At 50.0% G+C, this 64,311-nt stretch overlaps 3 protein-coding genes and 1 pseudogene across 5 annotated transcripts; 1 reads left to right on the plus strand and 3 right to left on the minus strand.

Moving 5' to 3' along the window:
- Nucleotides 1–1,752: 1,752 nt before the first annotated feature.
- On the minus strand, nucleotides 1,753–2,617 carry LOC110290291 (large ribosomal subunit protein eL6 pseudogene; annotated as a pseudogene).
- Nucleotides 2,618–12,023: 9,406 nt separating this feature from the next.
- On the plus strand, nucleotides 12,024–18,758 carry Slc2a6 (solute carrier family 2 member 6). Its single transcript, XM_021156094.3, has 10 exons — nucleotides 12,024–12,163; nucleotides 12,677–12,839; nucleotides 13,875–14,081; nucleotides 14,654–14,753; nucleotides 15,194–15,402; nucleotides 15,648–15,800; nucleotides 16,338–16,446; nucleotides 16,728–16,889; nucleotides 17,114–17,259; nucleotides 17,897–18,758. Exons 1-10 carry the CDS (start codon nucleotides 12,075–12,077, stop codon nucleotides 18,050–18,052), a joined length of 1,494 nt encoding a protein of 497 aa, XP_021011753.1. The 5' UTR covers nucleotides 12,024–12,074; the 3' UTR covers nucleotides 18,053–18,758.
- Nucleotides 18,759–18,870: 112 nt separating this feature from the next.
- Nucleotides 18,871–30,029, minus strand: Cacfd1 (calcium channel flower domain containing 1). Of its 3 annotated transcripts, none has more exons than XM_085835087.1 (5): nucleotides 29,816–30,029; nucleotides 25,588–25,660; nucleotides 24,171–24,296; nucleotides 21,253–21,360; nucleotides 18,871–20,832 (listed from the first exon to the last, which is right to left on the minus strand). In XM_085835087.1, the coding sequence occupies exons 1-5, from the start codon at nucleotides 30,012–30,014 to the stop codon at nucleotides 20,742–20,744; spliced, it is 597 nt and encodes a 198-aa protein (XP_085691213.1). In that variant the 5' UTR covers nucleotides 30,015–30,029; the 3' UTR covers nucleotides 18,871–20,741. The 3 variants fall into 3 exon arrangements, with proteins under 3 accessions (XP_085691213.1, XP_021006759.1, XP_021006760.1); XM_021151100.3 differs by having other exon boundaries at nucleotides 29,812–29,976; XM_021151101.3 differs by lacking the exons at nucleotides 18,871–20,832; nucleotides 21,253–21,360 and adding an exon at nucleotides 21,379–23,831 and having other exon boundaries at nucleotides 29,812–29,976.
- A 261-nt stretch (nucleotides 30,030–30,290) lies between these two features.
- On the minus strand, nucleotides 30,291–59,944 carry Adamts13 (ADAM metallopeptidase with thrombospondin type 1 motif 13). Its single transcript, XM_021186146.3, has 29 exons — nucleotides 59,796–59,944; nucleotides 59,451–59,520; nucleotides 57,697–57,845; nucleotides 55,214–55,297; nucleotides 54,841–54,965; nucleotides 54,573–54,719; nucleotides 52,252–52,398; nucleotides 51,641–51,803; nucleotides 50,348–50,452; nucleotides 49,493–49,644; nucleotides 49,328–49,391; nucleotides 48,020–48,146; nucleotides 46,960–47,108; nucleotides 46,500–46,620; nucleotides 45,505–45,585; nucleotides 44,519–44,700; nucleotides 43,505–43,640; nucleotides 43,295–43,424; nucleotides 42,499–42,684; nucleotides 40,747–40,939; nucleotides 39,791–39,914; nucleotides 37,373–37,502; nucleotides 37,111–37,290; nucleotides 34,963–35,167; nucleotides 34,434–34,746; nucleotides 33,584–33,730; nucleotides 33,110–33,286; nucleotides 31,196–31,380; nucleotides 30,291–30,661 (listed from the first exon to the last, which is right to left on the minus strand). Exons 1-29 carry the CDS (start codon nucleotides 59,910–59,912, stop codon nucleotides 30,470–30,472), a joined length of 4,281 nt encoding a protein of 1,426 aa, XP_021041805.1. The 5' UTR covers nucleotides 59,913–59,944; the 3' UTR covers nucleotides 30,291–30,469.
- Nucleotides 59,945–64,311: the final 4,367 nt, after the last annotated feature.

The raw sequence follows: 64,311 nt of genomic DNA on the forward strand, positions 1-64,311 counted from the left end.
CCCCCCCCACCCCACCCCCCCAGCCCCCGGGGCCAGCCTTCACCCATGGCCGGTTGCACAGAATCTCCCACTGCGCAGTGGCAGGGTTAGGAAGAGAAGGAGATTGAGTTCAATTCAGCAAGGGGCTTCCAGACGCTGTAGTGCCCAGTACTGTACAGGGCACAGGGTAAGCAGAGGGAAAGCCTTCACACCTAATCAAAGGTTAAGTTCCCAGACAACTGACTGAGTCAGACACAAGCAAGAGAATGCAGCAAGCCCCCAGGAAGAGAACAACCTTAAAGTTCCTTACAGAGGCCAATAACCTTTGTGATCGATGTACATCAAATTGTTCACTTAAAAAAAAGAAGTGTTGGACTGGAGAGGTGGCTTAGTAGGTAAGACCACTGACTGCTCTTCCAGAGATACTGAGTTCAAATCCCGCAACCACATGGTAGCTCACAACCATCTGTAATGGGATCTGGTGCCCTCTTCTGGTGTGTCTGAAGAAAGTGACCGTGTGTACTCATATAAATTAAATAAATAAATATTTTAAAGAGGAGGAGGAGGCGGCAGTAGCAGCGGAGGGGGTACACACCAGAAATCCCAGCAGAGGCCAGCCTGGTCTACAGAGTGAGTTCCAGGACAGTCAAGGCTACACAGAGAAACTGTCTGGAAAAACAAAACAAAACAGATGAGCAAAACCTGTTGAAGCCACACAAATGCCCAGAACAGAAGACCATTAGCAACTCAGGGTTCATTGCTCACGAGGGCAGTCGAGATCTGGGGACCCTCACCATCTTACTGTTAGTTTCAATCCAGAAACACCTGACCACTTAAAGGCACCACTACTGGGGGCTGGTGAGATGGTTCAGCAGGTAAGAGCACCCGACTGCTCTTCCAAAGGTCCTTAGTTCAAATCCCAGCAACCACATGGTGGCTCACAACCATCTGTAACGAGATCTGGCGCCCTCTTCTGGTGTGTCTGAAGACAGCTATAGTGTACTTACATATAATAATAAATAAATAAATAAATAAATCTTTAAAAAAAAAAAAAGGCACCACTACCCCACAAGCAAACGGGACAAATGGCAAAACCACAGCAGAGAAGTGTGTGCTTTCCCCTCCCCCCACCCCACCCACATGAAGCCTGAGCCAACAGGCAGGGAGCAGGTGCAAGGCTGCGAAGCTTGCCTAATCTGAATCACAGCACACGACCTAGGGGAGGGGCAGTGGGAAAGAGGGTGCAACCACCCAAGACAACCTTCTGGGAAGTAGTAATTTATGTCTTGGGTGGAGGCCTCTCCAAGTTGCCAAAGCTCGTGAGTAGGCACAGACACTGAACGTGCACTCTTTTTTGTTGTCTATACAATTGAAGTTTGATTTGAGACAGGGTCTTACTATGTAGCCCTGGCTAACCCAGAATTCTCTATGTAGACCAGGCTAGCCTTAAAGTCAAAAGATCTGCCTGCCTATGCCTCCCAGGTGCTGAGATTAAAACTGTGAACACCACACTCTTATATTTTAGGCAGTTAAGAATGTTATTTCTTGGGGCTGGAGAGATGGCTCAGTGGTTAAGAGCACTGTCTGCTCTTCCAGAGGTCCTGAGTTCAATTCCCAGCAACCACATGGAGGCTCACAGCTATCCGTAATGGGATCTTCTGGCATGCAGACATATATGCAGATAGAGCACTTGTGTATAAAATGAATAAATAAAATCTTGTTTATTGTTGTTGTTTTTAACATATGAAGCTGTTTAGTGAGGTTGTAAGCAATTTAAAACACCAGTTTGTGAGGTCACATCCTGCTTGTCAGGGAGAACTGAGATCGCAGGGAGCCTTGAAGCTGAGGAACATCTTTAATCTTTGGCAAAATCTGTGAGTCCACCGTTTTCTGACCAGCCTTTCACTGCTCTGTATCTCATATTTCTCCTTCTCTGTGTGGAAGTTCTCGCCCTCCTGATGCCTGGGCTGGCGGCTGCTGCTTCTTGAAGTAAGCGTCCGTCAGGTGTTTGGGGATTTTCACCTCGCTGATAGCAGCTTTTGTAGAGGTGGCGATGACAAACTTCCGGTGTGTCTCTGTTGATGGCAAGAGGTCCAGTCACAAGCAGCAAGCCACTGCCCAGCTGCTTCAGAAGAAGCACTCTCGTGTCCCTGTGGTGCCAGTGAGGATGATCGACCAGGACCGTCCCGGGAGTGATGCTGGAGCGCAGCCTTCTCACTGCTGCTGAAGGGCTCCGTGCCATGTCAGCAGCTTCCCAGGCACGTCTTCGGTGGGATAATACCTAGGCATTTTTTAAAGCTTCACCACCGGGGTGCCACCATTCTTGTCCCCATCAACTGTTTTTGTGACAGTAGCAAGGACCCTTTCCTTTTCTTCTCCTTCTCAACCTTGGACTTGGCAGCGGAGTATTTCCTTTTGTACAAGGCCTTTCTGGAATACATAGCAGATTGGGAGTACCTGCCAATTCCTCTAACCAGGGCAGGGTTTTGACTGCAATGGGGCTTCCCCTTCCTGGGCTTTTACCCTTTTTGGCTGCACCAGTGGCCCAGGGACCAGAGGTACCATCATCACCTCCAGCCTTCTTGGCTGCAGGTTTCTTCTCCTTTGTATCAGGCTTCTCCGCCTTTTTACCTGCCATCTTGCAAGACGGAAAAGAGAACTAAGGCAGTGGCTTCCAGTCTATAAGCAATGACCATAAATAAAATCTTTTTTAAAAAAGAATGTAGCTGGGCGTGGTGGCACGCCTTTAATCTCAGCACTTGGGAGGCAGAGGCAGGTGGATTTCTGAGTTCGAGGTCAACCTGGTCTACAGAGTGAGTTCCAAGACAGCCAGGGCTACACAGAGAAACCCTGTCTCGAACCCCTCCCCCCTCCCAAAAAAAAAAAAAAAGAATGTTATTTCTCTACCCAGGGCCAGAGTCAAAATCATAAGCCATTCCTTTTTCTTTTTACTAGATCTAGTTCTTTTGATAAATAAATAATAAATAAATAAATCATGTAATCAGGTAGATTAAAAGGAAAGGAAAGGGAGGAAGGGACACGAGGACACGAGGAACCCACGGCTCCATCCGTGGGTTCAGGCACCTGTTGCCAAGCCTGATGACCTGACTTCAATCCCGAGGACCCACAGAGTAAAAAGAGAACTGATACCCACAAGTTTTCCTCTGACCTCTAATCTCTGCTACACACACAAACACTAAATAAATATAATAATAAATAAATAAACAAATGTATAGACCAGCTCTGCTTGACCAGAAGGGAATGGTTCTTCCACGGTGGGACACAGAGCCCTGCTTCCTTAGCCCAGCCCCCTTTCACACAGCATTGTCAGTCTTAAGGAGCACAGTCAAGGCCCTTCTCCATCCTTAAAATTCAGAGTGTTTTCAGGGAAACAGAAGGTGGAGTCCAAGCAGACCGAAGGGAACCAGCCTCAATGACCATGCCTGCTAATTAATGTCTGGCGTTTAATAGCTGCCTATGAGTCCCTCTCAAGAGGTAGGCATTAAAATCACTTAGGTGACCAGTACTGAGTTGATCTGGCTACTTTAGGCTGAAACAAGGTAGAAACATTTATGTCTTCAGCCTTGCTGGACTCCAGATCTTGGAAGAAGATCAGGGGCCCAGACAGATGGATTTAGGTTTTCATATGACCCCCTGAGGGTCGATCAACTCTGAATAGAAAGAGATAAATTAGCCAGGCAGTGGTGGCGCATGCCTTTAGTCCCAGCACTTGGGAGGCAGAGGCAGGCAGATTTCTGAGTTTGAGGCCAGCCTGGTCTACAAAATGAATTCCAGGACAGCCAGGGCTATACAGAGAAATCCTGTCTCAGAAAGAGAGAGAGAGAGAGAGAGAGAGAGAGAGAAGTTAAAGTAAGTGGCAGTTAATTAGACAGCTCCAGAGACTAATAGGCTCAGTACAATATTACAGTAGACAGAACCTGTTTTCAACTGTCCAGAGAACTAGGATCTTCAAGAGCAATGAAGATGGTATCTGTGATGGTTTGTATATCCTTGGACCAGGGAGTGGCACCATCTGAAGGTGTGGCCTTGTTGGAATAGGTGTGACCTGGTTGGAATGGGTGTGTCACTGTGGGTGTGGGTATAAAAACCTCACCCTAGTTGCCTGGAAGTCAGTCTTCCACTAGCAGCCTTTGGATGAAGACGTAGAACTCTCAGCTCTGCCTGCACCATGACAGCCTGGATACTGCCATGCTCCCACCTTGATGATAATGGACTGAACCTCTGAACCTGTAAGCCAGCTCCAATTAAATGTTGTTTTTATAAGACTTGCCTTGGTCATGGTGTCTGTTCACAGCAGTAAAACCCTGACTACGACAAAAGTTGGTACTGGGAGTGGAGTATTGCTGTGATAGGCCTGACCATGCTTTTATTTGAAAGAATGTGGAATTTTGGACTTTGGATTTGGAACTCAGTGGACTGCTTTAAATGGAGCTTAATGGGTCATCCTAGTAGGAATATGGAAGACTTTGTTGCTCGGAGTAATTTGAACTGTATTGACCTGGCCCAAGAGATTTCAAAGGAGAAAAATTTCAGAATGTGGCATAAAGACTGTTTTTGTGGTATTTTGGTGAAGAATGTGGCTACTTTTTGCCCTTGTCTGAAAAGTCTGCCTGAGGCTAAGGTGAAGAGACTTGGATTAATTGCATTAATTGCATTGACAAAGGAAGTTTCAAAAAAGCCCAGCAGAGACTTTGTTCTCTGGTTAAGTCTTATGAAGAGAAGTTTGAACAAGCATAGCCAGCTTAGAAGGAAAAATATAAAATATATGGTTCAAGTATTAAAGGAGTACCAGGAAGTGAAATGGAGCAAAATCTCGTGTTCTAGGAAATAACAGATTAAGGGAGTGGGACCTTGGGGTAAGACCCTACCCAGCTGAATTTAGAACCAGACATGGTGGTACACACCTTTAATCCCATGAGACAGGCATGCTGATCTCTGCATTCAAGGTCAATCTACAGAGCAAGAACCAGGATAGCCAAGCGTAGGCAGTGAAGGATTTAGAAAATATAAAGCTAGGGATAATGTAATGGTACAAGGGGATCATGTTCTAGTTCCTATAAGCAGCAGAACTCGGCAGCTTCAGCCATGTGGCTCTGGCTCTAGAGTTAAGAATGGAAGGAACTACTGGGAAAATTGATGCTGGTTAGCTGGAGCTAAGGAATTAGCAGTGATTAAGAAGAGACCAGCATCACTTAGGTGAAATCTTCTGGAAATTGTTTTCTGGGAGCACAAAGAAGCTGTGTTCCAGAGATACCCAAGGATGTACCTCATGCTGCGGCTGGACTTGGTAATGTGTAAGAGTCACTCAGGTGGTACTGCTTGTGAAGGAATGAAGGGATCATGGAGAGAAGCTGAGGCTTAGCACTGTGAGAGGCCAGGGAAGGCCATTGGAGAAGGTGAAGCCTCAGCTGTAGTTGATGGCCCAGGACTGAAGGGGTCATACAAAGGATTTGAGGCTTGGCACCCTGAAGAGAGCCTATTAGAGGCTATTGGTGAAGCCTAGTTAGAGTGGAACACCCTAGTGTATTGGAGATGTCAGTACCATGGGATGATCACCAAGAACAGCAGCCGTAGTGGAGTGGATCAACCTTAGCTTAGAGTGCTACAGAGAGCAGAGCTGGAAAAGTGATGCCAGCCCTTAGGAGGAGTCCAAAAGATCAAGTGGAATCCCAGACACTGAAACAAGAAGCTATAACATTGAAATTGCTTTGGAGACTCAAAGATGTTAAAGATGCCAGAGCCATGGGATACATGCTGAGGAAAGCTGCTAACAGGGAGTGGAAACAGCCCAGGAGAAAGCAGTTTGTTGCAGTCAACAAAGATGAAAAAGGAGTGGAGATCTGAAGACCGCTTTGACATCAGCCATGGAGATGCAGAGTTTGGAGTTTGCCCAGCTGGTTTCCTGCCTTGCTTTGGGGATTACAGTTAATAAGTTGAGTGAATCTCAGAAGAGACCTTGAACTTTGGAATTTTAACATTGTTGCAACTGCTATAGACTATGAGGACTTTGAAAGTTGGACTAAATGCATTTTGCATTATGCTATGTTTAAGTATGGCCCCCATAGACTCATGTTTTTGAGCAAGTCTATGGTGACCAGGGAGTGGAATGTGATTGTTTGTATATCCTTGGACCAGGGAGTGGCACCATCTGAAGGTGTGGCCTTGTTGGAATAGGTGTGACCTGGTTGGAATGGGTGTGTCACTGTAGGTGTGGGTATAAGATCCTTACCCTAGTTGCCTGGAAGTCAGTCTTCCACTAGCAGCCTTTGAATGAAGACATAGAACTCTTAGCTCTGCCTGCACCATGCCTGCCTGGATACTGCCATGCTCCCACCTTGATGATAATGGACTGAACCTCTGAACCTGTAAGCCAGCTCCAATTAAATGTTGTTTTTATAAGACTTGCCTTGGTCATGGTATCTGTTCACAGCAGTAAAACCCTGACTAAGACAGTATCCAATACCCACAGATTTACCTATAGGCTGAGAATCCTATGAAATAAAGAAGAACCATAAGTGTTGATGAGATCTTGGGATGATTTTAAAGGCCAGCCTTGGGATATTGCAGAGTGAGTACCAGTTAAAAAGCCCATAACAAATTTACTGATGCGAGGGTAAAGCAGAATCTGGGCCAGAGAACTGCATCTGAGACCTTCACATCTACTCACAGCCCGCGTGGCTGTGATCATCCCACCTACCCTACTAGTAGCCCATAACCAGGATATATTAGAAAGGCCTGTTTACAGAAATGTGGATGTCTGTCACTGGAGTGCTATGCTGGTAGCCGTCTCCAAAAGTCAAAGGCCAGTGTCCTGTATACAAGGTAAGAACTGACCAGAGGAGTGCTATCAAGGAGAGATCTTTAAAGTTTACCCAAGAGCTAAAAAGATTGTCCAGTGGTTAGGAGCACTGGCTACTCTTCTAGAGAACCCTGGTTAAATTCTCAGCACTCAAACGGCAACTTACAACCATCTGTAACTCCAGTCTTGGGGAATTTGAGGCCATTGTCTGGCCTCCTAGGGAACCAGGCATGCATATGATGCACAGACATGCATGCAAGAAAAGACAACACACACACACACAAACTAGATTTCAATAGATTTCAATAAATCAGTTGGGGGCTGGTCAGATGAACCAGAGGTTAAGAGCACTTCTATAGGCTGCTCTTCTATAGGTTCTAAATTCAATTCCCAGTAACCACATGGTGGCTCATGACCATTTATAATGATATCTGGCACCCTCTTCTGGCCTGCAGGCAGAACACTGTATACATAATAAATAATTCTTTAAATAAATAAACTTAGCCAAGACAACCATGGCGCCTGGCCTACAACCTCAGCACCTGGGAAGGGAACATCCTAGTTAGGGGTTCTGTCGCTGTGATAAAACACCATGACCAGGAGCAACTTGGAAGTGAGAGGGTTCATCACTGAAGGAAGTCAGGACAGGAACTCAAACAGGTCAGGAATCTGGAGGCAGAAGCTGATGCAGAGACCACAGAGAAGTGCTGTTTACTGGCGCGTCCCTCATGACTCACTCAGCTACTTTCTTACAGAACCTAGGACCACCTGTTCAGGAGTAGCACCACCCAAATGGGCTGGGGCCTCCCCCATCAGACACTAGCTAAGAAAATGCCTTCCAGCTGGATCACTTTAAGACATTTTCTCAGTTGAGGCTCCTTCCTCAATAATAACTCTAGGCAGGAGTGATTATCAGCCATGATTGACCTTGACAAACGTAGTCACTTTGAGCCCAGCATGGGCTACAGAAGATGCAAAAACACCAAAACAAAACAAAAACCAAAAAAAAAACCTCTATCAGAGGCCAACTGGAGGCCAGGGCAGGGGCAATGTTTGCGCTCTAAGAATCCTTTAATTTGGGAGAGTAGAAAGTGCCTTAGGAGGGTACCCTCTTTTGGGTACTGTCCCCTCCAGTGACCTGTGTGTCTCTTCACAGATCTAGCATCTGTCTGCCAGTTCATGCTGCCTGTTCTCACTCCTCCATCTTTCTCCAGTGACTTCAGCTTCCTCTGTCTTCTCTGTTCCTTTTCTAGACGTAGATGTCAGAAAACGTGTAACTGCGGGCTTTCCCACCCGCACCCCAATTCCTGAAATAATGATTCTGAGACTTAATTACATATGAGTAAGTGCTTAGGCCATAAGCTAGGGTTTGTCTCCAACTAGCTTGTAACTTAATTAACTTAATTAATTTATTCTATTCTACGAGTGCCACATGGCTGGTCACCTCCGCTCAGTCTACTTCTGTCTCCTAAGAGTTCTGGATAAATCTCCTAAGACTCTTTACCAGATTTTCTCTTTACCTGAATTCCCACCTCCTATTTCCTGCCTCTGTTCATTGGTCAACCACCAGCTTTTTATTGACAAGTGATAATTCCATACAGTAATAAGAGATTCTCTCTACAAAAACAGAATTTGTTTATTTATGTATATGGGCACCCTAGCATATATATATATGCTAGGGTGCCTATATATATATATATATATATATATATATATATATATATCATGTGGATAGCTACCCTGGAATACATATAAAAGGAAGAAAGGAAACTTGTTGACCTTTCTCCCATGGCAGTAGTAACTGCTAGAAAATATCATGATGCCAGGCATAGTGGCACACGCTTTTAATCCCAGCACTCAGGAGGCAGAGGCAGGCGGATTTCTGAGTTCGAGGCCACTCTGGTCTACAAAGTGAGTTCCAGGACAGCCAGGGCTATACAGAGAAACCCTGTCTCGAAAAAAAGAAAGAAAGAAAGAAAGAAAGAAAGAAAGAAAGAAAGAAAGAAAGAAAGAAAGAAAATATCATGAGAGTACAGTCACACCCCTTTTGGAAAGGTACTGAGGTTAGAATGGGTGTAGCAGGAGCCAAGAGGATGCTAGGAGTAAGAGGAAGTAGCTGGAGGTGAGTCTCCCTGAACCGGTAAGCAAGGGAGATCCCAGAGACAGCAGAGGCTTGTAAGGGAAGGGAAGTTGGAAGCAGAAAGCAGCAGGGAGATCCATGGTCTCATGGGAAAGGAGTCCACCTGTTGCTGTGGTAGAGAAGGTCTGATCTCAGCTAGGGAAAACAGAAGTGTCACTAGGACTGGCTTGGGCTTGGCTCCCAGTCCTTGTTTTCACAAACTACCAGTGGGGCAGGGGCCCATAGAAGAAAAGGCAAGAAGGGACAGTGTGCCCATGTGTAACTTTGCTCTCATTTGGGGCAAACGTGAAGAAGGGGGGGAGAGATGCCCTTCTTTATGTTGGCAAGGCAGTCAAGTCCTCAGGACATAAAGGTACTACTAAAAACACTTAACGATGGCCTAAATTCTTAACTGTCTTACATGTGAAATCGACTCAATTAGAAAAGCAACTGGGGCCAGAGAGATGGCTTGGTGGGTAGAGACACTCGCTGGAAAACCTGAGGGACTGAGTTTAATCCCTGGGACCTATGTGGTAGAAAAAGAGAAGCAACTATTGTAAGTTGTCCGCTGACTCACATATGCAGCATGCACTACCACACGCATGCGCACACGCACACTCGAGCAACATGTAATTTTTTTCATCTGAAAGGCCCTGAAGCCTGGGATCACACACAGCACACATGGTCAAAGCTGAACAGTGCCTCCATTTTCTGTCATGGGCTTCAGCGACCAACCCACAGTGCCAAATTGGGGCAAGCCCCAGCTGCTCTCTTTGCAACCCTCTCTTCCCCTAAATTTGAGCCAAGGTCATCCTTGGTTATGGGAAAGGTGGATGAGGGAAAGAAAGCATCCCAGTGAGCCAAGAAGAGAAGAGCCAGTTAAAGGCTTCACCCTCCTACATCACATCCCACAGCCAAGGACCACATGGGAGCATGGGAAAGAAACACGGTAAGACACAGGGAACTTGCCTTGCCAGCAGAATATAGTGACCTGCTTTGTCCTGGGCTGGTGAGATGGCTCAGTGGGTAAAGATGCTTGCTACCTAAACTAGACAATCTGAGTCCAGATTCTGGGACCACAGGGTGGAAGGAGAGAACTGATTATCCCCAATTGTTCACTTATGTCTTCTCTCTCTATGGTGCATACACACACATACACACACACACACACACACACACACACATAAACAAACAAAATGTAGTAAAATATTTTTTCAAAAAAGGTCCTTAAATAATCCCTGGCAAGCCACCAGAGAATATAGTAAATTCCAGGTCACCCATAGCTAGATAGAGAGACCTTCCCCCCGCCCCCATTTTTTTTTTTTAATTTTTAAGGAGCAACTATGATATTTCCTTAAAAGCTGCATTGCCAGGACACAGGAAGTGGGATACAGAACTGATTGTGTGAGAGATGTCGTCAAAGGTCACCAAGATTGCATGTCTGACTACCTACCTAACAGCCCCAAGTATTTGGTGGTCTAAGGCAGGAGTATTGAAAGGCCAGTCTGGACAACCTGGTGAAACGTATCTCAGAGTAAGATAGGGCTGTGGCTCAGTTAATGTAGTGCCTGCCTGGGTCCAGTCCCTAGCACAGAATGAAACCAGGGCTGCAGTCCCAATTGGAGGTGGAGGCCAGAGGATAAAATTAAAGTGGGTGGCTACCTAGCAAGTTTGATGCCAGCTTGGAATACATCAGACCCTGTCTCAAATGACAAAGGAGTGGAGGGGGCCTGAAGAGATGCTTCAGCGGTTATAAGACCAGGTCCTATATGCTCTGGCTCCCATTACTATTTGGTGACTGACCTGCCTGTAACTCCAGCTGCTACAAGTCCATCATTTCAGCTTCAGGAGCACAGACTCACAGACAGACATAAAATTTAAAAATTATATAGCTTAAGTTTCTCACATGTTTGGGTGTTTTGTCTGTACCACATAAGAGCTGATGCCAGAAGGCACCAATTGTCGTGGAAATGGAGGTAAGAGGAGGGTTGTATGCCAACTCCTGGGGCTGGGAAATCAAACCTGAGTTCTTGCAAGAGCAGCCAGTGCTCTCAGGCTCCCAAAATTATGTATCACACACACACACACACACACACAGAGCTTGGATGTGAAGTGGAACACCACTCACTGAAAGATCACCTCCCCACTAAGTAACAGACAGGCAAGGCAAACACAGGAAGGAAAGACGTCCAGCCAGGGTGGGTCGCAGCAGTTTTGTGGTCTCTACTGTCCTCTCTAGAAGTGTTTCTAAAGGGGAACTGAGACTTCTACAACACCCTTTACTGTTTTAATAGCCTGGTAACAAAGGGTCAGTTTATAAATGTGAACAGGAAGTAAGTCCACTCCTGTGACTGAAAAACTCCAAAGACACAGATAGGCATCTTGATTGTGGCTTTTTCCACTTCCTAGAGAAGTTTCTGTTTCGTTTTTTTTGATCATTTTATACCATTACTGGAATGATTCTGAACAGCACAAGCTATTTGGACAACCAGGAAATCCCAGAGATCAGGAATGTAGCTCAGAGATAGATTGCTTGCTAGCAGAGAGAAGCCTTGGGGTTTGTCCACCGCTATGGGGTGAGACACCGCAGGGCACCTGCTGGAGTTACCCCTAATTGTTTCTGCTCCACCCTCCCCCTCCTCCTGTACACACCCAAAGTAGTGATTCATTGGAGTCAATTAGGGTTAGGAGGCGAGAAGTGAAGTGACAGGTGTAGAAGTGACATCTATGTGACGGGCGAGGGCACAGAACAGGGCCAAGCAAGGCAATAATAAAAAAGTATATAATAATAATCCTCCGTGTGACCTTGGCAAGCTTACGACTCTCTAGGCTTCACCTCCGTAAAGCCAGACCCAGCCATGGAGCAGTCCACGCTCTTAGCCTGGCGAAAAGGGTGCTCAGGCGGCCCTGCCCTAGAAGCGGGTTTCCCCGGCAGAATCCAGTACCTCAGGGCGCACGCGATGGGACACGCCCGGGAGCCCGATCGCACCCTGCATCCGAGGCGTGCGGCTGTCTCATTGGACAGCACGGCTCTGCAGGGCCGCCCTGCAGCCAATCGCATCTGTAGGGCGGAGCTTCGCCTGCTGTGCTGAGGGCTCAGGCAGATGCTTTAGCTCTGCAGTGGAGTCCCGCTGTATCCGACCATCCGCGCTGGCCATGCAGGAGCCCCTGCTAAGAGCCGAGGGACTCGACTATGATACCTTCCCCGAGGTTCCCGCGTCTCCTGGAGAGAGAGAACGAGCTGGGTGAGAGTCTCAGGGCGTGGGGATGGGAGGTTGGGATGGCCTTATCTCCAGCAGGCGACACACATCTTGGGCCATTACTGACTTCTGGTGAGTGGCCACTAAGAGTCATCTGACTCTTTCTTACCGCATGCTCGCAAGTCCTATTTAAAGAACCGGACCACCATAAAGAAGAGAGCCTCCAAAGGAATACTGGGTGGGGTCCCCACCTGCCACAGGGGGAGGACATGGGTCTTGCCTAAGATCACAGAACAAGCTTTGAGCATCACAACAGGAGGCAAAACCCACAATTTCTTTTCTGGAGAAAATGGGTACCAGCCCCAGCCAACAGCCTGGGGATTTCCCAGAGCTGCTGCTAAGGTCTGAAGACAACTTGACTGGCCCTGGACCCAGGCCTCTCCTGGCTATCTGCTGAGCTGGATAGTCATGGGCTCAGGGAAGGCAGCAGTCTGGGAACTCAGGGTCCATTTAAAGGACTTGTCCTTGGCCCTTTGGTTCTACCCCATCTCCCACCAGGGCCTTGAAAAACAAAAGGGTGTTCCTGGCTACCTTCGCCGCTGTGCTGGGCAATTTCAGCTTTGGGTATGCTTTGGTCTACACATCTCCAGTCATCCCTGAACTGAAGCTCTCTTCTGACCCAGCACTACACCTGGACAAAATCCAGGCATCCTGGTTTGGGGTGAGGCCTGTTCTCTAAATCAGATGGGGTAGTGGAGGGAGCATGGGCCCACTCAGCCTGCTTACCACAGGGAACTAAAATCACCTAGCCTTGGAACCTCCCCTAGAGCACTGGTATCTCTCCCTAACACACATTCCTGTCTGCTAGCAGTGATGGCAAGTGACATGAGGAAGTGACATCCTGCAGAGATGTGGGCCAGGGCTGAGGGGAAGATTTCCCAACCCCATACCCAAAGCCAGGCTGCCACAGCAGAGCTGACATCCTCCTGGGTGCCTAGAGGCAGTCACACCAGATGCTAACGGGATGAGAGGTGCCATATGGACAAGGACAGAGCGTGGCTGAACAGAGCCCAGGAGCTCAAGACTTAGAATGTCAATAGACCCTGAGTTAGGACTGCAACTTGACAGCAAAGCTGGAAAGATTTGGGGTCTCCTAAGCATTTCAAATGGGGTGGGAATGTGCAGGGCACACACAGCATATGCTGAGCACATGCCAGACACTTCGTGAAATATCTTCACCCCTGAGGTTAAATATGTTCTTCCCATAACACAACTAAGAAACTGAGGCCACACTGTGTGCCCTGGTCCCACTGCTCATGAGTGGCAGACTCCAGCCAAATTCTTTATTCCTCAACAACTCCAATGACCCCCAAATCTTAAAGTCCCAGCTGGGCCTTCAAGTCATAGGGTTCTCTTTGGTAATGTGCGAGCCATAGAAAATGCCTTTAACTTCAGCACTTGGGAGGCTGAAGGAGGAAGATCATGTTCTTGAGGCCTGCTTGGGCTCAAAAAAAATATTGGACACTCCTGGACAGAGCCACTGTAGACAGGCGCTCCCCTCCCCTCAAAGCACCTCTGGAGTAGAACAGTCATGGTACCTTTACATATAGTTGTCCACAGGCTACTGTGCATCTCTGCCAACAGGGGGCTCTACCAATGAATGCCTGGGTTCTGGGTCAGCTCTGGAGGAACTCTCTCTAGACTCCGGTGGGGGTGAGAGCTCTTAAAGCCACTGTATCTTCTTGTACCCCTGCAGTCCGTGTTCACCTTGGGTGCCGCAGCAGGGGGCCTCAGTGCTATGCTACTCAATGACCTCCTGGGCCGGAAGCTCAGCATCATGTTCTCGGCTGTCCCCTCAGCCATTGGCTATGCACTCATGGCTGGTGCCCATGGCCTCTGGATGCTTCTGTTGGGGAGGATGTTGACGGGCTTTGCCGGGGGACTCACTGCTGCCTGCATCCCGGTAAGGCCAGATGTCTCCATTGCCTTGGGGCTGTTCTGGACCACCCCTGCCTCTGAGCCTTTGCTCAGTGAAAGTGTGTGGGGTTCACTACATTGCCCAGAAAACCTCAGCTTCCTCCACCAAAGCAGCTGACATCATTGTCACCCAAAACTTCCTACCTTGTGTTTTGACCTCAGTTCCATGCATTGCTCAACTGAAAAAAATTTGCATTGCACAAGGGATGTGAAGGGAAGTTCCAGCCCACCTCCACCCCCACCCAGCTGCTTACCTCATGTAATACTCCATACACAAACTTATCCTCTGACCAAGCCCAGAAAAGAGGTCACTGGGTAAATACAGATGCCTGCTCAGCCCCAAGTCTGAGGACCCTGAGCTTGGTTGGGTCCCCCCACCCATACCCACCAGAGCTGAGTGCTACTGCATACTTCTTTGCTAGGGAAGGGAAGGTCAGAGCTCTGGTCAGAACAAGACTTCTGCCAGCTTCTCCAGGCTCCCAAGTCCCTCGATCACCCCAATGGACCCAAGAACATGAATTCCCCACTAAAGTCCAAGTTGGGAAATATGCCTTACAGGTGTACGTGTCTGAGATTGCACCCCCTGGTGTTCGTGGGGCCCTGGGGGCCACACCGCAGCTCATGGCCGTGTTTGGATCCCTGTCTCTCTACGCCCTCGGCAAGTACCATCCTGCACTCCAGTATTCAGGTTCTGGAGGTGGGGGGAATGGAACTTTTCCTGAAGGAAAGCCAGCACTGATAGACAGGACACCTGGCTTCCTAGCCCCACTAGGCACCATCTCTGAGCACTGAGGCCTATCCTACCGCAGCAGCTTCGGACCACCTTCCCACAGCACAAGGGTCCTGTCAGTTCATGAGGGAAGCCCATACAGGATTTGGCCTGCCTGGGTGATGGGGGTGAGAGCCCCAGGCCCAGTCTTCCCAATACTCTCCCATTATACTGAGGCTGTTTAGGGATCCCACTTTAGTGCCAGGGTCCAGGCAATTCCTGAAGCCCCACACTGTCCTTACTACGGGGTCTTGGGCAATCAGGGAGCTAGGCTGGGGAGCAGTGAGGTCACTCAGGCCCCATCCCCTCACTGAAGCCTCTCTTACCAGGTCTGCTGCTACCTTGGCGATGGCTTGCTGTGGCTGGGGAGGGGCCGGTTCTCATCATGATCCTGCTGCTCAGCTTCATGCCCAACTCTCCTCGCTTCTTGCTCTCAAAGAGCCGGGATGAGGAGGCACTGCAGGCGCTGACCTGGCTGCGAGCTGACTCCGAGGTCCATTGGGAGTTTGAGCAGATTCAGGACAACGTGCGGAGACAGGTGCAGCGTGTGTGGTAGAGCTTGATCAGGCCCCAACACAGAAAGCTCTGTGTAGCCTCGGACAGTCACTAGACCTCTCTGTGCCTTGGTTGGTTGCCTTTCCTCAAACAAGAGCGGTCCCTGCTAGTGTGCAGAGCCCTTGCAGCCTCCTGTGGTTGGGCCTCTCCTAGACTCACAAGGGCCAAGACAGGGTGGCCAGGGCTGGAGAGCCTGGCATAGCCCTCAACAGCAGCTTTGTGTTCCAGAGTAGCCGAGTGTCGTGGGCGGAAGCCCGGGAACCCCGTGTGTACCGGCCTGTTCTCATTGCAGTACTGATGCGCTTTCTGCAGCAGCTGACAGGCATCACACCCATCCTGGTGTACCTACAGACCATCTTTGACAACACATCCGTGGTGCTGGTGAGAACCCACTTGGCCAGCACTGCCCAGAGCCCTGACAGGCAGGGCAGCCAGGAAGTTAGTGGCTGAGACCTGGATGCCTCTCATTCACATCCTGCCTCAATACATTCTTCTCAAGTGAAGCTTAAGTGCTTTAAAATATGCAGAATGACAGAAGAAAACAATGTGATAGGATATATATAACTCTTGGGACAGTGGCCCCCAGGCTCAGATCCCAGGAGGGACTGTGAGGTCCCTGGAGCCCATTTCCACCCCAGGTTCTTCCTGCAATGAGGTGTAAAGATAAGAGTGACTCAAGTCGACCACTGCTGTCCAACCAGGGGCTGTGCCCACTATGGCTAGTAGCAGGCACAGTAGACATGCCCCTGCTGGGGCACAGAAGTACCTAGGGCTCGATAGCTAGGATAGCTCATGGCCCCCAAAAAAGGGAGGGGGCAGTGACCCTGGACTTAGGGCTGAATGTCCTTAGTGCATTAGGGTCAGGGTAGGGCACGGGACACTAGGCCAGGTCCCTCAGCCCAGTGCCCTGCCCCACAGCCCTCCCAGCAGGATGCAGCGATAGTTGGTGCTGTGAGGCTCCTATCTGTGCTGATTGCTGCTGTCACCATGGACCTGGCAGGCCGAAAAGTTCTGCTCTATGTGTCAGGTGAGTGTCTCCACTGTAATGTATGCCTCTTACTCCTACAACCACTGCAAACTCTAGGCCACAGCCAAGCCTCCCTAGCACACGGTCCAGGACCTAGCAAATGGCAGCTGCTACACACAGGTCTGCTCATGCTCCAAGCACAGAGGAGCCCACCCACCCAACTCAATGGTGTGGCAGGAGACCGTGAGCTTGCCCTTCTGTGTTGGGGGCAGAGGTGTAGTGGGGCTCGGAATAGACCTCACACTCGGAGGAATCTGGTCCTGAGGTGCCATGATCCACAGCATCCGTCATGTTTGCTGCCAACCTGACGCTGGGGCTCTACGTCCAGTTTGTGCCAAGGCCTCTGACCCCCAACAGCACTGTGGAGATCGTGACCCTGGGGGGCACAGCCTTCAACTATCTTACCCTGATACCCCTGCTGGCCACCATGCTCTTCATTATGGGTAGGACACCACAGTGATGGGGAGACCTGGGATGGGCTGTTTGGGGGGGATGGGGGCCACAAGGGTTCCATTACTGTCTTGGGTTGCCTAAGGAGTTGGGGAGTTGGACAATAGGGCCCTCTAGCCACTCAGTAATATCATGTAATACCTCAGCTGAGATCCACAGGAGGAGCAGGCAGCCCTGCTCCAGGGCCTGGGCCTAACTGCTCCTCTCTTCCGGTCAGGCTATGCCATGGGCTGGGGTCCCATCACCTGGCTCCTCATGTCTGAGGTTCTGCCCCTGCGTGCCCGTGGTGTGGCCTCAGGGCTCTGCGTGCTGGTCAGCTGGCTCACAGCCTTCGTCCTCACTAAGTACTTCCTGCTGGCAGTGGTGAGTGTTTGGCCCCAGGACTCCCAGCTAGGTTTATTAACAGTCTTCCCCAGCAGCCCCTGGAGAAGAGCCTCTGAAGGGCTAAGGCTGGTCAAGTGATAACATGCTGGGGGACTCTTTGGAAGAGTCAGGTTACCTCCCAGCCCAAGAATACAGATCTGCCCATGGTACCCTGCTCAGCTGCACTGTCTCTTGACTTCCTAGATGCCAGGCTTCTCTAGTGTAACCCTGCTACCTGACTATAGCATGGTGTGAGGGCCTTCCTAAATATACCTTGCTCCCAGCCCTGCAATCCAGTGGGCCCTGAAAAGACCTGAATGCTGACTCTCCCAGGGAAATGCAGATGGATCAGCACAAGCTGGAACCTGCCCTGCCCATTCAATGCCCATGGTTAAGAGGAGGGCTGACACAACATGCTGCCCACAGGACCTGTAGGCAGCCTAGAGCTTGGGTGTGGAAGGGTAGAGTCTCCAGGCAAGATGGCTGAGGGGAAGCTTGGGAATAAATAGTAGGGAGGTTTCTAAGTGGGGCAGTGGCCAGATGAAGGCCCCACAGGCTGTCAGTACTAGCCAAGCCCATAAAACTCTGGCGAAAGCCGTGTATGGTCAGTAACTCCTTTCCCAACTCCCTACTGCAGAATGCCTTCGGCCTCCAGGTGCCTTTCTTCTTCTTCTCGGCCATCTGCCTGCTCAGCCTGCTCTTCACAGGCTGCTGTGTGCCTGAGACCAGGGGCCGCTCGCTGGAGCAGATCGAGGCCTTCTTCCACACTCGCAGGATGTCCTTCAGGCCCTAGTCAGGGTCTCACCTGTAAGGGGCCAAACCACCCAGGCCAGGCCTATGCACTGGCCACAGATTCACACCTGCCACTGGGAACAGCAGCACCCCTGCCATCAGCCAGAGCACACTTCCACCTTGGGACAGGCAGTTTACCAACAATGGGCTGGTGGGCTCCAGCAGAAGCCCGCAGTGCTGAGATCTGCAGGGGGAGCAGGCAGCCCTGCCCCAGACTGAGCAGAGGCTGTACCCAAGAACAAGGCTGCCGGGACCTCCGATCTGGTTCCTCATTCCTACGAGGAACACTTCCCATGTAGGTCTGTGTTGAGGACAGGAAACAGAGATGGAGGTGGCAAAGTGGCACTGTACAAGGACATTGTCACATCATTCTGATCAACTGGCCAGGAGGAGGACAGGGTCCTGTACCCAGTTGGGTCTGGGTACCTTGGGGACCACTGGACTTCCAAAGGCCAGAGCGCAGGACCCAGTCCAACCTTGGATACCTCTGGTCTGCCAACTGTTCGCTGTTTTTCAAAATAAAGAGCTGGGCCTACAGCCTCAGGGAGGAAAGGGGAGTGGGCTCTCTTCCAGGGAAAAGCTCCCTACCCCAGCAGCCAGGCCACCCCCAACTCAGCCCAGACTGCCAGGGCACGCTGGACATCATTACGGTAGAGACAGCAAGAGTCACTGTGGGGTTCAGGGCCAGCTTGCCCTCTATGCCTAGACTTTTTTCCAGACCCTGTGAGCAGGCTCAGGCCAGGCTAGGCCCAGCTAGCATAGGCAGGGCCTCCTTGCCAGTGACAGGCACTGGAGACAGAAGGTGACAGGCAGACTGTGTATACCAACTACAAACTTGCTTTACTCCAAAAGTAACCCAGTCAACAAACAAACCAGGGGTGGGTGGCAAAAGCAGCCACAGAAGACACCCAGACACAGACAAGAATGAGGCCTAGTCTGGGCTGGACAGTGCCCATGCTCAGAGTCAAAACAATGGGCTCCAGAGCCACTGTGCCACGAGACTGCCAAGAACCTCAGGACTTAAGTGACTGACCGCCCCACATTGGCCTATGTCTGAGGGCCTCCACCTTTATACCTCACCCCATGCCTGCCTAGCACAAAATGGATTCCCTAGTGAAGTACAATCTCACCATACATGTAGCCTTTAGTTCTACTGCAGAGGCAGGAGGCCTGGGCAGAACTGGCCCAAGTCCATGCCTATCCAAGTAACCAGAGGAGCAGGTGGGGACTTTTCTCCTCCTGGGAGGTAGACAGGTCTTACTGAGAACAAAGGCTCCAACATATACAAACACACATACACAGAGCCCTTGAAACGTATCTCTGGCTCAAGAAAAATAGCCTCTGATGAACGGTGAAGGCACATGACCCCCTAAGCTAGCTACACTATTACATTTCTGCCACTCCCCAGTTCAGCATGGCCAGGCTTTCTGGAGAACTTCTGCTCTCCCCAAAGTCCACAGATCAGAGCTTCTATACCAAGGAGAATGAATGTCTACTCCTCTGGGCCTCAAGCCCTGAGAAGCTAAGGATCCCCTGGAAACTCGGCGACTCCAGGGCTGCGTTCCATGGACAGGTCCGGCTGAAGGTCTAGTGTAGGAGGGAGGCAGGGCTCAGCACTTGACACATCATCTTCAGCCAGGCCACCAAACATGTGCCTAATGGCCAAGGACCCATCTAATAAGCCATTGATGCCAGTGTCACAGGACAGTGGGAAGAGAACAGTGCAGAGGAAGGTGAGGGGACAGCAAGGCATGTCCCTGGAGCCATGTGCCAGTGGAACAGCTCTCCTTGTCCCAACCATGCAGGCTTACTCTCTGTGCTCTGGTACCCGAGAAGGGGCCAAGTCTGTGTAGGCAGTGGGTCTGGTCTCTGCCCAGCTCTCCAAAGGCTCCAGGCTGCCAGGGGCAGGTTGGGAAGAATACCTGAGGTTAATCCCTACTAATAAGGAACCTGCCATCCTGACAAGGAGGTTCTCAGTGCAGACTAGCAGCGATACACACACACACACACACACAGCACATCATACCAAACACACAGCCACACACACACATAGAGCACATCATACCAGACAAACAGCCACACACAGACAGACACACACACACAACTTTCTAGCACTGAGCAGTAGGGACCTTCCAGCAGCCCTCTGGCCACTCCCAAGGTTGCTCTTCTGCCCAGGATGCTGCATCCTGGGAGTGCTGTAGATTCTCAAGTGAGCAGCCATCTCTCCTGCTCCTGGTGGCAGTAGCTGGCCTCAGGACACTGTTGTACTCTTCCTCTGCTCTGACGACAGGTCATGGAGCAGAACTGAAGCCCTAACTTCCACAAGCTTGAACCTGAAAAGGGTGAAACCTAAAGTGACTTAAGCCTGGGTGAAGCCTCTTAACCAAGTGAGGACCGGTGTGTTCGGGGGAGGCCGCTCTTAGGTCTGGGAAGGGTCACCGGCACAGACTCTGCACCACAGGCTGACAGGAGTGAGTTCATCCCATCCATAGCCCAGGCCTTCGGTGTTAGTGGGGCAGGAGCTCCAGGCTCAAGAGTCCAGAGAACAGAGTAGGCACAGGAAGACTCAAGGTGTGCTCCTTGCAGGTGCTCCTCTCCCAGGCCATTTAACAGAGCTGACACTCAGCCTTCTCCAGAATTCACAGACCCCAATGGCAGTAGGCAATGAGGACAGGCCACTCTGCCTCACCTCACAGTTCCCCCTCAAAAGTCTCCGCCAGCTTCTCCTCATCTGCCTGCTGCCTCTGCTGCTGGATCCGAGCATAAGAAATGGCATCGCCCCTGGAGAGAGAAAAGCAGGTGTTCTATGGGCCTAGCCCTCCCACCTCCCACTCCCAGGTTGCACCCCAGGCATGACCTGCAGGCAGATTCCCCCAGGACTGTGCTCCCCAGAGGCCCTGGTCAAGGGGGCAGAGCACTGTTACTCTGAGAGGGATACACGTTGCCTGGCACTGACTGAGCTGAAGGGAAGGGGTGGCAACTGGCTGCAATATCTGGTGCATACCTCACTGTGTATAAACCAGGCAAGAGGGACCACCTAGGCTGTCCCCTCATTTCTTGCCTCTGTTCCTGAGGGCACAGATAAAGTCACTTGTGGCCACTGCATAACAACTAGACAAAGGGTCCCACTCAGGCCTTTCCCACTTCAGATGGGTCAGCAGGGGCAGCAGAGGGCACCCCGGGACTAGGCTGTAGACGCACTTTTTGCCCAGGGCAGACAGTCCATACAGCACCCCGGTGGCAAAGGCGATGGCATTGCCCAGCAGTGTAGTCAGGGTCAGGCTCATGACGATGGGGACGATGGCCATCCTAGGAGAAAACAGACATCCCTAAAATCCCATCCTTTCTGGGGTCAGAGTCCAAAACTGTATCAAGTCTTTGTGGCAAGATCTATGACCCACTCGTGGTTAAACAGCAAAGAGCTGGGTAAACACCCCAGCTATTCACTAAAACAGAGAGGCTAGGCCTAGAGGGTCTGGGGTACAGTCCAGCTGTACAGCCCTGTGACCAAGTGAGCTTATCAAGGCTCCACTTCTCCGTATAGTGGGGTCCTGACATCTAGATAAGGGCAGATGGCCACTTATCCTACACCCACATCCCAAGCACTGTATGAACGCTTTCATCAGTTCAGTAACCCTGGGCCAGCTGTTCCTCAACAAGTCCTCCCAGCTCAAACCCCAGGAACACTGGACCCAGTGCAACTATGGGGCTTCAGTAGCACCCTGGCGCCACCTAGTGGTGGGTTCATACAGCCCTAAGAACCTCTGCAGCTCAATCTTGAGGAATGGTATTTTTCCAACATGAGGTGAATTGTGGATTCGCTGACCCAGGAAGATGATGGAGCTTGCAGCTCAGCCCTCAGTCCAGTCACTTCTGGAGAGGAGGCTCACTGGGCAGGAGGATGACACTCAGAGCCAACTGCACTCCTTGGACTTCAGGTACAGATGTCTGTGTAGCCAGAAGTGCTTCAAAGGGCAGCAGGTCCTTGACTTGGATGGTTGCGACTGCGGTACTCGACAGATACTGAGCTTTGTGGCCACCTTATAATTTGTCATGCCAGGTCCCTGTGGCCAGCATCAGGGCTTTAAGCATGGTGAAGCTTAGTGACAGCTGTGTTTGCTAGGTGAGGTGTGCTACCGTGTTTTCAACAGGATATTTGTTTTATCAAAATGGAAGCTAAGTTGAGGATCCTCTATAATAAAATAATAGAAATCACGAGGCAAAAGACCACAGGAGGAAAACCGATAGCATTAAAGGCAAATGACAGGCTGGAAAAATCTGAATGGGAAACGAAACAAAGGAATCTGAGGTCTTTAATACTGAAAACACGCAGCCTGCAAAGTCACACATGAACGCTCTCAAGAGAGTGGACCAGAAGCTAGAAACCCTTCGAAAAAGAAAATGAATTGAACCCACAGGAGGGTATTTTACTTCTTAGGCATATGAAAGTAGCACCGGGCACTGGGTGGGGAGGGGAGAGACACCCAGAATGCCTCTTGGGGAAGTAACTGAGTCTCGTATGTTAAGATCTTTTGAATGATCATAACCTAGTCTGGTCATTCCACACTGGAAACATCTAAGGATGTCATCATGGTAGCTTGGCCGACAGATGTTCACCAGACTTGATTGACACCAGCTAGCAAATGAAGACAAAGCCAGCAAGTATATACAGCTCAATAAATGTGCTTAGCAATAATAGGAATGTCACCATTTTTTATGACAATACTGAAGATGTTGAAACCACAGCAAGTGAAAAAGAGCAGGTATAAACTTATGTGTAATAGTTATGAGCATGTCAGAGAGGAGCTTCAGACATGTGTGCACTTAGACCGGAGGAACGCATGCCAGTAGATGAACAGGCAGTGAGGACCGGAATGACCATTTTCACTTTACAAATGACTTTTGGTAAACATACATTATTGTCAGCATCATGACAACACATCTTAAAAATCCAAAGAAAGCCAGGTATGGTGGTGCACATCTTTAATCCCAGCACTCAGGAGGCAGAGACAGATGAATCTCTGTGAGTTCAAGGCCAGCCAGGTCTACATAATAAGACCATCTCAAATACAGAGGGAAAGGAAAAGACAAGGAAGGGGTGAGGAGATGGCTTAGCTGGTGCCTGCTGCACATGCACAAGAGCCTGTTTGGAGCCCCATACAAACCCAGGTGCTTTGGGGCTGCTGAGGTGGAAACAGGTGGATTCCTATAGCTCACTGGCTTGGCAGTCTAGCCAAATATGTGAGCTCCAGGCTCAGTGAGAGACCCTGTCTCTAAAAGCAAGTAGAAAATGACTGAGGAAAATACCTGATGTCCACATTAGTATTTTCCACTCTCATGCACACCCACCTGTATGTACGCATGCATGTACACATGCATGTGTACACACACTTGCACACACACACACATACAACCATGCTACACTGATTAGAATTTTCTAACTCTATGATCCCCTGATTTTAGACACAGCAGAAGACTGTCAGCAGGTGCACACACCGTGTGTTCTCCCTGCAGAAGCCTCTGAGCCCCACCAATCCTGAGGGTGGGTAACCTGATCTTAATGACAATATTGGTAATTACAATGAGTGCTGCTGTCTAGCCAGGCTCTCCTGGGAAAGCCCTTCTTCAGAGGCCCCCAGGTATTACATTTATCTCAGAAGTGCTGCAGCCCGACACGCTGCACTGCCAGAACCAGAGGAGAAGCGTGGATTTAGAGGGAAACGGTGTTCCTGTTCAGCAGTCTCACATCTGGCCACGCTCCTCGCAAGGCTTCACCATGCCTACACATACATTAGCAAATGCAGATGCACACATACCCACTACAACCTGCCTGGAAACTCCCAAGTGAAAGTAATCCAGTCGCTTCCCCATCCTTCCACTAGTGGTCGTAAGACACGTGTGTGGCCATAGCTGCCATCTGAGCTCGGGGAGGCAGATACTGGGTCCCATTCTTTAGCACCTGTTATTGGATGAGCCAGTGTCTGTGCCCACAGCTATCAAATAAAAGCTCTACAGAAGAAAAGGCCTCTACCTGTTCCTGCCCCACCCACCCCACAACACTGTTTTAATCAGCAGGAGTTTGGGAACCATGCCATAGGCCCTGCCCAACAGCCCCTCACCCGCAGTAGAAGACAGCCTTCTGCCAGGAGCGCAGCCGGTCAACCTTCTCAGCTACTGTGTTTGCAAACTCCACAAACTGGCAGCAGAAGGGAGCCTCGCACAACAACAGGATGAAGGCGTTCATGCTGCAGGGACAAAGGCAGAAAGGACAATGACAGTTTACAACCTGGGGCTACAACAGCCCTCATGCCAGTGGCTCAAGGAATTCTACCACAGGCCCTGAACTTCCATAAATACCGGGATTCTGCAGGGTACCAGTTTCTGCCAAGCAGTTCAACCACCCACCCCACCCCACCGCTGCACCAGCATCCCTAACTACCCAAGCATCCTGGAGGAAGAGCCTGGTGTCTGATCTCTTTATTGTTCCAACAGTGAAACAAAGAACTAAGACCCTTGCCTCCATATAATCTTTAGCCAGCAGCACCTTCATCCACAGAACTTAGCCACACTGCCTGTTGTTAGTACCTTCTCCATAGTCACTAACACTGACATCAAGGGTAGGCTGCACCCAAAAGAAGTGCAAGGTACCGAGCTGGGAGCATGTGGATTAGGGAGACAGAGATGCAGATAGTGAGCTGCTCATGCTGGGAGCTTCCACTCAGGAACCTTTAATCCTTGCCTGGTTGCTAGAAGCAGCTATGCTGCTGGTGCTAAAGGCCTTTGCTCCCATAGGCGGGCAATGATCATGACCAGACAACAGGATCATTGCCGGGCCCCACATGTATCTGGGAGCAAAGTGCCACCAACCACCTGATTAATAGACACAGCTCTTGGAACTCTTGACCACTGCCCATCTCCCCACTACCCATCACCAGTCTTCCAGATGCCAGCTCACTGTTCCATCAATGTGTACATAACCTCTATAGTTCCCATCCTTGCTGCCTGGGCCAGCATAAGCCTCTGTACACATCACCCTAAGACCCAAATCATCCTGACCCTCATGATGCCCAAGGCAAGACCTACCTATACCTTGCCCAAGATGACTGTTTGAACAGTACTGATGTACAGTGCTTCCCATGCACCTCGAGCAGCCCTCACTCTGGCATCCCTTTCGGGATCTGGCTGCCCAGGAAGAGCGTGAAAAGGAACTCCCTGTGGATGCTGTAGCCACCAGGTCCACCTGCATCTGACCTCCCCCTCCCAACTCTAGCCCTGCTAATGGCCTCACAGCTGACCACCCTCCTCTCTTTGTCACAGACCCTGGATTCTGACCTTACACACCATGGCCCTGAAGCCCCCATTGTGGTAGACAAGGAGTCTACAGTGTCTGGCTGGGTAGATGCTGCAACTGTGTCTGTGACACTGTCCCCAATAAAGACTCAAGCGGCTATCAGGAAACCTAGGAGCGGAAAGGGGGATGAGACCTGCACCACATCCCTCAAACCCCGCGCAGGCAGGACGTTCACGGCTACTCACATCATCCACACGCCAGCTGCGATGTTCAGAGGGTGGATAGTGACGCAGTTGAAGAGTCCAGAGATGGCACAGGCTTCAAAACAAGAGACAATGGGCAGGGGTCAGCAGAGTATGGCAGAGCGTGCAGAAGGCACTGAGAACACATGGGGCTCCCTTTAGACGCTCAGCACTAGGGCTTCCCTCAGCAACCACCATCACCTGAGACAGCAGAGAGTAGTAAGTTTACGTCTGAGCTCAAGCCTAGCTACTTTCATACCTGGAGGATGTAAAGGCTTAAGGTGTGATGGGCTGGCCCTTGGTTCCAGGTTATGAGCAAACCCTCTCAAGAAGTCAGGCCTGACAGCAAACATCTTTAATGTTTGGGTCGTTCTTTGGTGCACCTGTCCAGGCTGGGACTGTGGGTTATACAGGTTCATTTTCCTGGTTTCTCCATAGTTTTCTTTAGAATGCGAACTGGCCTTTCTGGGGGCTTCTCTTTCCTTATCTTTACCAGCATCTGTCGCTGTAAATCCTGATTTGGGTAGTCAATGTGTACAAAGCACCACATATCTTAATTTCCCTTTATCTGAAGACCATTTCTTAGGCATGGCCACCTTCTGGTTTTTCGTTGTCAGCAGCGGCTGTTTTCTCGGGAGGCGGCTTCCTCTTGCGTGCGTCTCTTTTCCTTGAGGAGTTGCTTGTGTTCTGGCCACTGCAAGCCTCTCAGAACAGCACTTTGTGTATCCAGGGGATTTTCACCAAACAGACATTCTTACTTTTAATGTAGACAGTTGGCTCTTGTTAGGAAATTTTGTTTTGTTTTGTTTTTAAGGGAAAATACAAAAGAGCTTCCAATTTCTAAGCCAGTTTAAGAAACTTTGATTTTCTTCTGTTAGCTCCATAGTTTTTTGTTCTTTTGTTTTTTGTTGGTTTTTTTTTTTCCTCTCATATTGAGACCACCAGATGAGACTAGAGTTCTAACTGGTCTACCCTGGTGTAGACTGTTCTGAGCCCTCAAGCCTGGCTCTCACTGGTTGCTGACCATTGTGTGTTACTTATAAACCATCTGAAATGCACCTTTGTGTGGGAGAACAAGTTTTATTTTTATTTTTAATTATAACGAGCCAGTTTCCTAAGCTTTGTCTACTAAAACAAAACAAAAAAACAACACATTATATATAGTCTGATTTTCACAAAAGTATGTCAACTCCTTTTTTTTTTTTTCTGAGAATATATGCCAATCCTTTGACTTTTGTAACATTTTTTTTTTTTAAAATCCATGATATAGTATGGCTTCCATGTTTTTCAGCTCTTGTATGCCCATTAATGAGTCTGAATACACTAATATGTATCCAATCTCAACTGAATAAAGGGAGATATCTTTTCAAAGAAGAAGGAGAAAAGAAGAAGAAGGAGGAGGAGAAGGAGGAGGAGGAGGAGGAGGAGGAGGAGGAGGAGGAGGAGGAGGAGGAGGAGAAGGAGAAGGAGAAGGAGAAGGAGAAGGAGAAGGAGAAGGAGAAGGAGAAGGAGAAGAAGAAGAAGAAGAAGAAGAAGAAGAAGAAGAAGAAGAAGAAGAAGAAGAAGAAGAAGAAGAAGAAGAAGAAATAGTAATAGTAGTAGGGCCTGGGGGGGCTGGAGAGATGGCTCAGCGGTTAAGAGCACTGACTGCTCTTCCAGAGGTCCTAAGTTCAATTCCCAACAACCACATGGTGGCTCACAACCACTATGATGGGTTCTGATGCCCTCTTCTGGTGTGCCTGAAGACAGTGTACTCACATATATAAAATAAATAAATCTTTAAAAAAAATAAAATAAAATAAATTAAAAAGTCAGGCCTGTTCTGACTTCAATGAGAATCTTAGCTAGGGCTGCCTATCTGTCTGTAGCCACCAGGTAAACTACTCAAAAATGTCTTCTAACTTGAAAAATGCCACTCAGACTTATTTGGGGCTGTTCTTTATGCTTGCTTGGTAAGGGTGTTTGGTTTGGTTTTCCTTTGAGGCAGAGTCCTGCTCTATAGCTCAAGCTGACCTCAAACTATCTTGCTCTCTCTCTCAGCCTCCTGGGGACTTCCAAGCATGTTCTACTACGTCTAGCCACATCTTGAATTTGGGTCAGGACAGGGATGCCTCTTACCAGGGAAGATTCAAATGACAATCCCATCTAAAACATCAGCCACGTGACCCTGAACATGTTACTTTTCTAATTCATTTTTCTGTCCTACACATGAGCAGGTTGTGCCCCAATACCTGAATAACAGGACACCAAGAGGGGACAGTGTGTGTGCTCTTCTCCAGTGTGGAAGCCCAGCGAAGAAGCTCCTCCCCTCTGACTGCACCTTCGGGTTACAGTCTGCCCCAGCCACCCAGCCTTCACCAAGAAGTCCCTCACCAGGAACTCTGGGAGCCTCTGAGGACATTGCTGAGAACTGCCCATCCTGGCAGGACACAAGCTAAGGGAGGGCAGAGTGTTGGCCTTCTGAGGCTGCAATTAGCACCAACTTATTAAACTTGCAGCAGGCCTGGGTCACCTGATCCCTCCTCTGGGCCTGGAATTCCACCATTTTCCACTTTCCTGTGTTACACTATCCAAATGGGAGCTGCTGCAGGAGAATGGACCAAATGAGTGGCACAGCTTCTATGTCACAAAGTCTCCTCTAATAAAGAACTCAAAGCAGCACTCATCCACGCGTGACGGCAGCAAAGCTTCCAGGGCCACAGAAGTGAAAGACTGTCGGCCCCCTGCCTGTGTGGAGCTAGGCCTGGTCTCACCTGAGAGGCCTGCACTCCTGTCCTCAGCATTCCATCTACAGAGCTACTCCACCATGCTGTCCTACAGAGCCACCTTTGGGAGGACCAGGTCAGACGAACAGGAGTCCTTTGACAACCAAGGACTCAAATACATCCACCCACTTGGGATGCTAATAATGCTCATGTCTTCCATATAAAGGAGATGTCCCTACAATCCTTCCTTCCTCTGTCTACAGAGGTCTTTGGGACCAGAATAAATCCCTCCAATAAATAATAAACCCCTTAGAATATCCTCCATTCCAAGAGAGGATAGCCCTATGTCAAAGTGACCAGCTAAGCCACAGCTCCTGCCAAACCCCTATTGAGTTTTTAAAGCCAATACACATTTTCCTTCCCTCCTATGATATGCCAGTAGTCAAAACCTTGATGTCCACCCCCCTGATCCCAATGATCAGGTTCAGGGAACAATTTAAGCTATGGCCACAGGTCTCCAGTAAGGTTTCACTGATGGCTTGACTCGGCAGGAGGGTTAGGGAGGCCTTCAGGCATAGCACAGATACCCATAGGAAGTATGGGACTGGATGGGATTTCCAAAGTCAATCTAATCTAGAAATCACCTGGTCACTGACTGAATCACCATGACAGAGGGAGGATAGCTGCCTACAGGTCATGGTCAGGCCCTTCCTTGTCCCTCACCCCTTCATACCACCTTGAACTAGCTAACTGCACTGGAGAGGATTTGATCAACCCCAGCAGACTTCCTCCAGAGCTGCCTTACCAGGGCAGCACATACCTAACTCTACCCTATCCATCTGACTAGCAAGATCATCTGAACAGATGGGGCTCCAAGGTATTCCTCCAGACAGGACAACGGATGAGTCTGCCCCACCCACACAGTTCCTGCTCTGGTACCAGGTAGGCAATGGATCCTCGGACCTTCCCAGCACTCACCTGGACTTCTAGGAATTCACAATGAAAGGGACACCCAGGATTTAGCAAACACATTGTTTGGAAGGCCAGCAACATAGCTGCACTGAAGAGGCGGACCTGCCTTCCTCTTTACAAGAGCAGAGAAAGCTTGCTGGTGTGGAGGATACTAGGCCGATGAGAAGCATTAGGAGAATGTGGACAGTAGGAACCCGAGGAGAAGCTGCCTCTCCGCTCACTGCCCAGCCACCCTGAGGGGCCACCCTTCTCCTGGCATCATCTGACCCCCAAGCAAACTTCCCAGCCTGTGGAGAGCTGCCCCCCATTTATGAACAAGTTTTGTCCAAAGGCTGGGAACTTGGCAGTCCCACTCCAGCCCAGGTAAGCATCACCAGGGCGAGGCGGGGCCGGGAAGGGGCAGAAGCGCGTCCTCTGTGAGTCTCATTTCCTCTGATCAGGGCCGGAGCAACTGGGCTGTAAGCCATCGAGTTCCGGCGGTGGACTGCAGGCCTGAGGCCGGGAGCCATGGCAACCCCAGGGACGCCCGCTCCCTGGACCCGATACTCACACACCGCTCCTAGCACTCCCGCCAGGCGGCACAGCCAGCGGTACCACCAAGTCATGCCCTCTTCCTGGGCCGGCGGGGCTGGGCCGGCGGCCGCTCCGGCGGCGCCCGAGCCGCTCATGATGAACGCTGCGCGCAGCCCCAGGCGCGCACAAAGAGACGTGTCCACCCGCGCGCGGCCTTGTGGGAGAGGTGGTGATTAGCATAGGGGCGGGCCCGCAGGCCATAGCCGGGGGGCGGGGCGAGGGCGGGAGGAAATGGAGTATAGCATAAGGGGCGTGTTTACAGGCTGTCAGACGCCCTTTGCCACCCAGCAGGTGAGCTGGATCCCGGCTGGCCTTTTCTCTTTGCAAGATTGGAAGACGTCATCCAGAAGTGGCAAAGGCCTTGTTCAGACCTCCAGGGAACTCCGCCTTGCAGTAGAATGAGCTTTCAAGCTAGGCTTGTTATGGGCGGCAGGTTATGGGAGAAAAACTCCAGTCTGGTATCCTGTTATCCTTTATTAACCACTGGGGGCTGGGACTGCTTTTCTGATCTCCACCTCCCAGTCCCAGCCCTTCTGCACCTGGAAAAGGTCACTAAAAGAGGTTCCCTAAGGCTAGCAGGCATTAGAACTTCTAAAGAGGCTAGAGTTGCATACTCCCGGCAGTTGGAGAGAAACCTAGGACAGAGCCAGGCTGTCGTCCTGTTCCGATGTCCTCGATGAGATGGCCCAATACTGGCCCTGGAGACTGGCATGTGCCTCCAGGAAGCCAGGGCTAAACTCCAGTTCAGCCTCGCTGCCTTCGGACTCCCAGTAGAGCACCTGCTGCCCCCAAAATGTTGTGGTCCTCAGACTGTGGATGTCCCTGATCTGTGGAGAAGCAAGTGGCCAGAACAGGCCGTGAGTGATCATTATTTATAAACTCCTGGCTACTCACAGTCATTTTTGTTTCTTACAGGAGCCCACACGAGGGACACTCAGTTCTACCCAAGAAACTCCCCAGAACACACAACCAGGTACAAGAGCGAGGATCCTGCTCAAGACTAAGTCTGAGGTGCTCTGGTGCCTTGCAGAGCATACTGAATCACAACCCTACCTATGCTCTTCTGAAAACAAACAAAACACCAGACACGAACACGCTGCTTCCACGCTGGGTCAACAGGCAGTGGACTCCCAGGGAAGGCCTTCTCTCTTCCTTCTTGTGGATAGAGCCACAAGCATTTCCTGGTAAGTGAGTGGAGGAAACCCTCCTTCCCATTCTTTCCAATAATTTTGAAGTTTTGGATGAAAAATAAGCTAAAAGTGTACCCTAATGCCAGCACTCCCTCCCTCCTTCCTAGAGACAGCTCTCCAGAATCGTATCAAAAGATTATCCCCTTTTTGTCCCCATCCTGGTGGCCTCACCGAGACATAGTTGGCATTGGTCCCCTCAGAAGCAGTGCTCATGTCACTGGCCAGGGCGCGGATGGCAATTCGGGCCTGTGGGGCCACACTGATGAAGACCCTGCAGGTCCCTGCCTTCCTCCCGTCTGGGCTCAGTGGGGGACTCACAATTTCACCCCGAGGTCCAAAGAGCTGCCTGTCACATTCTGCAGGCAAGAACAATGATAGGCTGGGTGAGGGCCACCTCAGGGAGACTACTGACACCAGGGTGTTCCCTGACTGCCTCTCCCGTCCCTCTGGTGGGCCTTCACTCTGACCACTTCTAATAGACTAGCTTCAGGCGGTGATCTGAAAGGGGCAGGCAGTGGTGGCTCAGCAGAAGTGTTTTGTACAAGGCAGACAACTTAAGTGTGATTCCTAGGATCCCCATGGCAGGAAAGAACCTCGATCACTGACCCTCAGCCCCGCCCCCACAAACACACACACTAACTTCGATGAGGGTGGAAAAGCTTTTGGTTCTTGCCACACAAGCCTGATTGCCTGAGTTCAATCCCAAGAACCCGTGTAAAGATAAAAGGAGAAAATTGGCTTCGTGGGGTTGCCCTCTGTCCTCCACACCCACATCGTGCCATGTGCATGCCCACACATGTACATCGGAATAGCTAATATTTAAAGGGACTGAGAGGTGTTGGTGCCCTCTGTGGGGAGAAGGCAATAGTGGAATGCTTTGGGCAGGGCACCTTAAAAGAGAAGTCAATAAACTGGGCTACACAGTACTTAAAATGCTAAACTGGCTGAGGTGAGTTTGACTGTGCTGTCCAGTGACATCATCAGTGGGAGCCCCGCTGCACCTAAGCCTCCCTCTCGAGGCAGACCGTCTGCATGTGAGAAATGAGAAGCAAGGAGGAGGAAGCCAGTGGGCTTCCAGATGGGACCTTGCCGCCAACACAGCTCACCGCTGGAGGTGGCAGGGGAAAGGGTGTTAACATGAAACCTCTCCTTTGCTGAGGCAACACCTAGGTTGTGGTGTTTTTCACCTGAGGCCTGGACCATGCAAAAATGTCTGGAGTTGTTGAGGTAAGACCTCTTCAATCATCTTGTACTTTTACATCAAAACCCTGAGGTGATCAAGAGGGCTGATACTGTTTGGATTCTGGGTAAAGCAGTGTACTGGCTGGTTTTGTGCCAACTTGACACAGCTGGAGTTATCACAGAGAAAGGAGCTTCAGTTGAGGAAATGCCTCCATGAGATCCAGCTGCAAGGCATTTTCTTAATTAGTAATCAAGGGGGAAAGGCCCCTTGTGGGTGGAGCCATCCCTGGGCTGGCAGTCTTGGGTTCTATAAGAGAGCAAGCTGAGCGAGCCAAGGGAAGCAAGCCAGTAAAGAACATCCCTCCATGGCCTCTGCATCAGCTCCTGCTTTCTGACCTGCTTGAGTTCCAGTCCTGACTTCCTTGGTGATGAACAGCAGTATGGAAGTGTAAGCTGAATAAACCCTTTCCTCCCCAATTTGCTTCGTGGTCATGATGTTTGTGCAGGAATAGAGACCCTGACTAAGACAAGCAGGAACCCACGAGATGTTCTCTTTCTGGGGAATATATAGTGCAAGCATCTTCCCTGTGGGCGCTAGCATACACATACAAGTCACAGGAAGAAGGCTGAGGGAAAGCGGCTCACAAGCCTGAGAGGACCTGGAAAGAACTTAGGACCACGGTCAAGGGTATGAGGCAGTGAGTGGCCTGAGGAATGGGACAGGACAGGGACCGTATCTACAACCCATCTGGTTCATGGCCACAGAGGAACTCCACTCTGACCATGTGGAAGACATTGCCTGCTCCCAGTTTCCACTGGGACCAGCTCTCTCCTGCCCTGTCCATAGCAACACAGGCACACCCACGCAGTGAGAAGGGAGGGAGGCCCAGGCACTTGACATACCTTTGTAGAAGGTCCCCGGGGCAGGTTGGCTCCAGTACCGTAGCAGCACTCCACCCCCTGGCAGCACACGATGCTGCTTCACCACCACTGTGTTGGTTTTGGTGCTGAAAGTCATGCCAGGCATCTTCCTGCATGTCTTCCTCCATGTGAACCTACCCCAGAGCAGCAGTTGCTCCCCTAGGAAGGGCAGGCAGTAAGGAGCCAGCAACCCCCGCTCCACGCTTCACGTTGGCAGCAGCTGCTCAGGGCTGAGTTCCAATAACCACTCTCCCTCTTACTGGCTAATGTGACAAAGTAGGGGGGCACATCACCAGAGCTCTCGTCCCCCCAGATCTCTATCTTAGAAATGGATATCGCCACACTCCAGTCATGAAAAGTAGGAGCATAGCAGGGGCATCCTGCCAGAAATGGGGTACACTGGAGTTGTGTGCCAGAGACCCAGCTCAGCAGTTGCCCACATGCCTGCAGATGTACCTGCACTACACTTGAGGGAGCTCTCAAGGATTTGTAGGGTCACCACTTCACCTAGAGGTCTCCCAATGGCCACCACACAGTCTAGCCGTCCTTGATCTCGCATGTGAATGGTTCCTGTGGGCTCCAGGTACTGCCTTCCACAGGCACCTACAGAGGAGGAAAGGGGTGAGGTGGCCAGAACAGAGTAGGCCTGGAAACTGGAGCTGGCAGGGCCTGAGAAGGGGGCTGTATGTCACAGCAATAGTCACCAGCCAAGGTGCTAGGCCACTTCTGTGTGTTTCAGGGAAAGGGAAGCAGTATGACAGTAGGATTTGGATTGCATGGACCTGAGCCCCTGACCCTATAAGCTTCAGATTATTTGATGGGGACAGAAGTAAAAGTGTGGCTTCTGAGCTGGAGAGATGGCTCAGTCAGTAAAGTGCTTTCTTGTAAGCATGGGGACCTAAGTTCAACCCCCAGAACCTATATTTTAAAGGGCAGACTTGGATGTTCACACTTGTAGTCCCAGCACTGAGGAGGCAGAGATAGGTGGGTCCCTGGGCTCAACCAGCCAGCCTTGGGCAAGCTCCGGGCCAATGAAAGACACTGTCCAAAACAAGATAGATAATTCTTGAAAAATGATACCCAAGGTTGTCCTCTGGCCTACACATGCACATGCACACACACACACACACACACCTGCACCTGCATACACACAAACATGAACACGTACACACACACATGTAAAAAGTGTGGCTTCCCTTTGCCAGGTGGGAAGGAGGCCCTGAGCCCAGCAATACATGGTCTAGCGCCAGAGTGCTTATCCGGTGAGATGCCCACTTCCCCAACAGGAAACAGGAAGAAACCTAACCATGCTCTTCCAGGTTTTCCTGGAGCCCCAGAGACTGGGAGGCTGAGAAAAGGGTGCGGGTCTGGGCTTGGGGCTCAGACCACTGCAGAGAAGCAACAGTAACAGCAGCTTGGGTCTGACTGGGAAGAGTAGCTTCCTTGTGAGGCAGTGAGCTGGAGGTCTCCTGCCCTACACAGGGTCCAGCCCAGCAGCCTCTCACGGTCACTGGTTTGGGCAGGTGCTGGCAGAAATTGTCTGGCACAGGCACTTGGGCCTGGGGTCCAAGGCAGGTGTCATGCCGGCGCTGGATACCGTCCCCACAGGAGACAGAGCACTGTCAGGAAAGAAGTGGAAGATCACCATGAGCTTATCAAAGAGGGACAGGGTCTGGGTCACCATGCCTTGCTGTGTCCCTGGCTCTAAGAATACACAACTGCAGACTCTCCCCTCCTTCCAGGGTCATAGTGAATAAGGACCATAGGCCCCCTCATGCACAAAGATCCCTTGCTGATGCCTTGACTAGAAATCTCAGGACCACGACCAGCCTTACCTCTGTCCAGGCGCTGATGTGCCACCTGAATGCGCAGTCAGCAATGAGGCAGGGGACACTGGCCTGAGGCCGCACTAGAGCCTTACAGAAAGTTTCATTCATCTCTTTGTCATGGCCCTGGTCAAACTGCATGCAGGCCACCATTTGTGTGGCAATGCCAAGGCCACAGCTGGCTGAGCATGGGCCAAGGGACAGGACTTTCCATCTGCAGGAAGAGAAGATTCCAATGACAGCTATTTGAGCCTCTGTGTGTGGGACTATTGAAGACCCTTGACATCTGCAACAAAGGTCTGCACAGTCTCTGGCCACGGGTCTCCATTGACCTCATTGAGCTTCAATATTCATGCTTGTGTCATTGATTGGCCCAGTGCTACTCTGGGACCCTTGGGAACCAAGGTAATGGTATGAGCCAGACTAAGACCCCGAGTAAGGTGTGTATAGCCTGTACCCTGCACCACTGACTCTGCACAGCCTTTGTCCTGGAGAGGAGGGACTGTCATGTGCACTGCCAGATGGCCATGATTAACTCTGCCCACTAGGAGCCATAGCAGATACCCCTAAGTGTGCCCATTAAGCTAAAGTTTCCTATGTGCCCATTGAGGCAGAATCTTGCCTGGCTGAGAAACTAGTGCCCTACAAAGAAGAGAGACCGTAGACAGGTCAGTGCAGATTACAGAATGACCACACTGACCCCTCAGCGGTAACCAGAACTCACATGTGCCTTCAGTTCCCATAGAACAAACAAACAAACAAACAAACAAAGATTTAGCTGGGTATGGTGGCACATGCCTACCATCCCAACACTTGAGAGGTAAAGGTTAAAGAATTCAAGGCTATATTCAGTTATGTAGAGAATTTGAAGCTAGCCTGGTCTACATAAGATATTGTCTCAAAAAAAAAGCAAAAAAAAAATCTAAACCATTTATAAATATAACATGCAAAAATAAAGAGCACAGATAGGGAACTTTAGCAACAATAAAGAAGGCAGACACACGTGGTGTGAGTCTCAAGTAGATTCTAAGCTGAAAATGTAAAATCATTACATATACAGAAGGGAAAGTCAAGCAACTTGATTTAAAAAATAAAAAAGCCTGGCAGGTGGGGCTGGAGAGATGGCTTAGTAGTTAAGAGCACTGACTACTCTTCCAGAGTCCTGAGTTCAATTCCCAGCAACCATATGGTGGCTCATAACCATCAATACTGGGATCTGATGCTGATAGAGCACTCAAACATAAACTAACTAAATCTTTTTTAAAAAGAAAGCCTGTGGTAGTAGCTCTTCTGTTTCTGCTAGGAATGGCATCCCTGCCTTTTCATGCACAGAGTTGAGCTACCACTTGGCCTTGAAATCTCCAGAGCTCCAGAATAATTGTACTCCATGAACCAGTGCCCCTACCAAGGCTGAGCTACAGAGTGACGCTCGTGAGCATCTTGTGAGAGCCTGTCTGTCTAGTGAGCATCTTGTGAGAGCCTGTCTGTCTAGTGAGCATCTTGTGAGAGCCTGTCTGTCTTGTGAGCATCTTGTGAGAGCCTGTCTGTCTTGTGAGCATCTTGTGAGAGCCTGTCTGTCTTGTGAGCATCTTGTGAGAGCCTGTCTGTCTAGTGAGCATCTTGTGAGAGCCTGTCTGTCTTGTGAGCATCTTGTGAGAGCCTGTCTGTCTAGTGAGCATCTTGTGAGAGCCTGTCTGTCTAGTGAGCATCTTGTGAGAGCCTGTCTGTCTTGTGAGCATCTTGTGAGAGCCTGTCTGTCTTGTGAGCATCTTGTGAGAGCCTGTCTGTCTTGTGAGCATCTTGTGAGACCCTGTCTTGACATAAAAGGTAAAAGGGAAGCTGGGAATACAACTCAGTGCTAGAGTGCTTTCTAACACGCACAAAGCCCCAGGATTGGATGGATGGATGGATGGCCAGGAGTTGTGATACACACTTCTGAGGATCTCTGTGAGTTCCAGATCTACAAATTCCAGGCCAGCCATGGCCACATAGTGAGCCCCTGTCTCATAAATATTAACTAAATAGATTTTTTAAAAAAAAAAATATGCCTACATCGTCACCTTCCCAGAACCTACATGTGTGCTTTACATCATCTGGGGCTGATGGCAGAGCCTAATACAGATCCATGGCTGCCTATCTCCCAGGCAAGGTGCTCACCTAGCAGGACAAGGCTCAGGGCTGCAGTCCTCGAAGGAGCCTGGCCTAGGCACTGGCCAGCACTTGGAGTGAGGCACAGATACTGGGTGGCCATGGTCTAGCTGCACACAACGAACAGCCAGTGGCACTCGCCCCCCACCACAGGTCATTGGGCACGGTGCCAAGGCTTGAGTCTCCCACCTGAAGGAAGAAGGCCAAGGCGTCATAGGAGAGCAACCCTGGGGTCAGATTCCTTCCCCTGCACTAACTGTCCCCAACTCACCGAGCAGGACAGGGGCGAGCCCTGCAGACCTCCCACCGGCTTGGGGGCTTACTAGCCAAGCCGCATAGCTCTTCCTGGACAGGCATTTTGAGGACAGAATCCATGCACAGGAAATACAGTTCCTTCAGACCTGCCAGGAAGAAGCAGGAATGCCCTTGACCCAGCGTGGCAAGGACTACAGCGTGTGTTCCTTGTCAGCTCTGAAGTCATCTGCATCACCTGCATCTTACCAGCTGTGTGCACTTGGACAAGTGACTTAGCCTCTCTGATCCCCTGGTTTCCATATAATGGTATCTACCTAGCACAGTCATATACAGCGATTGAATAATGAAAGGTGCCTGCTGTTGGAAGCCGCTGTTTTATTGAGAAGCAAGGGGGGAAGTGCTGTAACAGTGTCTCTTGACCTCTACACGGGCTCACAGAAGCAATTCTACTTCAATGCAATAGCCACAAACAACAGATATAAAAGTCGGAGGGGGACTTGCTGTAGAGAGAAAAGATAACAGTGGATAGCAGAGGATCAAAATACAGCGTGTGTGTGTGTGTGTGTGTGTGTGTGTGTGTGTAAATGCTTAAGGAATGTCTCTTGAGGACACGAGGTGGAGTTCAGTTGGTAGAGTGTTGGCCCAGTATGCACAAAGCCCAGTATTGCACGCTAACTGTGCATTTAGAGAGGAGAGAGTTCTGTGTCTAAGAGCTCATGCTGCTCTTTCCAAGGACCCACGTTCAAATCTCAGTACTCACATCAGGCAGCTCAGACCAGTCTGTGCTCCAGGCCCAGAGATCTTGTGTCCTTTACTGCCCTCTGCTGCATATGCACTCAAGTGCAGAATCCTTACATACGTATATACATTCATACATACATATATACATACATACACATAATGAAACATTTAATAAATAAGTACTATGTGTGGTATCACAAGTCTACAATCCCAGCACTCAAGAAATAGAGGTGGGAAAATGAGGAATTCTGGGCCATCCTTGGCTACATAGTTAGAGACTAGCCTACATGAGATCCTGCTGCATCCACCAAAAAAAAGGTATTCTTGGTGTTGGTTCCTCTATCCATCCCTTAGGAATCTCTTGCTGGTCAGTTTTAAACAGATGTAGTAAGTGGTGAGTGCTGTTTAAAGGTGTGTGTCTTCTCACACCCTTCTCTATTGAAAATTCAGAAAACAGCAAATATTGACAAGGATGTGGAAAAACTAGAACTGGGTTCCCCACTGGTAGGAATGTAAAATTCTGTTCTAAAAATCAGTGCAGAGAGGCCTGCAAAAGCTGACAAAGCTTGGCAACATAACTTTGCAATTCCTCATCTCATGTCCACCAGGACCAAAAGCCAGGCCCCCAGGCTCAGAGCAGCGCTGCTAAGGAAAGCTGAAAGGAGAATGCTAGCATCTGTCCACTCACGGTGACCCAAGCCAGCACGGGCCCAAGAAGGGATTCCAGGGCTGGAGAGATGGCTCATCGGTTAAGACTGCTCTTCCAGAGGTCCTGCATTCAATTCCCAGCAACCACATGGTGGTTCACAACCATCTGTAATGGAATCTGATGGATGCCCTCTTCTGGTTTGTCTGAAGACAGTGACAGTGTACTCATATAAATATAATAGATACATCTTTAAAAAGAAGGGGAGGGGATTCAAACATTGTTACAGCATGGATGAGCCTAGCTGACAGAAGCCAGTCACATTGCACATAGCTGTCATCAGCAGTAGTAGTAACAACCTTAGAGGAGAAGTTAACAGGTAGGTGGCCAGGGGCTGGAAGGTGATGAATGTTGGTGTTTAATGAAGACAGGGTCTAGATTGGAAGGGTGGAATCTTCTGGAGATGGATGGTGCCAATGGCTGCACGACAAGGTGGGTACGATTATTGCCACTGAGTGAAACACTAAACATGGTTAAGTGTTGGGGATGGTGAGGTGGCTCAGTGGTTAAGAACTCTTACTGCCCTTGTAGAGGTCATGGAATCCATTCCTACCACCCACACGGCAGCTCACAGCCATCTGTAACTATTTCTGGGGGATCGGATGGCTTTTTTGACCTCCAAGGCTGCACACACATGATACACAGATATACATACAGGCACATATACACAAATAAATACATATTTTTAAATGGCTAAGTGGTGTGTGTGTGTGTGTGTGTGTGTGTGTGTGTGTCACAATAAGAAGACAGAGAGTGCAATGTTCAGCTTTGGTGGTTGGTTTGGTCACTGCTCTGTAAGGGACACAGTCTTAGGTGCCAGTTTTTCTGGGATTTAGTCAGGCATGAAACAAATTTAGATGACTTATCTGGATGCCATGTTCATATATTTTGGCTTTATGGCAGCCAACCCTTCTTCAGCACTGATCTAGGCAGATGTGGGTAGATAAGAGAAATAATAAAGTTTCACGAATGTCCTCAGATTCTCACCTCTCCCACAAGAGATGGAGCACAGCCCCACCAGAGGGGTCCACACATGCTCAGCCTGAGCCCCTGGCTTGTCACTGCCCACTGGGGATGGAGCCTCCTCTCCCAGAGACATGGTGTAGTTCACCTAAAGAAAGCAATGAACAGGTGAGTCTGAAATTCTGGCTTCTACCTTGGCGCTGCCTCCTCCTCTCCTTTTAACGAGGAAAAGAGAGAATATTCCAAAAACACCAGGGTTCCCTCCCTGCTATTCTCTAGGGAGGCCAGTGCCTGCCTGCTTCTTGGTGAAGCCCTCACCATGCACCTCACTTTGGCCTGTGAAGGTTCCTTATCATTCCAAGTGGTGCCTGTGGGATGGGGCTGGACTAAGGAGATAAAGAGCAGGACTGTATTTGCAAGCAAACTTAGACCTGCAGTCCCTAGCCCAGAAGAATCCAGGGCCCTCTGGCCAGATAGCAACATCAGTCTGAAGCCCCTGGATGCCAGGCAAATGTTGGGGGGGATTACTTTCACAGCAGCTGGAGAACACTTTCCTTGCTGTCCCTGGTGTCACAGGCCTGTGGTCCTTACAACTTTGGAGGCCTGAGCAGCAGCATTGAAAGTTCAAGGGCTACTTGGGCTACAGACAGGTCCCAAGCAATTTAGTGAGACAGTGTCTCAAAATTTAAACGATATGAAGGAAAAGACCAGGGTTATAGCTAGTGGGAGAGTGCTTGCCTAGCATACTGAGGGCATTGGATTTGGTTCTCAGCACCTCAATAACAGCAGCAAGCAGGTCCCCACTCAGCTGCTTTTGGCAGGCTCTAGTTTCTATCAGCCTGGCTCACCCCTTTCAGAAGCATGTTCGCTGACAGGGTGTTCCTCAGACAGCACCATGAGGATGGAATCCTCACTCCGGCCTGCAGGAAGATGATAAATGACCCAGGACTCCTGGCCACCTTCCTGCCCCTTCCACTCACCTGACCCAAGCCTGGGGAACACAGGCTCCTGAAGCAGGGCTCCGGCATAGCTGACGTCTCATCGGTGCGGCAGGGGCCTGCAGTTTCTGGCTTCTCCGGGTCACCCGCCCTGGACACACATGTCACATTCCTTGAGTCCAGACCTGCCTCACAGGCAGATGACATGCAAGGGCCAGGGTCTGACACCTCCCACCTGAGGAAAACACAGGGCTGTCATCAGGCCCTGCCTCTGCTGCCTTGTGGGAGGTACAACCCAAGTCTTATGGGTGGGGAGAATTGATATCTAGGATTCCAAGATATAGATCCCATTAAGAAATAAAACTCAGGAGCTTTCTCTGAAACATTGACGCATCACAACTCAGTTCTCCTCAACAAGGACTCTGTCAGGACAGTGAGATAGCTCAGTGAGCAAAGGCTTCGGCCTCCAACCCAGACAGTCTGTTTTTGGGTGGGTCTTTTTTTTTTGTTTTTTGTTTTTGGGGTTTTGTTGTTTTGTTTTGTTTTTTTGTTTTTCGAGTCAGGGTTTCTCTGTTTAGCCCTGGCTGTCCTGGAACTCACTCTGTAGACCAGGCTAGCCTCAAACTCAGAAATCCACCTGCTTCTGCCTCCCGAGTGCTGGGATTAAAGGCGTGCGCCACCATGCCCGGCTCAATTCAGACTGTCTGATTCCAGGGGTGGAAAGGGGAAAACTGATTGTGGTAAGTTGTCTTCTGACCTCCACTCTTTCTTTTTTTAAACTTTTTTTTTTGTATGTATGTGAGTACACTGTCAGATACACCAAAAGAGGGCATCAGATCCCATTATTGATTGTTGTGAGCCACCATATGGTTGCTGGGAATTGAACTCAGGACCTCTGGTACAGCAGTCAGTACTGTTAGCCGCTGAACCATCTCTCCAGCCCATGACTTTCACTCTTACACCAAGGCTTGCTCACATGAGTGTGCATGCACACATACACACTAAATGAATAAACAACTGTAATTTCAAGTTTTAAAAAAAGATTAAAAAACAACTTTGTGCATGCCAACCACACACTCTGCCTGTGGCTAGGAGGTGGGGAGGCAGAGCCCTACTCAACTGCTTTCTAGAAGCCCTCCTCTCCAAACCTATCAACAGCACACTTCATGTGCTGTTGCCTGGCAACAGGTGCCATGTGCATTCACAGTACCAGTTGAGGGGTGGCACATGGTTCACTGTATGGCATCAATGCATGATGTCTGCCTAGAGCACTGTGCTGACAAGGGTGCTGAGACCGAATCATACCTCCGCACCTAAGAATAGGATTGCAATGTTGGCCAAGTGTGAGAGAAGAGGAAGGGCCATCGGTGGGCCGCCAATAATCTAGGGCTCTCCCATTGGACAGATAGCATGCCTGAAGCCATGCTGATCATCCAGCCCATTGGAGACAGGCAGACCAATAAGTGAGGATCAGTCTGGACGAGGAGGGCATTTAAGGCACAGTCACATGGTCACTGCAGGAGAGTTGCCAGTGATGACTAATGCTATGAGTTTTATGTTCACAGTGTCACACTATCCTTATAGCTCTCATCCCCACATCATCCAGGTATTAGAAATTCAGTGATAGAGATGAGCAACCCAGCACCTCTTGAATAGTGAGAAGGTTCAGGTACCACCATCTATCACCAGGATGGAGCTGATGAGAGCTTTCAGCAAGAGAGGGCGCTTCACAAGGATGGGTCTCAGTGCAGGGACAAGCCCAGCCAAGGAGCCACCACACCTTGATATACTCGCCTGGTGGGACAGGGCTGGGAGTTGCAGTTTTCCACTTCTGCTGCTGGCTGCTGAGCTACTGCTCTGCACCGGGCAGGTGGCAGTGTCTTTAAGAAGCCATCTTGGGTCTCTACACAGCGCAGTGACCGTTCCCGAAGGCCCCCGCCACAAGACACGCTACATGGGCTGAAGTCTCCAGCTACCCAACTAAGGAAGAAAGGGACAGAGCATCAGGCCTGGGGCCAGGGCCTTCAGTTGGCTCATCGGAATGTGGCAGAAGGCAAGCAAGTCTGTCTCACTGATCCCAAAGACACACTTCCTCTGGTCTGGTCCAGATCCTGTGTTCCCAAGCTGCTGTTCTAAGACCAGCCTCAGTCTGCAAACTCCCTTGACAAACTTCTAAACCGGAGGCCAAGTATTTTATAGTGCTGGATGGACTACTATGCCCAGCAAGATAACCTTTTCCTAAAAATATTCTGTTACCAGTTGGCCGAAGCCAGTAAAAGCCAGGTGCTGGCCCTCTCTCACCATTCTTCATGGTAGGGTGGTCACCACCATCTAGTAATGAGAACCTGAACTCAGAGAGGCCTCAGGACACCCAGACAAGGTGGTCGAAGATGTGACCACACCCCAGACTGTCTCTGTGACTGTGTGTGTCTCAAGTTTTGATGTCCTCACTCACAGAACGAAGACACTGACAGAGCCCAGCCCACAGAGTTGCAGCTAACACTGAAAAACAACACACAAAGATGCTTTTCAGCCTGCCCAGGTCACAAGAGTCACCACAAACCAGGTGACTTCCCGGTTTAGTACTTACTATGGGGAGCAGGGGGCAGAGACACAAGGCTCTTGCCATGCAGGTGGCTGTGGGCTCCCTTGGCACTGGACGTTCTTCACCCACTTGTCTTGAGCTTGATCCTGGCAGCTGTAGGTCACCCAGCGCAGCCCTGGAAGGGTAGAGCAAAGACTCAACCACCTCCACATGGGGTCCAGCAGAGCTGTAGGCAAGCCTCACCCTGGGCCTTACCTGCCCCACAGCTCACTGAGCAGGGTCCACGCTTAGCGGTCCATACCCAGGCTGCCTGCTGCTTCAGTTGAAAGTAGGTAAAGGTGATGTCTGGGTGTGTAAGATCCCCATATTCTCCTCCATATCGTCTGTACACCTATATCCAGACAAATGAGAGCTCAGGTCCTGAACAGGGCACACCCTGGGGTCTCTGTCACAACCATCTGTCCCAAAAGCATTCATGTTCCCAGACTCCAGGAGGCAGACAGGACTTGAGTGTCAAGGAACTCTGAGAAATGTGGAAGGATCAGGTATGTACCAAGGGAGTGGGAGGTTTGGAGTAGGGTATTATGGGAATATTGATGAGGTTGGGGACAGACTACAGCCAAGGAGGTCAGGAGTAGCGAGCATCAGGGCAGGGAATGGTCCAGCAAAAGGGCTCCAGGCCAGGCTATAAGGCTCAGGCTCAGGCCATTTCAGCTTTGATCCACTTACATGTGCTTTCTTTAGCAGAACACACAGAGGGACACACAGATGAGACACATCTTTGAGGACATCCCTACCGGAACTCTTTCAGGGCCTCATGCACCTCTACTCTCAAAGAAGCAGGAACTGCCCTCCATCCCCTGAAGGGTCCCCACATGCCAGCTGGCACAGGGACTCCTTGCTTGGCATATTCTCCATTTCATAGGACTGTCCATGGCCAGTCCTTCAGCTCCCCCATGTTTTTCTGATGGGGGTGGTGGTGGTTCCTGATTCCAGCATTAATTCTACTCTCTATTATACGCTCAGATCTCTTGAGGCCTTCTGCATGCCCTAGACACAGGCACATATTTATACTGACATTAATCCTGTGAGTGGCTCTTGTTGCACTTCACCTTATACAGTGCCTCATTTGTAGAGGGTCCCCAAATGACTCAAGGATTAATAAGTGAGTGAATTAATTACAGACAAATATGCAGATAGCCAGAGTCACTAGGAGAGGCCTGCTGACTCCACCCCACGCCCCGCCTCCGGGCCTGGCTGATTGATGACCTGAATCTCAATGTCATCCCGGACAGGTCCCCGGATGTGAATCTCCTCTAAGTGGGGCAGCTGGTCCTCAGTGAGAGTCACTCTGTATTCCACGCGGTAGTCCTCCAGAAGGGAAGGGTAGGTGGTGTTAGGCGAGATGCTGGTCTTCCCTGCCACAATGTAGTGGCCCTGGATCCTCACCGCTTTGAGAACAGGGCCATCAGCACTGTGTAGTAGTCACTATCCCTCTTCACGGGTCAGCAGTCTATTAAGTGGGATAGGACCACTCTTCACAGGCCAGGCTTAAGGATGACAGCAAAGCAAGGGGCAGGAAGCTCTCAGCCAACAGGGTCTAATGTGTCCTTAGCTCCTTCCAAGGCTTCAAACCCTAAGGAACCCTAAGACCTTCTGGTGTCTCAGTATCTTCATTAACCAATTCTCTCTTTCTCCATGCACAGACCTATCACATAGAACCCACCCAGGAGACTTTCCCACAGTGGTGGCTCCATGCCTCTTTCTGGAATCTGGTGAGGATTGTGACTTCTGCCATCTACTGGATGGGCTCACACAAGGCTCCAGGGCCAAAATCCCTTCCAGGGTGTCTAAGGTCAGAGGCTAGCCTCTGAGACAAAGGAAGAGTCTAATATGACAGGATCTTCAAAAGTGAAAGTTCTGACTCTTAAAAGGCCAGATTCCTGAGATGGTCATCCTCTGGGGATGTGTCATGCCCTGGTGCTGGAAAGTTCCAGTTCCTGGGGCCTGGGGCTGTCAAGCTGCTCCCACCCACCCCACTCCCAACCCCATGCTCAGCTTCCATATTCCTTTCCAGGCAGTTTTAACCTACATACTCCCCTTCCCTGGGATAAGCTTAGCTGTGAGTGTAGCAGCTCTAAGGGGGGCTGGGGAGTTGGGTTTCTCCCACCGGGCAGCAGGTGTTAGGGGTGGAGGCATCTCGAAGACTAAGAAATCAGTGGCTAAGTACAAGGAAGGATCCTCTGGCATCTCACCCAAGTGTGTGAAGAGAGGCCTGCGGTTGACAATGTGTGCGCTGGTCATGTTGGGAGTAACAATCAGGAACGTGACATATTCTAGGGACGAGCAGAGCAAAAGGGTTTCTTGGGTTTCGTAGTCACCTATACTACTATCAAAGAAGACAAGTCTTCCTGGACAGACATGAAGAGTGTCATTGGGCTGGTTTTGGTGGCAATGAATTCTCATCATGGGAAGATGTTAAGATCAGACTAGGGGGCCACTTGCAAGGACACTGCCCAGGCTGGGAGCAAAGACCAGACCCAAGGCTAGGACCATAGACCAGACCCAAGGCTAGGACCATAGACCAGACCCAAGGCTAGGAGCCAAGACCAGACCCAAGGTGGTGTTTTTGGTTTTTGGTTGTCTGTTTGTTTGTTTCAAGACAGGGTTTCTCTGTGTAGCCCTGGCTGTCCTGGAGCTCACTCTGTAGACCAGGCTGGCCTCGAACTCAGAAATCCGCCTGCCTCTGCCTCCCAAGTGCTGGGATTAAAGGCATGTGCCACCATGCCCAGCTCAGACCCAAGTTTCTTAGCTGCAGGCACATCCAGAGAGGCAGGACCCAAGTCCTTTGCTGATCTTGCAAGTCAGTACTGGCAAATGATTTTTTACTTTATAAATATAGAGCAGAGCCAAAGTCGCATCTCTGCTGTCCAGTGAATCCTTCTGCTAGGACCACGGAGTGGGAAGGAAGAGGTGACCTGACAATCATTCAGAGCCTGCCACTTCTCTCTCTCTTTTCCCCCTCATCACAGCTACAGCGAGGGACTTAGTAAGGCGCTACAAGCCTGGTTACAGAAGCAGCGTTTCTGGAGTTTGATACGTCAGAGAGAAACGAACTGAGATACACAGAGAGGTACCCAGCACTGAGCCAGCATGTGGGTGCTGTGGCCTGAGTAGCCTAGGCTAATGCTTTGGGTGCTGGGTTCCTGCAGACTACTGGGAAGCCCACTCTCCACCAGGGAAGGCCTACCTCTGGCTCTCCCAGCTGTGAAAGAACCATTCTGTGAGCTGCAGGTGCTGTTGTCTCCTCCACACACCTGGCACGCATCCCAAACCTGCTGGGAGTCCATCCTGCCATCACAGCCAAAGGTCTGTGCAAAGGGGGATGTTGGAAAGCCTGTGTTATTGAGGTACTAGTTTCCCGGTACCACAGCCCTGCTGGCTGTGAGACTCTCAGATTCACAAAACTCTCTGTAGCGTCACCGAAGCTCCTGATATCTGTATAGCCCCTAGGGGAGCTCCCATGATGACTTTCCTGTTTGGGCTGTAATATAGGCTGACTCCAAGCTCCATCCTGTACCTAACAACACTCCCCAGCAAACCCAGGGCAACTCCATAGATCATCTCTCTTTTCTTCTCGCCCAGAAGCCTTCTACTAGAACAGGAAAGACACAAGGACAGAGAGGTACTTGGGTCATCCACACACCTACCCTGCAGCTGCCCAACAAACAGAGGCTTAGGGTCCCATCCTCCTGAGGACCACTTGGCACACAACGGGTCCCATCTAGGAACCTGTCCCCACGGCTGACAATGAAGCTTTCTCCGACAGCCCAGCACATGTGTCTGCACAGGGTATCTCCTGAAAGGGCAGAGTTGCAAGGAAGTCTGCTGTTCCAAGATGAACAACGAGGTTACTGAGCTAGGTAGGAAGTTCCTTTAGAACCTGCTGTAGTAACCCTGCCAGACGAGGTCCCAGTGGGCTGTCCTGCCAGCCTCAGCTTTGCTTATGAGGTCAGGGTCACTGTTTTTCCTCCAAGGCCATATTATATTCTGGTCTCGTACTCATGGCTACTGGGTTATTATCCAAGCATCACACATGCATTTCCCCTGAGGTATCTCCCTGAATCCATTTAGCAGGCCCAGAAGGAGATGCCTCTATAACCTCACTGCTTACTGTCTAGGGAGCCCAGAGCAAAGCAGAGAGGCAAACCATGGCCTGTGGGGTGCCAGTGTGTGGCTCAAGCCTGCCAGCCAGCACTGTAGTGATGATAGTTAATGCTGATTTCCTACTTGACAGGATCTACAGTCACCACCTAGAAGACAAGCCTCTAAATATGCTGTAAGAAGTTATCCAGATTATATTAGTTTCTGGTCCTACCTTCAAGAGACTATCTTGATTAAATTAATTGAGGGAAGATTCTCTCTTTCTCTCTCTCTCTCTGTGTCTGTCTGTCTTTCTCACTGTGTGTCTCTGTTTCCATCTCTGTGTCTGTCTGTCTGTCTGTCTGTCTACTTCATTGTGTGTCTCTGTTTCCTGGCTTCACATGCAATATGACTAGCTCCCTCTGTTTCCAGCTGCTACAGCTTCCCTGTCACAATGGACTGTACCCTGGAACCCTGAATCAGACTAAATCCTTCCTTCTTGAAGTTGATTTTGTTTGGGTGTTTTATCTTTTCTCTCAACAGCAAGACAAGAGCAAAGATACTGGATAACCTAAAGAGCCTGGCAGAAGTCTCCAGGGCCTTGCTTTCCCAGGCCCCACAGCCCACCTTGACTATACTGCACAGCAGCATCCCAATGGTAGAAGGAGGCAGTGCCTTGGGAAAGTTGCAGTGGTTGTCTGTCTGTCTGGGCACACTGCTCGGACATGAACTCCAGCTGAGTCTTCTCACAAGCCTGGCCGGAGGAGGCAGAGGACAGGTGGTACAGGTGGGGTTCTGGTCAATGGGAGACAGCATGCATCCTGCATGCAGTCAAGAGACAATAACTCAGCCCCAGGCTGTGGCTTATCTCTGTTCAGTAGTCTGTAGGTGACCAGATCTGCCTTTCTTTGTGCATGGGGAAATTCCAGATAATCTGTAAAGGACACAGCAGCAACAGCGGGAAGAGAAAAACAGGACACAATGTAGCACTTGGGTCTGGTTCCAAGTCCTGAACCTGAGGAAATGTGGTTGAGCTGTGCATTTGCTTCCGAGGTACATCCACTGCAGAGACACTGCACTGCCTCACTGCACTGGGAAGGAAAGGCTTGGAGGTGACCACACGGGGAGACATGACAACCACAGCTCCCTCCTCTCAAGGTCTGAAAAAGGTAGGTTGGGGCGTATCACCACATGTTGGACTTCTGTAGGATGGGGCAACAGGGACCATTGGGAAGTGGACACCAAGTTGCCCAGGGTCTTTCTTGGACTTCTAGACTCCAGCATCGTGAGAAATTAATTTCTGTTGTTGACAGATTACTGTGTGTTTTGTCACAGAAGGTCAGGCCAACTAAAGCCAACTCATTTACAGCAGCTGGACTCGCTATAGCCAAAAAGAACAAATGACCCAAACAATGGAAATGAAGAAAACCAGAAACACTATCCACATGGTGGGCTGTTCTTTAGCCCCAAATGGGAGCGATGTTCTGACTCATTATACAACATAGACAACACTTGAAAGATGTTATACCACCTCAAAGGAGCTGACTCATGCAAGATGGTGTTTAAATGAGGTGCTCAGAACAAGTAGATGCGTACGAGAGAGAGCAGGTTGGAGCTGCTGGGTGGGAAGGGGAGGCTGCTTTCTGGTGTTGAGTTGTTTCTCTGGGGTGAAGGAAGTGTTTGGAACCAAATAGAGGCAGTATTTACGCAGCGTTCCCTGTGTGTTCAGTGCCTATGCACTATGCACTTTGAAATGGTTGACCAAACAAGATTCATTTCACATCAGAGTCTAAATGAAACACTTTGCACTGTGTACCCCCAGGACCCCGTGCCCACAGCCAGTTCTCATCACAGAGAAAGGGACTCATGAGCCCATGAGTCAGCTCTTCTGGTGGCTAACTCTTATCCACCCTCTCAGCTAGGAGACCAGCCTACCTGCGTGTTGCACATCTTAGCCTGGAGGTCTTCACCCACACATGCACGTCCCCCAAATGCAGGCCTGGAAAGGCCCACAGAACAAAAGGGATGAGAAGTGACCACTGCCACTCCCAGAGAGTGAGATGCAAACCACCCTCCTTGCAGGGAAACCTCTGTAGGTACCTGGGGTTGTTGCACCACCGCCTCCTGGTAATCACACCTCCTCCACAGGATCGGGAGCAGGGACTATGGGGGCCCCAGCTAGACCAGTGTCCATGTACTGCAGCCACGGGAGCCAGCTCAGCTAGGGAGCGACAGCGAGCCTTGGAGCACCACTGCAAAGTAAAACAACTCTGTCTCCCTTTCCCACAGAGACCCAGCACACATAGGGTGCAGCCAGAATACCCAGGGGCCCTAACGCACTGAGGAACCCTCCAGAATGCAGTTTGCCATCACACATAGATACTTCTGACACAGGGACCATACCCTTCATTAGAATCCTTACCACACACAGAGATCTCACTGCCAGGGAGCACCCCAACACAGAGACCACCAGTACATAAGGACCACACACAGCATCTTCCAAGAGACATAGAGATCCCCCAAAGCATACAGAGACCTCATACACAGGTGCCCTCTACAGAGAGAGGGACATGGGGCACACTCATATACCTCATTCTGTTTGGGGGCAAATGCTAAAGAGAAGACACCAAGCTGCCAAGTACTCAGTGAAAAGGGAAATTTAACCCTAGGGAGATGGTGCGGGCAATGAAAGTGGGGATGCTTGGAGCTTGCTGTCACTCAACAGGCTCTTCTCTGTGTATGACAGAGGGCTGGAAGAGGGAGTGGGTGAGAAGTGGTACCAGGCCCTGGAGTGGGAGCTATAAAACCCCACTCAGGAAAAGCATGGGGAGTGCAGAGCAGAGGGCCTGGGTGCTCTTTCCCCAATCCCTTACTCACCCCACCCCACCCCTTCTTCTCACACCCCTCCCCCTCTCCCCGGCCCCTCACTAGCTTCATCCCTCTCACTACCCCAACCTTCTCCACACCACATTCTGTCCCATCCAGGAGAGGAACAAGGAGGCGGCTGCAGCTGCTTTGGTCCAAGGGGTCTGTGTGGCAGGACAGAGCCTGGCATACATCCTAAGAGAGATGCACAAGTGGTCCACTAAGAGGTTGCCTGCTTAGTGTCCCTTCCAGATGAGACAATTCCCTGCTCAGATGAGTGGCCTAGAAGAAAAAACACAGCTGACTGACTCGTCCATTAGAAGCAAGCATGGAACTTGCCAGAGTTGGTCATGCCTCTAGGGGCCATGAAAATGTCTTAATATTTAAAATCAGAAGAGAAAAATAAACTTTTAAATAAAAGATACATATTCTAACATAGGCCAATAAATAATAATTCAGAGATTTTTCACATTTTACAAAAATACTAAGTGTAACTTTTTAAATATAAGGTCTCTAGCCCAGGCTGGCCTTGAACTCCCTATGTAGCCAAGAATGGCTTTGACTTCTGCCTCCCCATACCCTCCTTCCCCTCCTTCCCCTACCTCCACCTATAGAATCCTGGGATTACATGTATGTGCCACCATGCCTAGTTTATATGGCCAACAACCAGATTTGGGGCTTTGAATACTCTGGCAAAGCAAACACTTTACCAACTTAACTGCATTCCCAGACCCTAAACAAAGTTCTTAATGCTTCTCTGGAAGAAAGGGGCTTGTCTGGGCAAAGAAGAAAGGAGGAAGTCTGCCTTGAGAAACTGGCCTCTCCATTTACAGCTGTTGTGAGCTACATTCCTACTCTGTGTGGAGCCTGGAGGCCTCTGCCTCTTAGAAGCCCTTTATGCTGAGCCCACCCCCACAGGTTAGATGACTTTGTGCCAGGAACAACATAATCTTTCAGGCAAAGTCAAACAAAAATGTAGGGACTTTAGTTTTTTAAAAAGTTTAATATGTCCAAGAGGAGGGTGGGTAAAAATGACTATGACGCAAACCTTGTCACCTGAGCTCAATCCCCAGAACCTAAGAGGAATGGAAAGAATTCAGTCCACACAGTTGACTTCCACCCCCCAAAATGTACTGTGGCACACTCCCATGCATGTCCACAGTTCTTACTTAACAATAAACCAAACATAAGCATTAGACAAGATCAGGCATATAATTGATGAACTGTGAGCACCAGGTGTCTGTGAACCGTGAGCATCAAATGAAGTGAGCCCTGGAGTGGGCCTCACCTGTGCCTGGTGCCCAGCAGGGGGCGGGGGCTCAGTGCACTGAGGGGAGTGAGCTGGGTGGAGTGAGACTGGGTGTTATGGATGGGTGGACTCACCAGACCCTCCCTGGAGAAGGTGCAGGCGACAGCCCCAGAACCAAAAGCCACACGGCACTGATCATCTGCACTGTAGTAGAGGCCAGGCTGTGCCATCAGCTGGTGCCATGTAAGTCCTGACTGCAGCCCAGGTGGGTCCTGGAAGCAGTGCATTTGCCCTGTGCTGTGACAGATCAGGAAGAGCTCAAAACCTGAGTGGACACCAGTGGGGTCAGCATAAAATAGCAGATGTGGGGCTGGGGATGTTAGCTGGGTTGAGGCCCAACAGAGTGTAGAATGGAGCAGGTAGAGGGCTGGGAGGGGGATGGAGGAGAAGGCCACGGACCAATGGACAGGAAAGGTCTGTCATGGAAGTGTGGAAGGAAGGAAGAAGCAGGGAAGGTAGAGAACAAGGGACAATTGAGAGGTGGGCCCAGGAGTGGGATAGGATAGAAGAGTGGGTTCAAAAAAGTGGGGAAGATGAGAGAGGAGGGATTGGAGGTGATGGAGGAACTGATGGGGGAGCAGAGTGGGGTTGGGGACAGGGAATAATAGCAGAGTGGGATGGGGTGAGGGCTGCTGGGCAGGGTGAGAGTGACAGCCCACCCTGCTGTCCTAGGTGGAGACTGCACCTGAGTAGGTGCTGCAACTGCCTTTGGCTGCAGGCAGACCACTCCAGGGTCCCTCCAGTAGGTGCTGTGCCATCAGACGCCATCACGTGGCCACTGGCCTTGCAGGTGCTGCCACTACCTGGAGCACCGTCATGGTCCAGCCCGAAGCTGTGGGCAGAAGAAATTCTGAGAGTAGCCCGCTGGGGCTGGGTCAGGCCATCTTTGTGTCTCCTGGACCTGGACCCTGCTACTAGCTAAGTCAGCCCAGAAGGAATCCTAGAGGCCCTGCCTCAGTTTCCCACCTATGTGAGGAAGGGAGAAGAGCTGGTTGAGCAGGGTGGCTCTTTCTTTCTTTGGCTAATAAATAGCAAAAGGTTTTGATGAGAGATCAGCTGACCTCATGCATGGTTACAAGTCTGGGGTGCAGACGTGGGAACCAGGAGCCAGGTAGGTCAACAGGTTACCCTTCCAGTGACTGATGGCCTGGATGTGTTTGGCTTTGAGAAATCTATCCACCTGCAGCTGCCTTGTAGTTGAAGAGACCGAGGAGATGTTGCTGTCTTCCTGTCTGTTTCCAGGTGGTAGGTTTTTTTTTTTTTTTTTTTTTTTGAGGCCAGGCCTGAATATCATCCCATCCCCCTACTTCACGCAGAACAGACTTAGGAGCCTAAGGGGCTGGGGGGGTGAGGCAGTGTGCAATAGCTGCTGGGGCCAGATCCTTGGGGAGGTCTGTAGAGACTGGCTTCCACCCCTGGGAGGCTACAGCAGTGCAGAGTTGCTAGGTTACCAGGAAGGAAACTTTCATTTTATGCTCTGCTCATTTCCATGTCATCTGACGTTTTATAACAATTGGACATTATTTTTTCAAACAACAACAACAACTAAAACAACTAAAAATCAAAAAGAAAAGAAACACATCACTCTAGATAAAATGATAGTACACAGGAATTTGCCAGCAAGAATACATACTACACACAGAAGCAAGGGACTCAAAACACCCTAACGGCCGAACCTGGAGGATTAAGTTGTTGTGTGTACAAAACAAACAAACAAACAAACATAAAACATAAGAGATCTATGAACTGAGAAACATTTGGGATATATTGATATATTAAAAGACAAGAGTTATAAGGGCTGGTGGTACACACCTGTAATCCTACCCAACAGTTATCAGATGGCCAAGTGGCCTGCAAGATCCTGTCTTAAAAACAACAATAGAGCCGGGCGTGGTGGCGCACACCTTTAATCCCAGCACTCGGGAGGCAGAGGCAAGCAGATTTCTGAGTTCAAGGCCAGCCTGGTCTACAAAGTGAGTTCCAGGACAGCCAGGGCTATACAGAGAAACCCTGTCTCGAAAAACCAAAAACAAAACAAACCCACAATAGAATCAAAATAACAATGTATTGCACAAGCCTGATGTGTTCATATTAATGACCAAAATTAAATGTAAATCTAAAAAGACATTCCATAAGTGATGTGTGGTAGTTTAAGAAAGCACCTCCCCCATTTATTTGCATGTTAAGCCCCCAACAGATGAAGAATTTGGAAAGATTAAGAGATGTGGCTTTTTGGAGTAGGTGTGTGGCCAGAGGTAGGCTTTGAGGTTCCAAAAGCCTGTGGCAGGCCCAGCATCTCCCTCTCTCTGCCTGCCTTCCTATGGGTCAGGATATAAAGTTCTCAGCTATTGCTCCAACACCATGCCTGCCTGTGTGCCACTCTTATCCCTGCTGTAACAATTATGGACTAACGCTCTGAAACTGTTAGCAAGTCCACAATTAAATGCTTTCTTTTGTAAGAGTTGCCTTGGTCAAGATGTCTCTTCACAGCATTAGAACAGTAGCTAAGACATTGCATGAACTTAGGATAATCTTCAGTTTGGTTTGTCTCTTTACTGGAATTCCTGACAAGACTTATCTTCTGGATGGCTCAGTGGGTAAAGACATTTGCTCCAAAAGCCTAATGATCTGAGTTCAAATCCCAGAACCTACGTAAAGATGGGAACCAACTGCCAAGTTGTCCTCTGACTTCTATATGCATGATGTGGTGTGATCCACCCTTCTTCCTCTGTGTGTGTGTCTCCTTCTCTCCCCCCCTAATGCAACTTTAAAATCTTAAATATTAAATTATTGTTTTCTAATAGCTGTTGATCGCTCAGTGATCAAGAAGCGTCAGATTTCCCCTATCTCAGCTTAGACACTTAGCCAAGACACTTAGGTTAAGGGCTGTAGGCCTCTGACTGGCTCTTCTGCAAAGATTTGTTTCCTGCCTAGGCCACAGAGCTCGACCCTGGGGTTCAGATCAGCTCTCTGACCAGTCTGGGGATAACTGGTGAGGCCACATACCTGTGCCCAATCTCATGGGCGATGGTGACCCCCAGGTCAAAGCCAGTATCCTCAGTGATAAGGCAACTCCAGGAAAGGGAGCAGGCACCTCCCAGCTGGGTGACACCCCGAACCTGCTGGTTACCATCAGGCAACTCCAGGTCAAACCTTGATAAGAGAAAATGAATCACAAGGACAGTGGCACCAGCCACGTTGCTGGTGCAGAAAGCAGGGAAGTTCATAGTGCAGCCCTCCTACGAAGCAGCACTCTTGTGGGAACCTCGGATACCTGGTTATATAGAGAATCAGGTCAGCGTGACTTGGATCGCTGTCATCGTGGGGGTTGATGGTCTGGCTCCACTCGCAGACACTCATCAAGGATGAGGTGATGTTGGCCGTGATATTCGGAGTACTCTAGAGAACAACCAAAGAGCCTGTTTCTATGGAAGTGGTACCAAGGATGGGGTTGAGTATTGCCAGCATGTTTCTCAGTGGGTCTATATGATAACAATTCTACTGCTACCCCACTTTACAGATTGAGAAACTGAGGTTCTGAGACGCTCCTGGAGAGCTAGCTGTCTGTCCAGCTGAGCCCCACAGTTACCAGCCTTTACCAGTTCTGCAGGAAAGGATAAAGGGATGGAGTCAGGGTTTGTACCTACCTCTGAGTCGGAGAGGGTGATCAGTTTCACCAGGTGCACCTGGAACTGAACTCCCAGGGATGGGTTTCTCAACAGTTCTGACCCCTGAAGAGGGCAGCAGGGGGAGGAGGGAGGGAGGGAGGGAGGGAGAGAACACAGTGAGTCTCAGAGCCTCAGTGCTGGGAGTGGTGGTGGAGGTGAAGAGGGTGCCCCATGGAAGCTAGGGGCTAGTGGGAAGCTGAAATGTGCCTGTGTGGCAGGCTGTAGACAGTCAGATGAGACTGAGTCTTTCTTTAGTTCATGCCTTGGGAAGACCATCTAACACAAAGAGCTGATTGCTGGCCTAAGTTTGACTCTAAGCCCTGCCTCTGCCTAGCGATGGGCTCAGGTCACTAAGCAGTGAGCCTCAGTTTCCTTATAGGCTTTCTGTCTTATGAGGTGGAGATTAAGTCTTGCCTGGCTTGCAGATTCGGAGAATAAAACTATAGATACCCTGGTTCAGGTACCACCTGCCTAGTCCTCCTAAACCAGTGGTTCTCAACCTTCCTAAAGCTGCCACCCTTTAATACAGCTCATGTTGTGTGACCCCCAACCATAAAACTATCTTTGATGCTACTTCATAACTGTAATTTTGCTACTGTTATTAATTCTAATGCAAATATCTATATTTTTCAATGGTCTTCGGGGTCATGACCCATAGGTTGAGAACCGCTATCTAATGCATATTAATAATGACTAGGGAGCCTGGGTTTTGGCAATTTAAAATTGAAAGGAGGAACCCCAAAAGTTAAAGACAATGGTTTCGAGTTGGCAGAGGGAACCATTTTCACTGAGAAAACATTACTTCAGGGGCCTGTATACAGAAAGCTTACAAGTTTGCCTGGCCTTGGACCACATTTGTAAATGAGAGGGAAGGCCTGGGGCAGACAGTGTGGCAGCTGGGGGGCTTTGGCCCCTGAAACTGGTGAGGTGGATGCAAAGTGACCAGGCTGAACCTGGAGCCATTCTAGAGAAAGCTACAGAGCTGAACCAGATGCTACTCAGAGCCACAGCCAGGGTCTCCCCCTGACCACCACCCCTCCCGCTTCTCTGCAGCAGACCTGAGAAAGAAGGAGGAGACTGGATATCTTAGTCACTGGCTGGAACTGATACCTAGAACCAGTTTATCAGGGTGTTTTAAATTGGTTTACATTTACTTATGTAGTGTATGGGCACATATATGGAGATCAGAGGATTGGCTGTCTCCTTCCACCACATGGGTTCTGGGACTGAATTCAGGTTGTCATTCCTCTGCTGAGCCATCTCTTTCCTTCCTTCCGGTTTTTTGTTTTTTTGTTTGTTTGTTTTTTTTGAGACAGCCCAAATGACCAAGCTGGCCTCAAAGTCGTGATTTTCCTGTCTCAGTCTTCTGTATGCTGGGCTTTAGATGTGTGCTACCATACCCAGCTTAAGTCATTATTATTTTGAAGACACTGCTCGAGCAAATGGACCCAATCACTTTCTTCATGTTGGTTCTGTTTTTATTTTTGGTTTTTTGATAGAGGGTTTCTCTGTGTAGCCCTGGCTGTCTTGGAACTCTGTAGGCCAGGCTGGGCTTGAACTCACAGAAATTCATCTGCCTCTGCCTTCTGCGTGTTCATATTGGTTCTAGTGCTATCATATGAACGCCCATGAACACCATTTGTATAGTGTGAATTCCTGCTGTCCTCGAACCGTCATATCTCACATGTGCTCTGTGTGTGCTGTATGGATGGTAGTCCTCTCTAACAGAACACTGGCTGCCATGTTGCCATTCTGACTTACATGTTAATGGTGTGAGGCACCTCTGCTCTTCCACCTGTTAGATCACAGGGAGGAGGAGTCTGTAAAAAAAGAAGCCTAGCCGGGCATGGTGGCGCACGCCTTTAATCCCAGCACTCAGGAGGCAGAGGCAGGCGGATTTCTGAGTTCGAGGCCAGCCTGGTCTACAAAGTGAGCTCCAGGACAGCCAGGGCTACACAGAGAAACCCTGTCTCGAAAAACCAAAAAAAAAAAAAAAAAAAAAAAAAAAAGAAGCCTCACATTTCAGCCAGAATAGTACCTGTTCACACCTGGAATGCTCATTTGCCCTGTGCCTCCCTAAGACAGAGGCAAGAGGCCTGCAGAGAGAACAGTTGTATAGTGAGCCTGCTGTCAGCCAAATGAACATTAGGGCAGAGCTGAGAGGCTCCGGGAAGGACTCTGGTGTTGAGAGGGATTCCCTGACGTTGTTCCACTGTCTGCGACAGTGGAAAGGGGGAAGAGGAAGACAGTGGTGACCTCCCTTTCTCTTCAGGGCCATGAGCTCCAGCTGACCCTCAACTTCTATGAGAGAGTTCAACTCACTGTGTTCAAATGTACTGACTTGTGACCACAAGCCCTGTGAGTGGGAGGCCCTGTGTCTAGAGGCTTGGAGGGAGAGCCCACAGACCCACCAGGGCCCTGAGCCCATCCTCCTGCAAGGGTCATAGCCCAGCACCACTCACGATATTGAGATTAGTGAGCACGTAGCGTTCTGTGTCCTCCTGGTGAGCCTGGGAAACATCGGGGCCCACAGCTACCAGGAGTTCCAGGTGCAGAATGTCCTCCAAAGTCCTTCTCCGTCTCAGTCTCTGGAGGTGAGAGGGAGGATGGCCTAGGGGGGAAGGGAGAGGCTGAGGACCAAAGTTTTAGAAAGCAGGTGTTTGGAGCTAGCAGAGAGGGCTGACCAGTCAAAAGGCTGATTTCATGTCGACTCTCAGGACCCAGTTCTCAGTCTGAGTAGTTGGTGAAGGTGTGGAATCCCAGTTCAGGCTGGAAAGCAGGTAAAGGGAGCATGTCTTTAAAGAGTTGAGGCTCTGCTTGAGACAGGATCCACCTCCCTCTCCCCTGCTCCTCCACCTGGGACCCTCTTGCTAAGGAGGAGAGGTCCAGTATTCTTTCTTTGGTGACAGAGGGAGGGAGGAATACAGGCCAGAGATAGGGTCCTACATAAGAGTTCTGCTCTTCCAGGGTCCAGAGAGAATGGAAAGCAAGCTGCCTACAGCCTTTGGACCTTGCCTAGGGGCTAGATCAGTTCTCAGCAAAGTAGTCTAAGCCTTGAAGTGGTTGTTCCATAAATGAACCAACAGGAAGGAGGATAGCCAGCTTTGGTCTCTGGACCTCAGGAATCCAGCTCAGTGCTCACTGTCTTGTGGAGTTCAAAGGAGTAGGAACCCAGGGAACAGTGTCCCAGACCTTCAGGAACCTAGAGGTGGGAAGACCCAATGATCCCAACACTGTATCCTGCCCAGACCTCAGAAAAACTGGGTTTAAGTGGGGGGAAATCTTCTCAGCTTCTGTACCCTGACTCCTAGGCTCATCTCTCTCTGGACCTTGCCAGCATCTATATGGTGTGTGTATGGAGACCAGAAGTCAACTTCAGGCGTTGTTCCTCTGGAGTCCCCCATCTTGTTTTTTAAGACAAGATCTCTTACTGAGATCTGGGGCTCAGGAACGAGGCTAGGTTGGCCGACCTGTGTGTTTTCCTGGCCAGTGGTTAGAATAGAAAGGATTGTGAGATATACGATTTGTGACCAGGTTTCTGTGGTCTTGGAACTATGCACACTGGGTTCTGCCTCTCTTCAGTACTGGAATTAGAAATGTGCACTCCTCTGCCCAGCTTTCTATGTGAACACTGGAACTAAAACTCAGCCCTCATGTTCCCACACACAGACACACTTTACCAAGTGAGCTGTCTCCACAGTCTATCCCCCAACCAGGGCTTTAATCAAAACCACCAACTTTTCCTCTGAGAAAAGGGACGGAATCCTGAGAGGCAGAGCTATAGGTCATGGGAAAGCCTTCTCCAGGAGGAGCACTACAGGACAGGAGCCAGAGTTGCTTGGCCTGTCACTCACCTTGTTTCCAAAGAAGGAATAAATATTTACAGCTATGGCTAGAAGTGGCAAGTTCCTGAAAATCAGCCAGCCCCCTGGAGGCCATCCACAGGCTAAGGAGGCCAGCCGAGGAATGTCCCCTCACTTGTGATGCTGAACAGAAGCCTGGGGTCAGGACTCCAGGACAGCCAGAACACCCAGAACAACTATTATCAAGTTGGCAGGAAGCAATGATGCTAATTAACAGAGAGAGACTAGCTTCTCTGACTTCCTCCTTCTATGACTGAGAGAACCCTCATGGGTCTAACTCAATGGGAAGTCCCTCGGTCCCTCATCCAGAGCTCAAGAAACTCCCCTGGCTCAGAGTACATCAGAACAGCTACCTGTGAGTGGAGCAGCATGGTGGTCAAAGTAAGAAGATGCGTCCTTGGGCTCCAGATCTTGAAGAAGACTCTGCAAAACAAATGACATAGAAGAGAAGAAGGAAGGAGGAAGGTGGCAAGGGCGAGAAGAGAGGACAGCAGACATAGGGACAGAGAATGAGGGGCAGTGCCTAGGCAGGGAAGATCAGTCCACATACTGCAACAAAATGGAGTCTGTCTTGTTACCAGAGTAAACGAATTTCCTCCTCTTCAAGCAGAAAGACTCCACCCACTCCACCCAAGAGCTTTGGCATCCCCTCTCCCAAGTGATTGCAACACCCAACACCAGATCTTGTGTGATCCCACCTTCTGGAAATCAGAGAGCCCCCAGCAGCCCAGAATGAAGATGGCACCAGTGAGGATTCCTCTGACACTGACAGCATAACAAGGCTGGCACGTCAACCACAGGCAAAGCTGGCTCATCTTTAGAAAAGGCAGTTGATGGCCGGACAGGAGCCCTGGTGACTGGGATTCTGGTTAGTGTACAATGTTCACTTGCTGGCTGGGCGGGACATCAGGCAGTGTTTACTCTTGGGAGCTTCCTCCCAGGGCAGGGTTATGGGGTGGGCAGCAAGCAGCTTCTTGCCTGGAATGATTCCCAGTTGAAGAGCACCAACCATGTCCTGCACCAGTAAAAGTTCCAACTGTGCACCCTCCTCCTGGGAGGGTCTGGTCTAGCAGTTCAGTCTGGACAAAAGCAAGCCCTAATAGGACCCAGCGAGTGTGGGCTCGCATATAGTGACAGGCCCTGGACTGCTCTTTTGGAATCTTTGACTAACCACTAAAAGGATGAACTAAGGACATGACAGTCCTGGCCCTTCAGCCTACCTCTCCCCTGGCACCCCCATTTCCAGACTTCATCTAGATCTCCTGTCCCTTTACCCCTGCAGAGACTGCCTCTCACTGCACTTGCAGACACCCTGTGCCCTCAGCCCAATCCTCTGCCCCAAGTCCTTTTTGAGCTGTCCATCTGGTCTGCACCTGTGTTGGGAGACGACTCCTAGCAGAAAACAGCTGTCATCTCTGCAGTCATCTCAGGCTATTTACTTATAGGTAGGTACTTTTTCACCTTGATGAGAGACTTGTTTTCCTAGCATGATGTTTTTGCAAGAAGCCCACCACAGCTCAACATACTCTGATAACATCTTGTTTATCTCCTATATGTCCTGGACTTGTGGTTAAGTGTCTCCAGCTGCACTCCCCAGCTTGTGCTTATATACCCATAGTTGCCTTTCAATAAACGAGACTTGAGACTTGATCAGACAGTCTTGTCTCTATTCTTTGAGTCTCCTGTCCCTCCACCCCCACTCTCTCCCTTGCAGACCCCATTGACTGTTGGGAACAAAATAAAGGGGAGACGGGGAGGGGGCAGGGAGAAGTGGGGAAGAAAAATATGCCATGTCCGGCCAGAGTTCCAGTACTCTGGGCAGGCAGACGCGGGGAGACTGCCGGACACTTTTCCACTCGGTCCTGGGTGAGCATGCCTGACCCATGCAGTGGGGGATGGAGAAAGGGGCAGCCCCCAACCAGGGACACCCCCACACACACCAGCTACCTTGCTAAAGCCCCAGGGTTGCAGGAGAGAGGGAATAGGGGAAGAAGTTCCTAACACTGACCAGAGTGCGCAGCAGAACTTGATGGAGCAGAGACTCTCTATGGTTTAAGAGCTTTATTATAGAAATGTTATATTATAGGAAAAGAGAGAAAGGAGAAAGAGAGGGGGGGAGGCTAGAGAGAAAGAGAAAGAGAGAGGAGAGGAGAAGACAAAGAGAAGGAGAAGAGGAGAGAGAAGTGAGAGGTGAGAGGACAAAGGAGTAAAAGAGTAAGAGAGCGTAGTGGGGGCTGAGCACCCCTTTTAATGGTCTTCACTGTTGCTAGGTAACTGGGGAGGAGTTTAGCCTGAAGGTCAGAAGCTTGGGCCACTGCTTATGTGACTACTGACCCTGCTTCTCTTGTGGGGGCTGTGGGAGGTGGTACCTTAGGCAGGGGCCAGAGTTCCAGGAGCATGAGGGAACGCCTGCCTTGTCATGTAGGTGAATTATTGTAGCCTCCCCCAGCCTGAAGTGGGCTGGTACAACCTTGTCGCCATTGAGGTGGGGCCACCTGTGGTGCAGCTTTCTGACTTGGCTGGCTCCTTTTTTGAAGTGACAACTGCCCTGCTCTTCTGCTATCTGCTAGCTGAGGCTGAACCTGTCTTCCTGAGACATTCCTGAATAAGCAACCAGCCTGGTGACCAAGTGCTGACAGAATGGCTCCAGGCATCAAGAGTAGACTGGCGGGGAGAGGGGGGGGGAGGCCGGGGGGGGGATGGGGGCCGGGAGGGGCGGGGGGGGGCAGGGGGCGGGGGGCGGGGGGCAGGGGGCGGGGGGCAGGGGGGCGGGGGGTCTTCCCCCTTATAAGCACAGTCTCTTAGTAAACTCGCAGGCCTTGAACAGAAACGTGTCTTGGTCTCCATTAATTTCTCTCGCCATCTAAGTCTCTTTCAGCCCCAGCCTGCCTCCCAGGTGTATGTTCATGTAGGCCTCCCAGGTTCATGTAGGCCGAGGGCCGGCATACAACAAATTATGACCACTAGGGTTCAGACCTCAGCTCGACTGGAGACCAGCCTGCAATTCCCCACAGTTTACTGATCCTCAGACCAGCTGGTAGGAGAGTCCTGGAGCAGGTAAGTGGCCCTGCAAGTACTGTCACAAGTTGCCTGGCATCCCACTGCACCCTCTGGGAATTTCTCATCTATTTGCTCCAAAACATTCTTGCACGCCCTTCACCCTGGCAGTACCCTATTACTGTTGGGATATTTGGGGAGTTAAACTTAGTTGTCAACAAGATTGGATCTGGAAAGGACTAAGAGATGGTGCAGTTCCAGATGGATCTAGGAGTACTTCCTGGAAAGGTTAACTGAGAGAAGACCCTCCTCCAGAGTGGGCAGCCCTGTCTGCTTCCACTCCTTGCTCATGAGTACATGTATCCTGTTGCTGCTGCTATTGCCACCACCATCCTTCAATGACATCATAGTCCAGCTTCTTCGGCCTTCTAACACAAAATGGAGACAAGAGACTCTTCAGGAATCCTCCAGGCCTTCAGTGCCAACTAGAACTTCTGGCACATCCAGCCTCATGGACTGAGCAGTTACCAGGTGAAAGGTTATTTTTCTGCTGCCTCAGGTGACATGAGCCAGTTCATGCCAGATTATATTAAAGGCAGGCTTCTTTGGAGGCTGCTCTTGGGCAAGTTCACTGACCCCAAGGATTGAGGCCAGGGGAGTCACCATGGGGAAGAGGGGAGGGGAGAAAGGGAGAAAAAGAGAAAGGGCATGCATGGAGAGAGAAGAGAAGGAGGAAGAGGAGCAGAAGAGAGAGCAAAATGTCTGGATTATAGAGAAGAGCCACTGGGAAAAGAGCAGCCCAAACACTGTTGTAGAAAATTCAAGGTTGGGGCAGGGTATGCCAGGTAGGGACTGAGGGATGCTGGAAGAACCTGGAGGCCATGCCTATTTTGGTATGTAAATTATGCACCTCAGTCCCCTTTCCTGGGATCCGAAAGCAAATACTAGGTTCTCAACCTCCTAAGTACGCAGACAACCGTTGTTGAACTGCCTAGCTGCAGGGTCTATTCTTGATTATCAACTTGACTACATCTGGAATTAACTAAAACCCCAAAATTGTTGGGTACTCTTGCAAGGGTTTTAGTTAATTGGATCATTTGAGGTAGGAAAGCCCTAAATCTGGGCTATGGCAGCCTATATAAAGGACAAGAGGTAGAGAGAGAGAGGGAGAGAGGGAGAGAGAGAGAGAGACAGAGAGAGAGAGAGAGAGAGAGAGAGAGAGAGAGAGAGAGATTTCTCTTCTCTAGATTTTGATGGCATGCACTGAGGACCCAGACTGGATGAGATGTCCAGCCTCATGACTGCACTACTACTGGACTCTTGGGACTTTCTGTTGGGAGACGGCCATTGTTGAACTGTAAGGAGAGAGCCACCGCAACCAGTCTGTCTTGAAGGCAACTCTCCCATTTTTGCTCCCACATTTTGTTAGCAGGGTTGAGTCAGGTTTACATTCCCAGGTTTGGGGACAGGATCCTACCCTTTCCCTCCAAATATTCGTTCTCTCTCTCTCTCTCTCTCTCTCTCTTTCTTTTTACAGTTTTCAGATATTCTGAGTTACTAAAAACCAACCCTCCTCCTGATAAGCAGCAGAATTCTCCAGGTGCCTGTCCTTGAGACCTTAGAGAAATAACAAGCTCAAGGGAGATCAGAGGTCAGGTTACAGACAGTTACAACTGGCCATAAAATTAGTCCCTGATCAGACACCCATTAACACCCCACTCCTGCTTCAATACCATTCTACCAAATGATTACAGCCCTCTACTCTGCTTTTCTGTGAACATTCAAGGGATTCCTAACTATACTGTATATAAACCCAGTGATTTCTGGACTCAGGGTCGCTACAGAGAAACCCTATCTTGAAAAACCAAAAGAAGAAGAAGAAGAAGAAGAAGAAGAAGAAGAAGAAGAAGAAGAAGAAGAAGAAGAAGAAGAAGAAGAAGAAGAAGAAGAAGAAGAAGAAGAAGAAGAAGAAAAAGAAGAGGAGGAGGAGGAGGAGGAGGAGGAGAAAAAGAGAAAAAACAACAACAAAAAAAAAAGAGAACCAACCAATCAAAACAAACAAACCCCAAGAGGAAATAGTGGGTGAGTAGTGGCACATGCCTTTAATCCCAGCACTTGGAAGGCAGAGTCTCTGAGTTCAAGGCCAGCCTGGTCTACAGAGTGAGTTCTAGGACAGCCAGAGCTGTACAGAGAAAGCCTGTCTCAAACAAACAAACA

This window comes from Mus caroli, unplaced genomic scaffold (genome assembly GCF_978045245.1).
Source record: "Mus caroli unplaced genomic scaffold, Mus_caroli_1 scaffold_2, whole genome shotgun sequence".
Classification (NCBI taxonomy): Eukaryota; Metazoa; Chordata; class Mammalia; order Rodentia; family Muridae; genus Mus; species Mus caroli.

Bases quoted from the DNA above. Each gene is read 5' to 3' on its own strand.
- Slc2a6 (XM_021156094.3), top strand. From the start codon at position 12,075: ATGCAGGAGCCCCTGCTAAGAGCCGAGGGACTCGACTATGATACCTTC. The intron at 12,164-12,676 runs GTGAGAGTCTCA...ATCTCCCACCAG, and splicing joins GGAGAGAGAGAACGAGCTGG to GGCCTTGAAAAACAAAAGGG. The intron at 16,447-16,727 runs GTGAGTGTCTCC...CATGATCCACAG, and splicing joins AGTTCTGCTCTATGTGTCAG to CATCCGTCATGTTTGCTGCC.
- Cacfd1 (XM_085835087.1), bottom strand. From the start codon at position 30,014: ATGCTAATCACCACCTCTCCCACAAGGCCGCGCGCGGGTGGACACGTC. The intron at 25,661-29,815 runs GTGTGTGAGTAT...CTTGTTTTGAAG, and splicing joins TGGCGGGAGTGCTAGGAGCG to CCTGTGCCATCTCTGGACTC. The intron at 24,297-25,587 runs GTGAGTAGCCGT...TTGTCCCTGCAG, and splicing joins GCAGCTGGCGTGTGGATGAT to CATGAACGCCTTCATCCTGT.
- Adamts13 (XM_021186146.3), bottom strand. From the start codon at position 59,912: ATGAGCCAGCTTTGCCTGTGGTTGACGTGCCAGCCTTGTTATGCTGTC. The intron at 49,645-50,347 runs GTTGGGGTAGTG...TTTACTTTGCAG, and splicing joins CAGAATGTGGTGTGGAGAAG to TGGTGCTCCAAGGCTCGCTG. The intron at 37,291-37,372 runs GTGAGTTGGGGA...TTCTTCCTTCAG, and splicing joins GCTCGCCCCTGTCCTGCTCG to GTGGGAGACTCAAGCCTTGG.